The sequence below is a fragment of the Salmo salar genome, chromosome ssa01 (genome assembly GCF_905237065.1).
Source record: "Salmo salar chromosome ssa01, Ssal_v3.1, whole genome shotgun sequence".
NCBI lineage: Eukaryota > Metazoa > Chordata > Actinopteri > Salmoniformes > Salmonidae > Salmo > Salmo salar.
Window position 1 is genome coordinate 49022068 of NC_059442.1, and position 72089 is coordinate 49094156.

General features: G+C 41.4%; 1 protein-coding gene across 1 annotated transcript; it reads left to right on the top strand.

Moving 5' to 3' along the window:
• Positions 1-12168: 12168 nt before the first annotated feature.
• On the top strand, positions 12169-54321 carry LOC106604225 (stromal cell-derived factor 1). Its single transcript, XM_014198685.2, has 4 exons — positions 12169-12349; positions 33960-34077; positions 37853-37936; positions 49358-54321. Exons 1-4 carry the CDS (start codon positions 12283-12285, stop codon positions 49383-49385), a joined length of 297 nt encoding a protein of 98 aa, XP_014054160.1. The 5' UTR covers positions 12169-12282; the 3' UTR covers positions 49386-54321.
• The last annotated feature ends 17768 nt before the right edge of the window (positions 54322-72089 follow it).

Below are 72089 nucleotides of genomic sequence, written 5' to 3' on the forward strand. Positions count from 1 at the left end.
GTGCGTTCAGGTCAGTATCCGAAGGGTGACGCGCAAGCACATTTCGTAACAAACAAATTCAAAATATTCCATTACCGTACTTTGAAGCATGTCAAACGCTGTTTAAAATCAATTTTTATGCAATTTTTCTCGTAAAATAGCGATAATATTCCAAGCGGGCACCGTTGTATTCATTCAAAGGCTGAAAGAAAAAAATTGAGAATTCTCATGAATGCGCATCTCCAGTGTCACTGTTCCCAGCCTGACCACTCACAAAATCTCCTGCTGTTTTTCGCCCAGAGACAGGAGAGACGTCATTCCACTTTTTGGCGCCTTCTGAGAGCCAATGGAAGCCTTAGAAAATGTCACGTTACAGCAGAGATGCTGTATTTTTGATAGAGATGCCACAGAAGGAGAACAAATGGTCAGACAGGGCACTTCCTGTATGGAATCTTCTCAGGTTTTGGCCTGCCATATGAGTTCTGTTATACTCACAGACACCATTCAAACAGTTTTAGAAACTTTAGAGTGTTTTCTATTCAAAACTACTAATTATATGCATATTCTAATTTCTGGGCAAGAGTAGTAACCAGTTTATATCAGGTAAGGTTTTTATCCGGCCGTGCAAATACTGCCCCCTAGCCCCAACAGATTAATAACTCTCCCTACATGTACATATTACCTCAATTACCTCGACACCGGTGCCCCCGCACATTGACTCTGTACCGGTACCCCTGTATATAGCCTCCACGTTGACTCTGTACCGGTACCCCCTGTATATAGCCACACTATTGTTATTTACTGCTGCTCTTTAATCATTTGTTATTCTTATCTCTTACTACTTTTTATTTTTTCTTAAAACTGCATTGTTGATTAATTGCTTGTACTGTAAGTAAGCATAAGGTTGTTGTATTCGGCGCATATGACAAATACAATTTGATTTGATTTTTTTCTGAGGTCTCTTTGATCTGTTTTTGAGCAAATTCCAAACCATGAACATATCAATCAGAGTAAACCTCCCAGTGAGGAGAGAACTGGCTACCACTGATCTCAGACCAGCGTTGTGCCTTCATAATCCATCTTCACTCATATCCTGTCTGCTAGATATAATCTGAGAGAGTAAGAGGTTAAGAGAGTTAGAAAGAGAGAGAGTTTGAGAGAGAGAAAGATGGAGAGAGAGAGAGGTGGGAGTGAAAGAGACAGAGGGTAAAAGGTTGAGAAATGAGAGGGATGGTGGTGTGCAAGACCTTTGTTAGGTCTTACAGTTGTGGTTGGAAGTCAAGCCTGAGGCTCATTGTTTGTGTTGAGGTTTTAGGTTTCAGTGACAAAATAAACTTTATGTCAGAAGAGGAGTTTGTTGTTTATTCATGCTTGAGTGGGAGAATGTGTGTGTGTGTGTGTTTATTTGTGTGTAATGTCCCTACTTCTGTAATTGCAACTTTATTGGATGTTCACTATAAAGTTTGCCTTAAACCTCTCCATTCATCCAGATGCAAATAATTATCAGGACAACCCTACTGTATCTCTTTGCCAGACTCCCAGGACTTTACTGGAAGTCTAAATCTATCTTTGCCAGATCTATGCCAAACATGTATAAACAACACAACGAGAGACAGGCACACAACCCACACACACAGAGAAGCATTAGGCCAAAAGACAGAGTAGCTTTAACAACAACTGACAATGGAAGGATCCACATTTCAACGTTTGCGACATTGTTTAGATATGAACGTTCAACAGAACTTGAGAAAAAACTGTATATCAGTTTAACTAACACGTCATGACTGACCAGATTAACTGTTGGTGTCTTCTATAGTAACATCAGAGCAACAGGTGATAGACACAGGGTTGTGTTCCTGTGCCACACTAAACACCACAACACCAGGGGCCTGTCAAACCACTGCACCCCTTAAATCAAATCCAATCAAATTGTATTGGTCACATACACATGTTTAGCAGATGTTATTTTGGGTGTAGCAAAATGCTTGTGTTTTTAGCTCCAACAGTGCAGTAATATCTAACAGGTAATATCTAACAATTTCACAAAAATACACACAATACAAACAAATCTAAAGTAAAGGAACGGAATTAAGAATACATAAATATTTGGACGAGCAATGTCGGAGCGGCATATACTAAAATACAGTAGAATAGAATACAGTATATACATATGAGATGAGTAATGCAAAATATGTAAACATTATTAAAGTGACTAGTGTTCCATTATTAATGTGGCCAGTGATTCCAAGTCCATGTATATAGGGCAGCAGCCTCTAAGTTGCTAGTGATTGCTATTTAACAGTCTGATGGCCTTGAGATAGAAGCTGTTTTTCAGTCTCTCGGTCGCAGCTTTGATGCACCTGTACTGAACTCGCCTTCTGGATGATAACAGGGTGAACAGGCAGTGGCTCGGGTGGTTGTTGTCCTTGATGATATTTTGGCTTTCCTATGACTTCGGGTGCTCTAGGTGTCGTAGAGTGCAGATAGTTTGCCCCCGGTGATGCGTTGGGCAGAATGCACCACTCTCTGGAGAGCCCTGTTGTTGCAGGCGCTGCAGTTGCCGTACCAGGCGGAGATACAGCCCGACAGGATGCTCTCAATTGTTTATCTGTAAAAGTTTGTCAGGGTTTTAGGTGCCAAGACAAAATTCTTCAGCCTCTTGAGGTTGAAGAGGCACTGTTGCACCTTCTTGTAACGCCCTGGCTATAGAGAGGGTTTTTTGTTCTCTATTTTTGGTTAGGCCAGGGTGTGACATGGGTGGGCGTTCTAGGTTTCCTTTTCTATGTTGGTGGTTTTCTTTGTTTCGGCCGTGTATGGCTCTCAATCAGGAACAGGTGTAGATCGTTGTTGCTGATTGAGAGTCATACATAGGCAGCCTGTTTTTCCTTTGGGGTTTGTGGGTGAATATTTTCTGTCTAGGTTTGTTTTAATCCTGACAGGACTGTTTGGCTGTCGTTTCTTTTCGTGTTTTGTTTGTAGTGTTCATTCGTTTATTAAAATCCTTTATGATGAACACATCCTCCGCTGCACCTTGGTCTCATTGCGACGACGGTCGTTACACTTCTTCACCACACAGTCTGTCTGGGTGGACCATTTTAGTTTGTCAGTGATGTGTACACAGAGGAACTTGAAGCTTTCCAACTTCTCCACTGCGGTTCTGTCGATGTAGATAGGGGGGTGTTCCCTCTGCTGTTTCCTGAAGTCCACGATCAGCTCCTTTGTTTTGTTGACGTTGAGTGAGAGGTTCTTTTCCTGGCACCACACTCCCAGGGCCCTCACCTCCTCCCTCTAGGCTTTCTCGTTTGTTAGTTGTTAGTAATGTTAGTATCAGGCCTACTACTGTTGTGTCATCTGCAAACTTGACCCGCAAAACACCAGTCACAACGTCAACAGTGAAGAGGCTACTCCGGGATGCTGGCCTTCTAGGCAGAGTTGCTAAGAAAAAGCCATATCTCAGACTGGCCAATTAAAAGAAAAGATTAAGATGGGCAAAAGAACACAGACACCGGACAGAGGAACTCTGCCTAGAAGGCCAGCATCCCGGAGTCGCCTCTTCACTGTTGACGTTGAGACTGGTGTTTTGCGGGTACTATTTACGCCTATGTAAATATTCCATTAAAAAAATCTGCCATTTCCAGCTACAATAGTCATTTACAACATCAACAATGTCTACACTGTATTTCTGATCAATTTGATGTTATTTTAACCTCTGGACGGGCTCATCCACCTTACAGTGAAATGCTTACTTACAAGCCCTTAACCTCTATGGGCTAGGTGGGACGCTAGCGTGCCACCCGTGGTGCACTCCATCAACAGCAGGTGCATTTCAAGAGCGGCAAATTTGAATCCAAATAAATGTCAAAATTCCAATTTTTCAAACATACAACTATTTTACACCCTTTGAAAGATAAACATCTCCTTAATCTAACCACGTTTTACGATTTCAAAAAGGTTTTACGGCGAAAGCATAAATTTAGAGTATGTTAGGACAGTACATTTACAAGAGTTGTGTGTAATGTTTTGTCAAGTCAAAGACAGGGTCACCAAAACCATAAAACCAGCTAAAATGATGCACTAACCTTTTACAATCTCCATCAGATGACACTCCTAGGACATTATGTTAGACAATGCATGCATTTTTAGTTCTATCAAGTTCATATTTATATCCAAAAACAGCGTTTTACTATGGCATTGATGTTGAGGAAATCGTTTCCCTCCAATAACCGGCAGTCAAGTCAGCGTCACAAATTAAATAATTAAAATTAGAAAACATTGGTAAAATATTATATTGTCATTTAAAGAATTATAGATTTACATCTCTTGAACGCAATCAACTTGCCAGATTTAAAAATAACCTTACTGGGAAATCACACTTTGCAATAATCTGAGCACTGCGCCCAGAAAAATACGGCGTTGCGATACAGACTAGACGTCATGTTGGGGAGATCTAAAATCGAAAATACTATGTAAATAATCCATTACCTTTGATTCTCTTCATCAGATGTCACTTCCAGGTATCACAGGTCCATAACGAATGTAGTTTTGTTCAAAAAAGCTCATCATTTATGTCCAAAAATCTCCGTCTTGTTAGCACATGATCTAAGCCAGCCGGACTTCTCGTCATGAACGAGGGGAAAAAATATATTTACGTTCGTTCAAACATGTCAAACGTTGTATAGCATAAATCATTAGGGCCTTTTTAACCAGAACATGAATAATATTCAAGGTGGACGAATGCATACTCTTTTATAACGTATTGGAACGAGGGTACCCAACATGAACTCGCGCCAGGTGTCTAATGGGACATCATCGTTCCATGGCTCTTGTTCGGTCAGATCTCCCTCCAGAAGACTCAAAACACTTTGTAAAGGCTGGTGACATCTAGTGGAAGCAATAGGAAGTGCCAAAATATTCCTCAGCCCCTGTGTTTTTCAATGGGATAGGTTTAAAGTCAATACAACACATCAGGTATCCACTTCCTGTCAGAAAATGTCTCAGGGTTTTGCCTGCCAAATGAGTTCTGTTATACTCACAGACACCATTCAAACAGTTTTAGAAACTTTAGAGTGTTTTCTATCCATATATAATAAGTATATGCATATTCTAGTTACTGGGTAGGATTAGTAACCAGATTAAATCGGGTAAATTTTTTTATCCAGACGTGCAAATGCTGCCCCCTAGCCCTAACAGGTTAAAACCTGTTGTGGATAGGGGGCAGTATTTTCACGGCCGGATAAAAAACGTGCCCGATTTAATCTGGTTACTACTCTTGCCCAGAAATTAGAATATGCATATCATTAGTAGATTTGGATAGAAAAAACTCTAAAGTTTCTAAAACTGTTTGAATGGTGTCTGTGAGTATAACAGAACTCATATGGCAGGCAAAAATCTGAGAATATTCCATGCAGGAAGTGGCCTGTCTGACAATTTGTTGTCCTTCTGTGGCATCTCTATCGCAATTACAGTATCTGTGCTGTTACGTGACACTTTCTAAGGCTTCCATTGGCTCTCTAAAGCCTTCAGAAAGCGGAATGACGCGTGATCACACAGTCATCTGAAACAGCTGGTGCTCTCATGCATGCTTCAGTGTTGCTTGCCTCGAAGTGCTTACAGAAGTAATTTAGCTCGTCTGGTAGGCTCGTGCCACTGCGTATCTCGCGGCTGTGCTTCCCTTTGTATTCCGTAATAGTTTGCAAGCCCTGCCACATCTGACGATCATCAGAGCCAGTGTAGTAGGATTAAATCTTCATCCTGTATTGACGCTTTGCCTGTTTAATGGTTCATTGGCAGCTTTACCCATTAGCTCAGTGAGGATGTTGCCTGTAATCCATGGCTTCTGGTTGGGTACAGTGAGGGAAAAAAGTATTTGATCCCCTGCTGATTTTGTACGTTTGCCCACTGACAAAGAAATGATCAGTCTATAATTTTAATGGTAGGTTTATTTGAACAGTAAGAGACAGAATAACAACAACAAAAAATCCAGAAAAAAAGCATGTCAAAAATGTTATGAATTGATTTGCATTTGAATGAGGGAAATACGTATTTGACCCCCTCAATCAGAAAGATTTCTGGCTCCCAGGTGTCTTTTATACAGGTAACGAGCTGAGATTAGGAGCACACTCTTAAAGGTCACTGTGGGGATTGATCCACTTATTGATGAAGCCAGTAACTGATGTGGTGTACTGCTCAGTGCCATCGAACGAATCCCGGAACATATTCCAGTCTGTGCTAGCAAAACAGGCCTGCAGCTTAGCATCTGCATGATCTGACCACTTCTGTATTGAGCGAGTCGCTGGTACTTCCTGCTTTAGTTCTTGCTTGTAATCAGGAATCAGAAGGATATCATTATGGTCAGATTTGCCAAATGGAGGCTCAGGGAGAGCTTTGTACACATCTCTGTGTGTGGAGTAAAGGTGTTGTAGAATTTTTTTTTTCTCTGGTTGCACATTTAACATGCTGGTAGAAATTATGTAAGTTTCCCAGCATTAAAGTCCCCGGCCACTAGGAGCGCCACCTCTGGATTAACATTTTGTTTGTTTGCTTATGGCCTTATACAGCTCATTGAGTGTGTTCTTAGTGCCAGTATTGGTTTGGTGGTAAATAGACAGCTACCAAAAATATAGATGAAAACTTTCTTGGTAAATAGTTTGCTCTACAGCTTATCATGACATACTCCACCTCAGGCGAGAAATACCTTGAGACTTCATTAATAAGTCGAGACTTCATGTACATAGCTGTACACCAGATGTTTTTGACAAATAGACACAGACCGCCACCCCTTGTCTTACCGGAGGCAGCTGTTCTATCTTGCAGATGCACAGAAAACCCAGCCAGCTGTATGTTATCCAGGTCATCGTTCAGCCACGACTCGGTGAAACATAAGATATTACAGTTTTTAATGTCCCGTTGGTAGGATAGACTTGATCGGAGCTCATTCAGTTTATTCTCCAATGATTGCACGTTGGCTAATAGGACTGATGTTAGAGGTGGTCCACAATAGGAGCCCATAAAACGGCAGCCATCTCCTCCTGTGACATTATAATACCTTGAATATAATATAATACCCTTTGATGAAGAAAATACCAAAAGGAATGATAAGTTAAGGAATGGTTTGCAATGGTTAGGAATGAGACATTCTCTCTTCATTTGCCAGGAAATTCTTCATGTTTTGATGTTATATGGAGTGTGGTAAGATTCACCTCGGTGGATGTTTAAAATATTTAGGGAAGCAGTCATTTCTGAGATGAAATAAGAATAATCCAAATGTTTGTTTGAGTCTTTGATTTTTCCAATGTGATGTGGTTTGTGTAACTTGTCTGTAGATTTACAGTTTGATCATCAGTCGTAAACGCTAACAGAGGGCAGTATATGTGTGTGTGTGTGTGTGTGTCCTCGAAGTTGTTTGTTACAGTTTTCTCCAAAAGACATGAAAGACGCTGTGCCTCTGCCCCACTGTCAAACATACAGACATTTACTTCCCTCTGATTTACACACACACACACACACACACACACACACACACACACACACACACACACACACACACACACACACACACACACACACACACACACACACACACACACACACACACAAGAGATTCGGCTGTCTTGTAATTTGAAAGCACTTTAACTAATGACTCACACTAAGAGGAAGATTTGGACCCCTGGAGTGAGAAATACCACAGAACACACATACCGACCGAGAGACCCAGACACACTGTCAGACACACCCGATCTCTAGACAGTAAGACATGGTGCAGATAAACATCAACCAGTAACATTAATCATCTGCTCAGAAATGCCTTGAAACTGACCACAAGGGGCAACAGTGAGCGCTATTAGCATCAAGTAGGCTTGGGTTGCGCTAGGGCTCTGTGAACAGGGGTGGTGGATTGGCATAACATAATCCCATGACTCCAGCTCCGAAGGTCATGTGTTCAATCCCAGTGGTAGAAGGAGCAACCCAGGGTGTCAAAAACACTTTGAAATGTGATGTTTGGAGAAAAGTGCAAAAATGTCTAACTCTGCAGTGAGACTGTAAGAGCTTGTTGATTCAGGGCAGTTAGGTCACTTACAGACAGTAGTCATTACATTGATAAAACACCACCATCACCCCAAAGAGACACAACAACAGCCCATGGACTCAATACAGATAATGGCTGGCCCCTATCTGACACATCACAGAAGTGTTCAGGTGTAGTTAGAAGCTCTCTATTGCTCCTTCAATGACTGTTTCATCAGTAGTCAAACATGAAAAGCAAAAAGCGGTCAAGGCACAAAGACCTCACAGACACATCACAATAACTGCACACACGGCATTTTTAACGTGTCATTGCACACTTTACACCTCACTCACACACTGCAACAACTCGGCTTTCACACACATATCACAGTCCCTCTTGCTCAGCTCTTTCCTTCTCCACCAAAAACTCACAGACAGCCCACATTAAACACTCTCTCTCTTTCTCTCTCTCGCTCAGTATCCATCTGTGTGAGAAAAGTCAACATGTGTCTGTGTGATATTCCTCTCTCTGTATTCAGATCTCAGTGTAAACAGTGCTCATCAGCCTCCCTGGTTCAATTAATTTCACTGCCCACAAACCTCTACAATCATACACACTCTCACACACATCAAACACACACATACTGTTGTCTCTACGGTACCACTGACAGTTCTGGCATTCAAGGAACTCAAACACACAACATGTGCACTCACACACACACACACACACACACACACACACACACACACACACACACACACACACACACACACACACACACACACACACACACACACACACACACACACACACACACACACACACACACACACACACACACACACACACACATTTGCTCTGGTGGGCTAAAGCCAAATGTCTGGAAGTGGACTTCACATCTGCATCCTGTTAAACTCACTATTAACCCCCTCCAAAACACAACACTGGACACACATTGTCCCCCCATCCCAAACTGGAAAGTTCCAGCCTGAGCTAAAGACAATTGTTTAGAGATTCACTTAAATTGAGAATAGCACAGATCATTCCTTTCTAACAGGACCATATGTTCTTCCTGTGGTTACTGTTTCTCCTATATTCATTAGCACACGTGTTGTAATATAAAGTAAGTCTGTAGCTTGGTGTGTTTTTACTCTAATGTAATTTCCATATTTTGGCTGTTAGTTAATTTGGGGTGATGCAGGCTTATGGGAAAAGTTAACACAGCAGAACTTAATATAAACATGTGTCAAATGTATCCTGCCATTTCTCTGAATGCAGCATGAAGACCATATACTGTAAAAGACAGAGCAGAATGCATAGCTAATTTATGAGTAAAGTGTTTTCTTCTCTGTATCATACTGTATCAAATGCACAGTCCCACTAAACACTGTCAATTCCATTCCCCAAAGCCAAAGATACAAAATGTGCCATTATGCCACAAAGACAGTATGGTGAAGAAGGCGCAAACAGAGCCTCTTCAAGCTCAGGAGGATAAAGAAATTTGGCTTGTCACCTAAAACCCTCACAGACTTTTACAGATGCACAATTGAAAGCATCCTGTCGGGCTGTATCACCGACTGGTACGGCAACTGCAACGCCCGCAACCGCAAAGCTCTCCGGGGGAAAACTACCCACCCTCCAGGACACCTACAGGACCCAATGTCACAGGAAGGCCAAAAAGATCAAGGACATCAACCACCAGAGCCACTGCTTGTTCACCCCACTATCATCCAGAAGGAGAGGTCAGTACAGGTGCATCAAAGCTTGGCCCGAAACCTGAAAAACAGCATCTATCTCAAGGCCATCAGTCTGTTAAACAGCCATCACTAGCACATTAGAGGCTGCTGCCTATAGGCATAGACTAGGAGTCACTGAATGGAACACTAGTCACTTTAATAATGTTTACATATCTGGCATTACACATATATGTATACATTGTTTTTCTATACTATTCTACTGTATCTTAGTCCGTTCCGTTATTGCTCGTCCATATGTATATAGTCTTAATTCATTCCTACTTAGGTTTGTGTATATTGGGTACAGTGGCAGATTTAGGCATAGGCGGCATGGGCAGCCGCCCAGGGTGGCATCTTGCCGGGGCGCCGCACAAAAAAAAAAATATAATAATAATATTCCGAATGGTGACATTTGCGCGATCTGTTTTCTATCGCTCATTTGCACGTCATGTCAATGATATCATGTCACCATGTGGGACAATTAACCTTGTTGGAGTGGGCGCCCTGATTCTAGTTTGTGAGCAAGGCATGCTGCTGCCTGCGAAGGTCTCCCACTCAGAAGTACGAGATGGGGAGGGGGTAGGTTTACCTCAGGTCTCCCCATTGGAAGCCTGAGGTGGGGGAGCAGGGGAATCTATCAAATAGCGCACCTTTAACTTTGTACAGTACTAATGCAATTAGTAATGCAAATAGTTGTGCAATTCAGTTTCTGTGTTTCTTGTTTGAAGTGCAATAATCAGGTTCTCTTCTTTATAAGTGTGTTATTCTATTTGTGTATTTGTGCAAATTAGTTTTATTTGTGTTTTTTGTTAGCAATAGGGTAATGGTGTAATAATTTGATTCTTTTTTATATGTATTTCTATACTACAATTGGTTTCTATTTGTCTTTGTTACTTCTTTTTTATATTTACAGTTGAAGTCGGAAGTTTACATACACCTTAGCCAAATACATTTAAACTCAGTTTTTCACAATTCCGGACATTTAATCCCGGTAAAAATTCCCTGTTTTAGGTCAATTAGGAGAACCACTTTATTTTAAGAATGTAACATGTCAGAATAATAGTAGAGAGAATGATTTATTTATACTGTAAAGGCTGAGCGGCCTTTCAGGTTATGTCGATATAGGACTCGTTTTACTGTGGATATAGATACTTTGTACCGGTTTCCTCCAGCATCTTCACAAAGTCCTTTGCTGTTGTTCTGGGATTGATTTGCACTTTTCGCACCAAAGTACGTTCATCTCTAGGAGACAGAATGCGTCTCCTTCCTGAGTGGTATGACGGCTGCGTGGTCCCATGGTGTTTAAATTTGCGTACTGTTGTTTGTACAGATGAACATGGTACCTTCAGGCATTTGGAAATTGCTCCCAAGGATGAACCAGACTTGTGGAGGTCTACAATTTTGGCTGATTTCTTTTGATTTTCCCATAATGTCAAGCAAAGAGGCACTGAGTTTGAAGGTAGGCCTTGAAATACATCCACTGGTACACCTCCAATTGACTCAAATTATGTCAATTAGCCTATCAGAAGCTTCTAAAGCCATGACATCATTTTCTGGAATTTTCCAAGCTGTTTAAAGGCACAGTCAACTTAGTGTATGTAAACTTCTGACCCACTGGAATTGTGATACAGTGAATTATAAGTTAAATAATCTGTCTGTAAACAATTGTTGTTAAGATTACTTGTGTCATACACATAGTAGATGTCCTAACCGACTTGCCAAAACTATAGATTGTTAACAAGAAATTTGTGGAGCGGTTGAAAAACGAGTTTTAAATGACTCCAACCTAAGTGTATGTAAACTTCTGAATTCAACATTAAGTCTTATTTTTGTTTATATTTTTATATAGTATTAAATGTTAGAATTATTTATTTGTGTTGTTCCAAATGTCTGAATAAAAATTACAGTTAGTGCAGAATGGTGCTTTTTTTGTTGTTGGCGTGGGGGGGGCGCTGAAGGGGGGGTTCACCCAGGGAGCCATACAAGCTAGAACCGCCACTGATTGGGTATATGTTGTGTAATTTGTTAGATATTACTTCTTAGATACTACTGCACTGTCAGAGCTAGAAGCACAAGCTTTTCGCTACATTCGCAATAACATCTGCTAATCACTTGTATGTGACCAATAACATTTTATTTGCGGTAAAGCATGGGAAGTTTGCAAAGATCTTTGGAACACTTTGATTCACGTCCAGAGATGTCTGATAGAGGAAACTCGCCTTGCCAGGGGGTCATAAATGAAATCCACACACACACACACACACACACACACACACACACACACACACACACACACACACACACACACACACACACACACACACACACACACACACACTTCCAGCTTTTGAGAACGCGTATGAGTCCGCGTGCGTGCATGTGTGCGTGCTCGTGTGTGTGGGGGGAGGGGTACATTTGTTCATCCTCAGACACTCCCACTTTCTCTTTCCTCCTCTGCAGCGTGCCTTGTATGCACCGTGCATAACTTCAACACTCCGACACACTTTCACAGTGCGATCTGGACTCTACATTGAACAGATTATCGGACAGGTATCGTTAATCATGGATTTGAAATATTTGGCGGTTATGGCTGTGCTCACTGTGGCGACATACTCTCCTTTCTCACAAGGTAGGCTACGGTGGATGAGTTTAGATATTATACATGTTTTTGGTTATTAAAATAAAGCATTCTTGTAATTGTTTGGATATGTTTTTATGCCCCCGTGTGGTGGTTCTGTGTGTGCCCGAGGCGCTGCATGTTAAAAGGTTGTTCTAGTGAGATGCACCTGATGATTTGTCATTCTACTGTTTATTCCACTATCAGATATACATTAGTCACTCGTAATTAAAATAATCTAGTCTATTTGATTTGTATTAGCCCTAGCCTAACCAATTGTCTGATCGCGGTGCAATTAAATATAGTGTAAACTATTTTATGGAATTTATTACGTCTTTTTTGAATCACTGAAAGAGTGGCATCACCAACAACCAATATGCTTTATTTGATTATTGATTATTATAGTCTAGTTCCTATGTTCACTTTGCTATAGCCTATGCACATAATTGTATTTTCAACTAAACTGTTCGATGAATGGCTCTTTGAATTTCCCCTCGGAATATCATATATTTCCAGTTATATTCCCCATGAGGAGCAATAACAAGTGGCATAGCGCATGTATATCCAACCCGTCGTGCGTAAAGCAACACCACCAGGACACTATAACTCTAGCAGTGTGTGCATATAGGCTGTCTGTAGCGCAGCAGACCTCAGTCGGATTGCTGATTAATGTGTATTTGTCCTCCCTTTTGTTACCATTTAATTACCCTCAAGTTAGCCTCCAACACAAAGCCAGTGCGATAGCGGTGCTGTCGACATCACTCTACTGCGGCCTCTTTCTCTTGGTAATGCAGCTGGTTCAGGTGTCGCATCATTACAATGACCTCAGGGTACTTCTTTTGTGGACGGAGAGGGTTATCCAGGTTGTTATCACCTCACCTGATGACCGTTAAGCACCGGGGCTATAGTGAGAATTTGTCGATGAAGAAGAGGGTTGAAACTGAAACTTGAAACGTTTTTAAATTGTGCAATAGCAGAACTACATAAAATATTATTTAATTGCATTTTCTATCTTTCCCTGGAGTTGCTCTATAAAATTCGTTGCGTCTCTTAATAAAGATAATCTATTAAACAGGCTGAAAATATGCAAATACCCCGAGATTGTATCTGGACAGGCAACGTGATCTCACCGATTTCGAGTAAAATCGAGTAAAAACTATTGCAAAATATTGTGCATTTTTGTGAGATCTCAGTCATGACAAAGCTACAAATGAAACGAGAAGACACATGCGCCTCGAACAACCAACATGAACGAAATGCTGCAATAGGCCTACCGTTTGCACAATTTCACAGAAAATATGTGTGAGATTTAGGGACAGGATATAGCCTACTAAACCCTTTTCAAAAAATGTCTGAATGCTGTCATTTGCCTGGGCTGCATAACGTGATCACCCATAAAATTCTTTTTTAATTAATGGTTTATACAAATATTTCAATTCAATAGAGAATTGCATCAGAAAAACAATTTACATTTACATTTTAGTCATTTAGCAGATGCTCTTATCCAGAGCGACTTACAGTAGTGAATGCATACATTTCATTTCATGCATTTTTTTTTGTTGTACTGGCCCCCGTGGGAATCGAACCCACAACCCTGGCTTTGCACACACTATGCTGGTGTTGCAAACACCATGCGCTACCAACTGAGCCACAGGGAAAAACAATGGTCCAAACCCCATGTCTTTACCATATACACTGAGAATACAACGCAATAAGAACACCTGCACTTTCCATGATACAGACTGACCAGGTGAATACAGATGTCACCTCTTAAATCCACTTCAATCAGTGTAGATGCCTTGAGACAATTGAGATATGGATTGAGTTTGTGCCATTCAGAGAGGGTAAATGGGGAAGACAAAATATTTAAGTGCCTTTGAAAGGGGTAATTATTTCTGTATTTCTTCCTCCAATATGATAACGAGAGGGTGTCAAGCAAATGTATGTGGATGGAATCTAACACATCATTGGTTGATCAATGCCACAGTACGTTACTCGATTGAATTTGCCTGGGCTGCGTTCAGTATTACAGAATGGTGTTCAATGTTTAAAGGCCATGTTTCACATTAGCACCCCCCTCCATCCCCCCCAAACAATAATGTGTAGCGTATAGCTATGTCTCAATATAATATGTCCCTTTTTAGGGGGGGGATAGCAGATAAAATCTATATGTTGCTGTGCTGCAGGCGCACAATAAAAACACACAAAAACAACAAATGGAACATTGTCCTTGCTTGATGTAGAAACAGATCAACAGTTTTGGAACACTGTGCCATTGACTGCCTGCACTAGGTGGCTGTGTTACGAGTGGGCTGCTTTTGACAATAAGGCACCGGACTACAGCCATATCGTTTTAAACATAGAAGAAGACCAAGAGATGGGAGTGGTGGCCTACTCGTGTGGAGGCGAAAAAAGATGACGGAAGCGCACGATGAAGTGGATTCTGAATCCAATGGCGGTAGAATCAAGGAGAATTGGAATATTGTCCAAAAGAATGGATAACGGAGCAAATTAGTGTACAGTGATGAGAATGTCCCTTTGTATCTAGTAGGAGGTAGGGTTTGTTAATGAGGAGCAGCTGAGCAGATTACCAATCTTGAAGAAACCATTTGAGATATCCAAACTGGTGAAGAGAGTGCTGGGTAAAGTGAAGGGTTTCAGGATTGGGCTTGTTTAGATTTTTGGTGCTTCTGCTGATCAGAAGGAACGTACATTGCGTCTCACCCAATTTGATAAGTGTCATGTGTGTCTCTTTGGAACAAAGCACCCCTCAAGGGTGGCGTTTCGAGGGAAGTCGATTTTGAAGAGATGAAAAATATTCCTGGAGTGATTGATGCACGCCGGATGAATCGTGTGGTGAATGGTGAAAAGTGAAGAGTCTAGAGTCTATCTGTTCTTTCGTTTTTTGATATGGAGTCTCTCCCTACTCATGTGCAGTTGGATTAAATAAACTACAGAGTCAGAACATTTATCCCAAGACCAATGCAGTGTGATCGTTGTAAAGGGTTTGCAGAGGGGAGAAGCCGATATGTCCTACTTGTGGAAAAGATAATATCATGTGTTTTAAAAGTGAGGGAAATGTTGCAATTGTGATGGGAACCATGAAGCTACATCTTTCAATTGCCCGACAAGGGTAAAAGAGAATGAGGTGGCCAAAGTCAGGGCTGTCCAGAGCATTTCATATGCAGCAGCTTTTGAAAGGGTTGAGGATTTGAATGGTGCTCCTGATGAGTCCATGGTGGTGGATAGGCCTTCACTGCAGGCTGCAGGGGTTGCCTTTCACCCGCAGTACCCTGACATTTTAAAGGTTAAGAAGGTGGGCTTTGTGGCCTTTATAGCTATGGTAATTAATGGCACTGTCAAGCTAGAGAAGTTACATGGAATATTGTCAGTAGAGCCTGAGAAGGGAGATATGGAGATTTGAAAGAAGTAAGAAGTGAGAGTTTTGTTTTTGCCAATGTACTCTTTTTATTTAGTTGGATTACGTTAGTTTCCCTATCACATATGGATTTTCTTTTTACCTTGTTTTGGTTTTTCAACCTGTCCAGTTGGTGTCCACCATACACCTTTTTGGGTTGTAGTCCGCCATAAAACCCACAGAAGAAGAAATGGGAGTAGGCAAGAAGTAGTCGACCGGGATGTGCGAGAGGAATGTCCAGCTGGCCAGAAAAGCATGGTAAGCTAACGTTACTGAGTGAGTATCAAGCTAGCTAGCTTGGCTACAACTGATAAAGTCGAGGTGGCCAGCTAGCTGCGTTTTACAGTCAGACTCTCAGTTTTACAGGTAGCTAGATAAGGAACTAAACTGCAAGTATCTTAAACCATTATTATCTAGCTAGATAAGGAACTAAACTGCAAGTATCATAAACCATTATTATCTAGCTAGCTATGGTAGATAAATATCTGTCAGATGTAAAGCAAGCAGTATTGTGGCATGTGTAAGAGGCAATTCATGTTGGCTAGCTCACATTATCTAGATAACTTATTAAGCAATAGAGTGGATACTTAATATGGTTATCATTTAGTTAGCTAACTACATTTGATAATTCTTGACATCATCCATCTTTGAAGCAGTTTGGCTGCAAAATTCGGTGTCATCAATGACCGACATCTAAGCTCGCAGCTAGCTAACTACAGTCAAATAAGGAGGAGCATGTTGTCATGATGGAATAAGTCACCTATGTGAAGCTAGCCACAATAAGGATTAGCCATAATAGTGAAATTTGCTGTTCGCCTTAGTGATTGTTAGTGAGATGAGACGCGGTGCCATAATATAAATATCTTAGTTCGCTATAAATTCACATGTATGCCATGTAATTTGTCATAGCTGTTATCACAAATGGCATGTATACTTTTAATCAGATCTAATGTTGTCATTTAGAGACATGAATGTCAAGTAGGCAAACTGATAAATTAATCCTAAATACAGAAAATGTTATTTTGTTAATCTTGGCAGGGTTGTCAACTGATTTCTTGGAGCCTGGTGGAGATAGATGCAAACCTACCAGCAGGACATTCCTCTGCATCCAGGTTGAGGCTTGCTACCAGCAGGAACATGGAGCTCTCTGTCAGTGAGTCATTATATTGTTTTCCTTTACATTGCATGAAACTAGGGAGGAGGCCCTGGGCCAGTGGGAGGTCAGGGTTGAGGGCTGGCTCTCTTTCTAGCACTTACTACCCTTATCCATCTCTCCAGGTGCTACAGAGACAGAATGGTCCATGGACCTCCAGAGCCTTCTGACTAACTAACTGCGATCTTTCCAGAGCACAGAGAAGTAGGCTACACTCATATTAGTATACTCAATGCACTATGTAAACCTACTTCACTATGGTAGTTCTGCCTGTGTGATAACATAGCATATTATCAAGGGCCGCTGGTTGGATTGGATTTACTGTACTCACGCCAAAACTCTTGCTCTCCCCTCTCTGTAAAAATCTCCCAGACATTTATCAAAACTAACATGTGTCCATCCCCCTATCCCCAGATGAGTCTGCTGGGCTATGGAACTTTAGAGCAGCACATCAAAAGACCTGCCACCCTGTTGTCAGCTATCTGCAGACAGTTCCCTGTGGAAGGATGCAACTACAGTATCAAGGCTTTCAAAGGATACATTTTGGGGATGAGTTTTGTATAAACGCATTTTATTGTTGGATTACAATATTACTTTTTCGTAGCATGTTCGTAACGTTGGGTCTTCACACTACCTTTCACTAACTTCTGTTGTAACTTAAACACAAAGACAACGACAACACTTGGAGCTTCCCTGTAGCTCAGTTGGTAGAGCATGGTGTTTGCAACGCCAGGGTTGTGGGTTTGATTCCCACGGGGGGCCAGCACAGAAAAGGAAAAATTTATGAAATGTATGCATTCACTACTGTAAGTCGCTCTGGATAAGAGCGTCTGCTAATTGACTAAAATGTAATGTAAAATGTGATTCAAAAAGTCTAAAGGCAATGCAAGTCCAGGGTGAATACATTTGTATTAATGCACAGTGCATTCGGAAGGTAATCAGACCCCTTGACTTTTTCCACATTTTGTTATGTTACAGCCTTATTCTAAAATGGATTTTAAAAAAAATATCATCAAAATAACACCCCATAATGACAAAGCAAAAACAGGTTTTTGGAAATTTTGAACAAACCTAAATATCACGCTTACATAAGCATTCAGACCCTTTACTCAGTACTGTGTTGAAGCGCCTTTGGCAGTGATTACAGCCTTGTCTTCTTGGGTATGACACAACGACCTTAGCAAACCTGTATTTGGGGACTTTCTCCCATTCTTCTCTGCAGATTCTCTCAAGCTCTGTCAGGTTGGATGGTGACTGTCGCTGCACAGCTATTTTAAGGAACCTCCAGATATGTTCAATCAGGTTCAAGTCCGGGCCTCAAGGGCATTCAGAAACTCCCGAAGCCACTTCTGTGTTGTCTTGGCTGTGTGTTTAGGGTCGTTGTCCTGTTGAAGGTGAACCTTCGCCCCAGTCTGAGGTCCTGAATGCTCTGGGGCAGGTTTTCATCAAGGATCTCTCTGTACTTTGTGTCGTTCATCTTTCCCTTGATCCTGACTAGTCTCCCAGTCCCTGCCGCTGAAAAACATACCCACAGCATGATGCTGCCACCACCATGCTTCACTGTAAGGATGGTGCAAGGTTTCATCCAGACGTGATGCTTGGCATTCAGGCCAAAGCATTCAATATTGGTTTCATCAGACCAGAGAATCGTGTTTCTTAGTCCTTTAGGTGCCTTTTGGCAAACTCCAAGTGGGCAGTCGTGCATTTTACTGAGGAGTGGCTTACGTCTGGCCGCTCTACCATAAACGCCTGATTGGTGGAGTGCTGCAGAGATGGTTGTCCTTCTGGAAGGTTCTCCCATCTCCACAGAGGAACTTCCCTGACCAAAACCCTTTACTCCCAAGAGTATTGGTGGTTCCAAACTTCTTCCATTTAAATATGATGGAGGCCACTTTGTTCTGGGGGACCTTCAATTCTGCAGACATTTTTTGGTACCCTTCCCCAGATCTATACTTCAATACAATCCTGTCTTGGAGCTCTAGGGACAATTCCTTCGAACACATGGCTTTGTTTTTGCTATGACATGCACTGTCAACTGTTGGACCTTATATAGACAGGTGTGTGTGCTTTTCTAAATCATGTCCAATCAATTGAATTTACCACAGGTGGACTCCAATCAAGTTGTAGAAACATCTCAAGGTTGATCAATGGAAACAGGATGCACCTGAGCTCAATTTTGAGTCTCATAGCAAGGGTTCGAATACTTATGTATAAGGAATTCTGTTTTTTAATACATTTGCAAAAAATTTCATTTTGCCATTGTTTGGTACTGTGTGTTGATTGATAAGGGAAAAATATATATTTAATCAATTTTAGAATAAGACTAACGTAACAAAATGTGGATAAATTCAAGCAGTCTGAATACTTTCCAAATTCACTGTATATCAGATACATCACACAGGTGTGTCAACTAAAATATACTGCTCAAAAAAATAAAGGGAACACTTAAACAACACAATATAACTCCAAGTCAATCACACTTCTGTGAAATCAAACTGTCCACTTAGGAAGCAACACTGATTGACAATACATTTCACATGCTGTTGTGCAAATGGAATAGACAACAGGTGGAAATTATAGGCAATAAGCAAGACACCCCCAATAAAGGAGTGGTTGTGCAGGTGGAGACCACAGACCACTTCTCAGTTCCTATGCTTCCTGGCTGATGTTTTGGTCACTTTTGAATGCTGGCGGTGCTTTCACTCTAGTGGTAGCATGAGACGGAGTCTACAACCCACACAAGTGGCTCAGGTAGTGCAGCTCATCCAGGATGGCACATCAATGCGGGCTGTGGCAAGAAGGTTTGCTGTGTCTGTCAGCGTAGTGTCCAGAGCATGGAGGCGCTACCAGGAGACAGGCCAGTACATCAGGAGACGTGGAGGAGGCCGTAGGAGGGCAACAACCCAGCAGCAGGACCGCTACCTCCGCCTTTGTGCAAGGAGGAGCAGGAGGAGCCCTGAAAAATGACCTCCAGCAGGCCACAAATGTGCATGTGTCTGCTCAAACGGTCAGAAACAGACTCCATGAGGGTGGTATGAGGGCCCGACGTCCACAGGTGGGGGTTGTGCTTACAGCCCAACACCGTGCAGGACATTTGGCATTTGCCAGAGAACACCAAGATTGGCAAATTCGCCACTGGCGCCCTGTGCTCTTCACAGATGAAAGCAGGTTCACACTGAGCACGTGACAGAGTCTGGAGATGCCGTGGAGAACGTTCTGCTGCCTGCAACATCCTCCAGCATTACCGGTTTGGCGGTGGGTCAGTCATGGTGTGGGTGGCATTTCTTTGGGGGGCCGCACAGCCCTCCATGTGCTCGCCAGAGGTAGCCTGACTGGCATTAGGTACCGAGATGAGATCCTCAGACCCCTTGTGAGACCATATGCTGGTGCGGTTGGCCCTGGGTTCCTCCTAATGCAAGACAATGCTAGACCTCATGTGGCTGGAGTGTGTCAGCAGTTCCTACAAGAGGAAGGCATTGATGCTATGGACTGGCCCGCCCGTTCCCCAGACCTGAATCCAATTGAGCACATCTGGGACATCATGTCTCTCTCCATCCACCAACACCACGTTGCACCACAGACTGTCCAGGAGTTGGCGGATGCTTTAGTCCAGGTCTGGGAGGAGATCCCTCAGGAGATCATCCGCCACCTCATCAGGAGCATGCCCAGGCGTTGTAGGGAGGTCATACAGGCACGTGGAGGCCACACACACTACTGAGCCTCATTTTGACTTGTTTTAAGGACATTACATCAAAGTTGGATCAGCCTGTAGTGTGGTTTTCCACTTTAATTTTGAGTGTGACTCCAAATCCAGACCTCCATGGGTTGATAAATTGGATTTCCATTGATTATTTTTGTGGGATTTTGTTGTCAGCACATTCAACTATGTAAAGAAAACAGTATTTAATATGATTATTTCTTTCATTCAGATCTAGGATGTGTTGTTTAAGTGTTCCCTTTATTTTTTTGAGCAGTGTGTATATCCCAGGAAAGATTGAAGAATGGGGCAAGAAGACAAAGTGAATATAAGTCAGTGATTGTGTCCGTAGCAGTTCATATGAATTTGAGTGGTTACATATAATAAACTCAGCAAAAAAAGAAAAAACGTCCACTCGCTGTCAACTGCGTTTATTTTCAGCAAACTTAACATGTTATGTTCATACAAATATTTACACAAGAGTCAACAACTGAGACATAAACTGAACAAGTTCCACAGACATGTGACTAACAGAAATGGAATGTGTCCCTGAACAAAGGGGGGGTTAAAACTGTAAAAAGTAACAATCAGTATCTGTTATGGCCACTAGCTGAATTTAGTACTGCAGTGCATCTCCTCCTCATGCACTGCACCAGATTTGTCAGTCCTTGCTGTGTGATGTTACCCCACTCTTCCACCAAGGCACCTGCAGGAAATCACGCACAGAATGAGCAGTATGGCTGGTGGCATTGACATGCTGGAGGGTCATGTCAGGATGAGCCTGCAGGAAGGGTACCACATGAGGGAGAAGGATGTCTTCCCTGTAACGCACAGTGCTGATTGCCTGCAATGACAACAAGCTCAGTCCGATGATGCTGTGACACACCGCCCCAGACCATGACGGATCCGCCACCTCCAATCCCGCTCCAGAGTACAGGCCTCAGTGTAACGCTCATTCCTTCAACATTAAACGCGAATCCAACCATCACCCCTGGTGAGACAAAACTGCGACTCGTCAGTGAAGAGCACTTTTTGCCAGTCCTGTCTGGTCCAGCGACGGTGGGTTTGTGCCCATAGTAGGGCTGGGCGATATGGACCAAAAGTCATATCCCGATATATTTAGGCTGAATATCCATATAAGATATATATCCCGATATTTTTTCCGCAAAGTGAGAGCAAATGTTCAGTCAAAGTCAAAGCCAGATATGACATGTCTCAAGTAGTTTTATTGAAACCGGCTATTTCAGTGAACAGTAAACAGTTGAAAAATCAAATGAATAAATAATAAACAGGGCTCTTCACCTGGTTCAGATTAAATGCTCAGCTGTTCAAATAACAATAACATGTAAACATAAACACTGTATAACAACAGGAGTACCTTTTTTGAAATCAAAGCTCCATAAGGTGCCTGACTTCAGTGTACATTTGTGGCAGTGCTTCTCGTGCAAAGTAGTTGCGACTGGGAAGCTCATATCTCGGGTCCATAGTTTTCAGTAGCTTTTTGAATCCGACTTGTTCCACAGTTGCAACAGGGACCATATCTTTAGCAATGTGATAGGACACCGCTTTAGTTATAGTACACCACTTGCCAATTTTCTTTTCATAAGGCACACTGCGGGAAAATGAAGTTTGCAGTGAACTTTGTTTCGGGGCTGGAGCTTTTTCGGGTTGTCGACGGCTTGCGGCTGGGGCTTCTGCAGCGCGTAGTTTCACACACTCTTCGTATTGCAGTTTGTGCCACTGTTTTAGGTGGTGAAAAAGATTTGTAGTGCTTCCTCCCCTGGCTGTAACTTTTTTATGGCACTGCCTACATATAACGTGATTTTGTTGCTCATCTGATACTTTGAATCCGAACCATCTCCAAATTACTGAGCCAATGCTTTTTCTTTTACTAACCAATTCCTCCTCAAAACGCTCTGCAGACGCTGTTGCTTCCTCCATGTTTGTTGAAGTGTCTGTTCCTGCCCCTCCCCCCTCTGTGCATGAAAGAGGAGTGGCGGGGCGCGGGGAGAAGCGCAGAGAGCTCTGGGTCTGCAGCTTGCTTGGAGCAAGGATCAAAGCGCAAATTTGAACTATATCGATATATGCGAAATGGTCTAATTTCATATCACATTTAAAATATATCGATATATTTTTTATATCGATATATCGCCCAGCCCTAGCCCATAGGCGATGTTGTTGCCGGTGATGTCTGGTGAGGACCTGCCTTACAACAGGCCTACAAGCCCTCAGTCCAGCCTCTCTCAGCCTATTGCGTACAGTCTGAGCACTGATGGAGGGATTGTGTCTTCCTTTTGTAACTCGGGCAGTTGTTGTTGCCATCCTGTACCTGTCCCGCAGGTGTGATGTTCGGATGTACCGATCCTGTGCAGGTGTTGTTACACGTGGTCTGCCACTGCCAGGGCGATCAGCTGTCCGTCCTGTCTCCCTGTAGCGCTGTCTTAGGCGTCTCACAGTACAGACATTGCAATTTATTTCCCTGGCCACATCTGCAGTCCTCATGCCTCCTTGCAACATGCCTAATGCACATTCACGCAGATGAGCAGGGACCCTGGGCATCGTTCTTTTGGTCTTTTTCAGAGTCAGTAGAAAGGCCTCTTTAGTGTCCTACGTTTTCATAACTGTGACCTTAATTGCCTACCATCTGTAAGCTGTTAGTGTCTTAACGACCGTTCCATAAGTGCATGTTCATTAATTGTTTATGGTTCATTGAACAATCATGGGAAACAGTGTTGGATTTTTACGAATTATCTTTGAAAGACAGGTTCCTGAAAAAAGGGACGTTTCTTTTTTTGCTAAGTTTCATGTTGACAGAATGGCAGCGAGACAGAGAGAGACTGATGCTGTACTTCCCAGTAAGGCCCTTAGGCCACAGTCAGGCAGCTTGTAGATTTGACACCATCCAGGCCCATGTCATAGCATGCAGTGATAGGGAGATGACAAGTGTATTATATACCTTTCATCACGAAAGTCATTTTAGAATTTACTACGCATGTTGCTGAACAATTCAACACTTTTTGTTAGTGTCATTTGCTTGGTTTCCATCCAATTGGTGACACATTTTCATCCAAATATTCTAAAATCTGTATAAAAACAATATGCGCATTTTCCCACCAGAGATGTTTCCATCAAATTGACTTGTTGCAGATAAATGGCTCTGCATGATGACGTAGTGCACATAAAAAGGCATAGTTTAAATTCCCATGTACCCGATAAAAAAAAAAAATAGTTCAGAGTTTCCATCACGTTTTCAACTCTACTGATAGTTTTCTCACAAAAAATGTTGCGTTACCTAATGAGTGTGACAACTCTGGAATTGGCATGTGCTCTCTAGCCAACAGCGCATTCTCACTAATCATTATTCACGATGCAGTTAGGATTATCCATAATCATGGTAGCATCTACATTAGAAACATATTATATTCTTATTTACAATAAAATCGACTCCAAAATGACACAATACACTATTTACCATTAATTTATATTAGGCACAAAATAATCTGAAACACAACCGAAACAAACAGGAAATGCACCCAACAAAGTCCTGCTATAAGAGTTATGAACTTAATATTTTGTAATCTTAACAGTTGTGTTCTGTGGGCGTAACTGAGTTGGCTGATACTCCATTTCATAGACCCAAGATCCATAGGTAAGGCTGTACATTGCAATATGAATGTCCAATACGCACAACAGACTGACTGGTGAGGTGATTTCCCACAGTCAAAGTCCTGCAATATGAGCGACAACGTAATATTTGTAAACTCTTCACAGTTGTGTTCTCTCGGTGTCACTGAGTAGGCTGATACCCTAATTTCATGGACCCAAGATCCATAGGTATATAGGCTGAATAGTGAGGTGATTTCCCACAGTTAAAGTCCTGCAATAAGCGCTATGATGCTAATATTTGTGTAAACTCTTCACAGTTGTGAATATTTCATGGATCCAAGATCTATTGGCAAGGTTTTACAATGCATGCAATACACCCCCATTATCTAGTCCAAATGTAGCATGATTCCACTATTTGTATCAGTGTCAATGAGTGACTTTTATTTTGAAGGCAAATTATACTATTGTGGCTATTCGTTATTGTGGCTAGCTTCACATAGCTGGTGCAAAAGCTATCGAAGCAACGTGCCATTACATTGTTCAACCAATGGCGAGTTAGATACCACCCACAGACGTTTGATTGACACTCCTTCATTATCATATTGGAGCAAGAAAGCATAAATAAATTCTGAATATTTAAATAATTAGATATTACAAAGAAGCATTGTTTTAGTTCTATTTATGTGTGCATTTTTTCATTTAATTGTAATTAAGGCAGGTTTGGTCCTCCAAAGGAGTCAACATGGAGGGGGGGGGGGGGGGGGTGCTTGTCAATATTAGGAAGGTGTTCCTAATGTTTGGTATACTCAGTGATCCCAACTTAGCAATTTTGTTGCTAGATTTAGCAACTTTTCAGACTACCCTGGCAACTTTTTTTTCCAAACAGCACCTAGCAACAAATTTAGTTACTTTAAAAAATGTATTTGGAACTTTTAGTAACTTTTGAAAAGTGACTCAAATGCTAAAATGAACGCATTTTCCCTCTAAATAACACAAAAAAAGATTTACTCTGTCACACACTCAGTCACAACACACGTGCCTGGCTGCAAAAGTGCATTGTGAGTGATGTCAGCAGCAGGCGCTCAGCTCGTGCACAGGCAGCAGCAGGCCAGCAGCAATTTCAGCAAATTGCAAATAATTGTTGGCTGACTGCAGCAGCAGTAGTACGGGTTCGACAAGCCAAACCCAATGAAAATAGTTGGTCACGAATGTTTGATCGTGAACAGAACTTACAACATCAATCAACATGTCTCAATCAAAATTGTACAGCCAGAAGTACAGCAAAGAGTGGGAGTCTGTACCTGAACAAATGTCAAATCGTATTTTTTGCCGAGATGGCCAGTCAATTTGAGTAACTCCAGATGAGCTTCAATGCCATACAACTCTCCTTCCATGGCCTCCAACTGCTCTTAAATACAAGTAAAACTAAATGCATGCTCTTCAACTGATCGCTGCCTGCACCTGCCCGCCCGTCCAGTATCACTACACTGGACGGTTCTGACTTAGAATATGTGGACAACTATACTGCTCAAAAAAATAAAGGGAACACTTAAACAACACATCCTAGATCTGAATGAAATAAATAATCTTATTAAATACTTTTTTCTTTACATAGTTGAATGTGCTGACAACAAAATCACACAAAAATAATCAATGGAAATCCAATTTATCAACCCATGGCGGTCTGGATTTGGAGTCACACTCAAAATTAAAGTGGAAAACCACACTACAGGCTGATCCAACTTTGATGTAATGTCCTTAAAACAAGTTAAAATGAGGCTCAGTAGTGTGTGTGGCCTCCACGTGCTTGTATGACCTCCCTACAACGCCTGGGCATGCTCCTGATGAGGTGGCGGATGGTCTCCTGAGGGATCTCCTCCCAGACCTGGACTAAAGCATCCGCCAACTCCTGGACAGTCTGTGGTGCAACGTGGCGTTGGTGGATGGAGCGAGACATGATGTCCCAGATGTGCTCAATTGGATTCAGGTCTGGGGAACGGGCGGGCCAGTCCATAGCATCAATGCCTTCCTCTTGCAGGAACTGCTGACACACTCCAGCCACATGAGGTCTAGCATTGTCTTGCATTAGGAGGAACCCAGGGCCAACCACACCAGCATATGGTCTCACAAGGTGTCTGAGGATGTCATCTTGGTACCTAATGGCAGTCAGGCTACCTCTGGCGAACACATGGAGGGCTGTGCGGCCCCCCAAAGAAATGCCACCCCACACCATGACTGACCCACTGCCAAACCGGTCATGCTGGAGGATGTTGCAGACAGCAGAACGTTCTCCACGGCGTCTCCAGACTCTGTCACGTCTGTCACGTGCTCAGTGTGAACCTGCTTTCATCTGTGAAGAGCACAGGGCGCCAGTGGCGAATTTGCCAATCTTGGTGTTCTCTGGCAAATGCCAATCGTCCTGCATGGTGTTGGGCTGTAAGCACAACCCCCACCTGTGGATGTCGGGCCCTCATACCACCCTCATGGAGTCTGTTTCTGACCGTTTGAGCAGACACATGCACATTTGTGGCCTGCTAGAGGTCATTTTGCAGGGCTCTGGCAGTGCTTCTCCTGCTCCTCCTTGCACAAAGGCGGAGGTAGCAGTCCTGCTGCTGGGTTGTTGCCCTCCTACGGCCTCCTCCACGTCTCCTAATGTACTGGCTTGTCTCCTGGTAGCGCCTCCATGCTCTGGACACTACGCTGACAGACACAGCAAACCTTCTTGCCACAGCCCGCATTGATGTGCCATCCTGGATGAGCTGCACTACCTGAGCCACTTGTGTGGGTTGTAGACTCCGTCTCATGCTACCACTTGAGTGAAAGCACCGCCAGCATTCAAAAGGGACCAAAACATCAGCCAGGAAGCATAGGAACTGGGAAGTGGTCTGTGGTCCCCACCTGCAGAACCACTCCTTTATTGGGGATGTCTTGCTAATTGCCTATAATTTCCACCTGTTGTCTATTCCATTTGCACAACAGCATGTGAAATGTATTGTCAATCAGTGTTGCTTCCTAAGTGGACAGTTTGATTTCACACAAGTGTGATTGACTTGGAGTTACATTGTGTTGTTTAAGTGTTCCCTTTATTTTTTTGAGCAGTGTACAAATACCTAGGTGTCTGGTTAGACTGTAAACTCTCCTTCCAGACTCACATAAAACATCTCCAATCCAAAGTTAAATCTAGAATTGGCTTCCTATTTCGCAACAAAACATCCTTCACTCATGCTGCCAAACTTACCCTCGTAAAACTGACCATCTTACCGATCCTCGACTTTGGCGATGTCATTTACAAAATAGCCTCCAACACCCTACTCAACAAATTGGATGCAGTCTATCACAGTGCCATCCGTTTTGTCACCAAAGCCCCATATACTACCCACCACTGCGACCGGTACGCTCTCGTTGGCTGGCCCCCGCTCCATACTCGTCGCCAATCCCACTGGCTCCAGGTCATCTACAAGACCCTGCTAGGTAAAGTCCCGCCTTATCTCTGCTCGCTGGTCACCATAGCTGCACCCACCCGTAGCACACGTTCCAGCAGGTATATCTCACTTGTCACCCCCAAAGCCATTTCCTCCTTTGGCCGCCTCTCCTTCCAGTTCTCTGCTGCCAATGACTGGAACGAACTACAAAAATCTCTGAAACTGGAAACACTTATCTCCCTCACTAGCTTTAAGCCCCAATTGTCAGAGCAGCTCACAGATCACTGCACCTGTACATAGCCCATCTATAAATAGCCCAATCAACTACCTCTTCCCCTACTGTATTTATTTATTTTGCTCCTTGCACCCCAGTAGTTCTACTTTGCACACTCATCTACTGTCAAATCGACTATTCCAGTGTTTTAATTGCTATATTGTATTTACTTCGCCACCATGGCCTATTTATTGCCTTAACCTCCCTTATCATCTCTAGGGTAGGTGGGACGAAATCGTCCCACCTACTCAACAGCCAGTGGAATCCCGTGGCGCGTTATTCAAATACCTTAGAAATGCTATTACTTCAATTTCTCAAACATATGACTATTTTACACCATTTTAAAGACAAGACTCTCGTTAATCTAACCACACTGTCCGATTTCAAAAAGGCTTTACAACGAAAGCAAAACATTAGATTATGTCAGCAGAGTACCCAGCCAGAAATAATCAGACACCCATTTTTCAAGCTAGCATATAATGTGACATAAACCCAAACCACAGCTAAATGCAGCACTAACCTTTGGTGATCTTCATCAGATGACAATCCTAGGACATTATGTTATACAATACATGCATGTTTTGTTCAATCAAGTTCATATTTATATCAAAAACCAGCTTTTTACATTAGCATGTGACGTTCAGAACTAGCATACCCACCACAAACTTCCGGTGAATTTACTAAATTACTCACGATAAACGTTCACAAAAAACATAACAATCATTTTAAGAATTATAGATACAGAACTCCTTTATGCAATCGCTATGTCCGATTTTTTTAAAATAGCTTTTCGGTGAAAGCACATTTTGCAATATTCTGAGTAGATAGCCCAGCCATCACGGGCTAGCTATTTAGACACCCACCAAGTTTAGCCCTCACCAAAGTCAGATTTACTATAAGAAAAATTGGATTATCTTTGCTGTTCTTCGTCAGAATGCACTCCCAGGACTTCTACTTCAATAACAAATGTTGTTTTGGTTCAAAATAATCCATAGTTATGTTCAAATATCCTCTGTTTTGTTCGTGCGTTCAAGACACTATCCGAAGGGTGACGCGCCCGACGCGTTTCGTGACAAAACATGTCTAAATATTCCATTACCATACTTCGAAGCATGTCAACCGCTGTTTAAAATCAATTTTTATGCTATTTTTCTCGTAAAAAAACGATAATATTCCGACCGGGAAACCCTGTTTACGTTCAAAGACAGAGAAAATAAAAACATGGTGTCGCCTCGTGCACGCGCCTCAGTCTCATTGTCCTCTGATCGACCACTTACCAAATGCGCTAATGTTTTTCAGCCAGGGGCTGCAAAGACATCATTCAGCTTTTTGCCGCCTTCTGAGAGCCTATGGGAGCCGTAGGAAGTGTCACGTTACAGCAGAGATCCTCAGTTTTCAATAAAGAGAGTGTAGAAGCCTGCCCGAAGATCACTGCACCTGTACATAGCCCATCTATAATTTAGCCCAAACCACTACCTCTTCCCCTACTGTATTTATTTATTTTATTTTTCTCTTTTGCACCCCATTATCTCTATTTCTACTTTGCACTTTCTTCTCCTACAAATCTACCATTCCAGTGTTTTACTTGCTATATTGTATTTACTTTGCCACCATGGACTTTTTTTTGCCTTTACCTCCCTTATCTCACCTCATTTGCTCACATTGGACTTATTTTTCTACTGTATTATTGACTGTATATTTGTTTTACTCCATGTGTAACTCTGTGTTGTTGTATGTTGTCGAACTGTTTTGCTTTATCTTGGCCAGGTCGCAATTGTAAATGAGAACTTGTTCTCAACTTGCCTACCTGGTTAAATAAAGGTGAAACAAATAAATACAAAAAATTGCTCACATTGTATATAGACTTAATTTTCTACTTTATTATTGACTGTATGTTTGTTTTACTCCATGTGTAACCCTGTGTTGTTATGTGTCGAACTGCTTTGCTTTATCTTGGCCAGGTTGCAGTTGTAAATGAGAAATTGTTCTCAACTTGCCTACCTGGTGAAATAAAAAAATAAAATAAATTAAACGTTATTGTGTATTCTACGTAATGACGCAGTTTTACGTTATCACTCAATGACATCACAACGTCATTTAGCAACTTGCCCTGAAAATTAGTTGGCAACACTGGGTATACTCAGTGAATGGTTCAAAAGTTCCAGACGATATACTCTGAGAATTTTGCATGTTTGGAGTGAATGGAATGTCTATCACGGACATGATCAAAAAGTGGTCACTTCTCTATAGAACTCTGTGGCGCTACACCACGGCAGAATGCTGCTAACTTTTAAAATGTTTTTTATTGAACCTTTATTTAAGTAGGCAAGCCAGTTAAGAACAAATTAGACAGCTGCGCCACCAGGAGCCCTTCGAACGTCAATAGACAAGCTATTGGCTGCAGTTTTGTGATAGAAAAATCCCCTGTTTTCAAAATGAAATCTGCAGAATACAAACAAAATAGGGACTAAATATATGTTTATTTACAAAGCTAACAGACTGAATTTCAATATCCAACCTCCGCAAAGACGATATGTTCCTGTTTTCATTGTGTATTTCTGACTCTTTCCCTTTAAATCGCCATAGAAATAGCCCCTCTCGGCGGATATTGATTGCCAATATAGCCAATGACAGACAAGGATCTGGAGATCAAAATGATGTGGTTATTAAGTTAATTTTGATTTGTCCATCCTGCGGAAATACCTCCAAATGGTACCACCTCCCAAGCACAAATGTAGAAGAGATACAACAAAGAGCGGCACGGTCTAAACTAGCATTGGTCATGTAAGGGATAATCAACATGGGGCTATGCGTTCTATGGAAAATAACTGACCTTCCACGGAGTTGCATTATTTTCCAGAGAATGCATAGAGCGCCGAGTTGATCTCTTTCATACAATGGTTATAATTGAAAACATTGGCCGGTAGAAATGTGTTGAACATCCACTGAAGTAGCTAGTAAGTTTAGTAGATAGCTACAGTAGTTGCCATGGTAACCAAACAGACATGCTAGTTTAGCCCTTTCAAACTCATAAAAGACATACCCTCGCCTTATGCCATTGGGGGAATCCCCGTGGCCATATTTGTCGTTGGTCCAAATGATTAGCCAAGCAAGAGAAGTTTGCAACGTAGAAGGATTACTTAATCCTATCCCAGGTATTCCTTAAAGAGGTGGGGTTTCAGGTGTCTCCGGAAGGTGGTGATTGACTCTGCTGTCCTAATATTGTAGAGAACAATCTAATGATTCATTCAATGTGATTTATAATGACATAGGGCAAAAGAAAACAATGTTTTGACATTACTTTCATAGTATCGCTATTGAATTGCCCCGTTATTCTCTACATTCTAGAGCTGTGTGAACGCCCTAAACACTGAGCTTAATGTGGTATGAAATTGAATTAGGACTAGACCTACTCTCATTAAATTACCTTTTAACTTCAGAAATGTTCAACAAATAATGGGCTATTAAAGCCTATTTATCACAATATGTTTATGTTGTTTAGTAAATTATCGACTTTGTATTTCTAATCACAAATCTAAATGTCCTTGTCAAGAAAATGGTATGATTAACCACAGAACAGTAGCCTACTGTCGGTCTGATATTGGGACATTCTGTTAAATGATTTCAAACATCCACCGCATCACCAAGTTAAAGAAAATACAAAGCCTACCAAACAACATGATTTACTAAACAAACACACTCACTGCATAATATACGTGTGAGAGAGAAAGTAAGAAAGTGAGGGGTTTAGTATATCAACATTCTCCATGTTCTACTTGACAGTGGGGGTACTCATGTTGCCTTGCTCATCTCTGATAGTATTATTTGACTAGGCCTTGGGTTCTCTCCTGGTTTCTGAGACAATGAGAGGTTGTATTTATATTCTCCACTTATCTCTTACTGTAGATGTTTCTCATTGACTTAAGCAGTTGCTTAGGGCCCCCGGCTGCTAGGGACCCCCTGACAAAAAATAAATATATGTACAGTACCGGTCAAAAGTTTGGACACACCTGCTCATTCCAGGGTTTTTCTTTATTTTTACTATTTTCTACATTGTAGAATAATATTGAAGACATTAAAACTATGAAATAACACATATGGAATCATGTAGTAATCAAAATATATTTGAGATTCTTCAAAGTAGCCACCCTTTGCCTTGATGACAGCTTTGCACACTCTTGGAATTCTCGCAACCAACTTCATGAGGTTGTCACCTGGAATGCATTTCAATTAACAGGCATGCCTTGTGAAAAGTAAATTTGTGGAATTTATTTTCTTCTTAATGCATTTGAGCCAATCCGAGGTAGTATACAGAAGATAGCCCTATTTGGTAAAAGACCAAGTCCATATTATGTAATTATGTAATTATGTAATGTAAATATTATGGCAAGAGCAGCTCAAATAATCAAAGAGAAACGACAGTCCATCATTACTTTAATACATGAAGGTTGTCAATCTGGAAAATGTCAAGAACTTTGAAAGTTTCTTCAAGTGCAGTCGCAAAAATCATCAAGCGCTATGATGAAATTGGATCTCATGAGGACCGCCACAGGAAAGGAAGACCCAGAGTTACCTCTTCTGCAGAGAATAAGTTCATTAGAGTTAACTGCACCTCAGATTGCAGCCCAAAGAAATGCTTCACAGAGTCCAAGTAAAAAACACCTCTCAACATCAACTGTTCAGAGGAGACTCTGTGAATCAGGCCTTCATGGTCGAATTTCTGCAAAGAAACCACTACTAAAGGACATCAATAATAAGAAGAGGACTTGCTTGGGCCAAGAAACACAAGCAATGGACATTAGACCGGTGGAAATCTGTCCATTGGTCTGATGAGTGCAAATTTTTGAATTTTTGTCTTTGTGAGACGCAGAGTAGGTGAATGGATGATCTCTGCACATTTGGTTACCACCGTGAATAACAGAGGAGGAGGTGTGATGGTGTGGGGGTGCTTTGCCGGTGACACTGTCAGTGATTCATTTAGAATTCAAGGCACACTTAACCAGCATGGCTACCACAGAATGCTGCAGCTATACGCCATTCCATCTGGTTTGCGCTTAGTCCCACTATCATTTGTTTTTCAACAGGACAATGAACCAACACACCTCCAGGGTGTGTAAGGGCTATTTGACCAAGAAGGAGAGGGATGGAGTGCTGCATCAGATGACCTGGCCTCCACAATCACGCAACCTCAACTCGTTTGGGATGAGTTGGACTGCAGAGTGAAGGAAAAGGAGCTAACAAGTGCTCAGCATATGTGAGAACTCCTTCAAGACTGTTGGAAAAGCATTCCATGTGAAGCTGGTTGAGAGAATGCCAAGAATGTGCAAAGCTATCATCAAGGAAAAGGGTGGCCACTTTGAAGAATCTAAAATCTAAAATATATTTTGATTTGTTTAACACTTTTGGTTAGTACATGATTCCAATGTGTTATTTCATAGTTTCGATGTCTTCACTATTATTCTACAATGTAGAAAATAGTAAAAATAAAGAAAAACCCTTGAATGAGTAGGTGTGTCAACATTTGGCTGGTACTGTATATATTTTAGGAACTGATTCAGGTTCTGATCATAACTGTTGTGTGTTAGAATAGTAGAATACACAAGGTGCAAGTTACAAATTTGGTTGTGCATCAGCAATTTTTCTCTTGTTAAGTCAGTCACTGACCGTCACTCAATTAGCCATGCCAGCTATACTTTTTTGGGATTGGTAAATTAGTCTAGCCAGTTATCTAAACGAGCATGCAGGGCATGTGTCCAGGGGCCCTGACCTCCAGGAGGCCCCCCTTGATTTGGTTAATCCCTCTCACCCAGATATCATTAAGATGGCATAAATCTTGACAAAATGTGTCGAATTGCAGGAAATTAGTTTTAAAACTGCTTAATTTCTCTCCGCCCTGTGACAAAAATGTGTAGAATTGCAGAAAGTTTGCTTTAAAACTGCAACAATTTCTCTACTCCCCATGGCAAAAATGTGTAGTTTAGGGATATTATATTCATGTTACTGTACATTACATTACATTACATTCATGTTCTCTGTTCAACCCCCTTTTCAGCTAAGCCCATCAGTCTGGTGGAGAGGTGTTGGTGTCGTTCTACTGTCAACACCGTCCCCCAGCGCAACATCCGAGAACTAAAGTTCCTACACACACCCAACTGCCCCTTCCAAGTGATGTGAGTACCTCCCCAACACAGACATGTATGGACAAGATCACACAACAAGCTGTCAGAGTCTCACTGCAAAATAGACATTTCTCCAAACGTCAACATTTGAAGTTGCACCAAACGTCAAAATTTGAAGTGTTTGTTGATACCGCAGTGCCTGTCACTGGGATTGAACACATGACCTTTGAATCCAGCATCCGCCCATCTGCCACCCACAACACCCTAGCAAAAGCCAAGCCTACTTCATGATAGTAGTGCTCACTGTTGCACCTAGTGACCATCTTTGATTTATTTTGTTTTTGTTTTACCTTTATTTCAACATGGGAGTCCCGTTGTGACCAATGCCTTGATTTAGGCATTGATTCTGACTTCGTTAAAGATGAAATATGCAGAAATTGCTAAGCCATTTCCTGGTTGCTAAAATTCTAATAGTTTGCCTCCTTTCAGTTTATGTGAAAAAAAAGCAGTCATTGTGTGGAGAATCATTGTACCATCTTAACAGCTGTGAAATATATTTTCCATAACCAAAAATATTGTATTTTCAGCTGTTTGAAGTGGGTGTACAAAACCGACCGAAAGTAAAAGACGCAAAAATTAAACTTAAGCATGGGCAGCATAGAAACTGTGCACATAGACCAGATCTACCGCTTCTTAGACTTGCTTTCAATGACATATCTATAACTCACATTTCTATGTGAATTTGGTCGGGTCGCCCAAATTACATATTGCAGCTTTAAGTAAAACAGAAAGGCATTAATTCCGATTGGTTAACAGTCAGGCATTAATTCCATTTGGTTAGGGTTAAGGTTTGGGATAGGGTTAATTTTATTCAGGCATTCATTCTGATTGCTTAAGTTCAGAAAAACAACTCCATTGTTTGCAAAGTCCTTATGGATGGATGTACCGGTGGTCTAAGCAGCTGACTGTTCTTTTATAGACCCAGGTTCACCACAATTTTTTTTAAATGTTGCCCGTAGTGGACAGATTTGATGCCATCTCCCCATGTCCTGGGGTCTTACAAAAACTCGACATTTTGAAAAATCATGCACACACACACACACACACCCAAGACCTTCTGGCTCTGAAAGGGGTGACAGGTCTCTCCTTCTGTTTGGACATTTCATACCATTAATCTCATGGAGCTGACAGCCAGTGAAAGGAGGCACACACGCACACACACACACTGCTGATGCCCATCTCATTGTCCATTCTGTAAGCCATGCACACATAATTAAACACATCCACAGGAAGCATTTTTGTGAAAAAGAGTGAGTGTGTGTGTGAGTGAGGGGGGTTGAGAATTGGATGCAGTTTTGTTTTTCTCTAAATAATTGGTCTGTGTTCTCACGCACTGGCTTTTCTCTAACTCCTAACTCACAGGGTCTGGTACTGCTCAACATTATAAGATTAAGATCACTTTATTGGTCATTTGCACACAAGGTCCAACTGAAATTGACTTCTGCTTCTAACCCATCCGAAAGACACACATACATACACAGGTTTTTGGAGAGGTGCGGGGGTCTGCCACGCAGGGCGCCCAGGGAACTGTTGTTGTGGGGGGTTAAGTGCCTCGATCAAGGGGACAACATAGCAGTGCTGGCAACAATAACTGCAGTAACCCATGGGGAGGAGGTCACACTCAGATAATCAGAGAGGGGGCAAATTATTGTGGCCCTGGTGGCAAAAATGTATCAAAGTTCTGTCTGCACAGAGATGCTTGGGGAAATAGTCAAAATGGGGTACCAGCGTGTGTGTGTGTTTCAAGGGAAGGGGGTGTATCTGAGCTCATCACCTAGGACTTGGCATTGGTTAATCAAATCTTCCCATACTTGCCAAATTTTGCATGCCGTCTCAATCAGCTACAAGTGTATATGCATTCGCACATCATGTATTTTCTTGAGTTGGGCTCGGGGATGGAACAACTGTTGAACATCTGAGCTTGTGGTTGTTTATGGGGGAAGGGTGGAGAGTGTGTGTGTGTATATGTATCCCACATCTGTTGCTATGGGGTAATGATGTCAGGGACAATATAGGATGAATCACAATAATTGTTTGCCAAAATAATAATTGCAATCCTGGGAACAAATCCTCCTGCCTACATTATTACACATGTTATTAGTTAATTGTGGAAATAAATTAACATATGAAACATCTTTTAATATATATAGTACCAGTCAAACGTTTGGACACACCTACTCATTTAAGGGTTTTTCTTTATTTTTACTATTTTCTACATTGTAGAATAATAGTGAAGACATCAACATTATGAAATAGCACAGATGGAATCATGTAGTAACCACTTTTTTTTTTAAACAAATCAAAATATATTTTATATTTGAGATTCTTGATGACAGCTTTGCACACTCTTGGCAACAAAGAGTGTGCATGCCACTCTATTCACATGCCACTCTATTCCAAACCTTTTTTGATGTACTCAGAGGACCGTTATTAGCATGTTTTAACCACTCCTATAAAATTGTAGATAATTAGATACTCAACAAGAAGGTCTGATTTCATTATTACTGAAACATGACCCAAGTGGTAAATATATATGCACATAGATTAAAAAAAAAAAATTGTTTGAAATTATTAATCCTAATCAGACAGGTTTTCTACATGGATGATACATTGGAGATAATATAAGACAAGTACTGTAAACAATAGAACACTATTAAAAATCTGGGATTTAATAGCTGACTTTGAAAAGGCTTTTGATAAAGTACGACTGGAATTCATATATAAATTCCTGAAATATAAAAATTTTGGGGAATCTCTTATACAATGGGTTAAAGTTATGTATAGTAACCCTAGGTCTAAAATAGTAAATAATGGTTACTTCTCAGAACGTATTAAACTGTCAAGAGGATTAAAACAAGGTTGTCCACTATCGGCATATTTACATTTATTATGGTCATTGAAATGTTAGCTATTAAAATCAGATCCAACAATAAAATCAAGGGTCTAGAAATCCAGGGCTTAAAAACAAAGGTGTCATTGTATGCTGATGATTCATGTTTTCTTTTAAATCCACAATTTGGATCCCTCCACAGCCTCATCAAGGATCTAGATAGTTTTTCTAACCTCTCTGGATTAAAACCAAATTATGACAAGTGAACTATATTACATATTGGATCATAAAAAATAAAAAAAATTACATTACCGTGTCGTTTACCAATAAAATGGTCAGACGGTGATGTGGATTTATTCGGTATTCATATCCCGATTGAAGGAAATGATCTCAGTATAGTACATTTTAATAGAAAGTTAGCAAAATAGATAAGATCTATTTATACCTGTCTATTTGAAAATAAAATAAAATAATCTAAAATAATAAATAAAATAAAATAATCTCCGAAAGCCAATTCATGTAACACTAACGTTTATTGACTAAGTCAGTTACTGTATATAGAGATCGAGAACCATGGCTAATGTAGAGAGATATCTCCCCCATTCAGAACTCCAAGTCTGAATGCAGCTCAGTTGCTCAAGGGTTGGTTTAAGAGATAAGCACATGTAGATGTTAGCTATAAAATCAAATCAACGTTTATTGGTCACGTGCACAGGATACAGGTGCAGTAAAACGGGCAGTAAAATTCTTACTCTCAAGCTCTCCTCTACAGTGCATATGTACAGCTTTCCATGTTACTGCACATAAATGTGGATTTAATGGAGGTGAGATTGAGGCAGTCTGTGCTGGAATTGAACAGGGCACCAGAAACTGTCAATCTCATCCCTCTCTTCTTTCTCAATTAATCTTACCCCTCTCACTTTTTTCTCTTCTTAGTGCCAAGCTGAAGAACCACAAGGAGATTTGTATCAACCCTGAGACCAAGTGGCTACAGCAGTACCTGAAGAACGCCCTCAACAAGTAAGAAACGCTTTGAGAGAACCTATAACCTAAAAAGTATTCTCTGCATGTCTACACAGTTACACGGTATCTGAGAGTAACAGAAAATTACAGTCTTCCTGAAAATGTCATTCACCCTATTCTCCAATTCATATGGTAGTAAAGTAGTACACGCTCATGGCCGAATCTGGATTTGATCTGCATACGTGTGTAAATCCCCATTTTCACGGACGTCTGCCATTGACATTCATAGGCCTAGGCTACATGATTCAGGGGAAAGTCAGAGTTATGTGTGCAAATATGAAATGATTAGGATTGGGCTCTCAGCCACAGACTGCTCTACAAAAATAGTAATACATTTTACATTTAACTAAATCAGATGGACTGGTCACATTCAGGATAGCTTGAACACATGTTTTTGCACCCTAAAATAAACAATATCCTCCACACAAATTGACAGTTTTTGTGTTTTGGGAAGATATCGTTCGTGATGTCCCCTAAATGTTCCCACCAGACTCTTCCCACAACCTAATGAAGCATTCTGTGAACCTTTTAAAGAACAGACTAAATGTGTTCTGAAAATGTTCTTGCAACGTCAGGCAAATGTTTTATACAAACATTGTACAATCACCAGCACACCTGAACAGTTTTTGTGTTATGAAAACATTTGCTGTAAAATAACGAACGTTCTGGGAACTTTCACAGAAACAATTTTGGTTTGCTGGGTACCTACTGTAAAATATGGTGGTGGATCTTTGATGTTATGGGGTTATTTGCTTCTACTGGTCCTGGGTCCCTTGAAAGGTAATGGAAACAGGGTGTCAATAATTTTGTTAAACAAAATATCTTTCTCTGAGCAATTGTATTAGTACAAAATAATATTATTTCACCTCTTTTTTTGTTGTTGCATGCACTATTTAAGGGATAATCAATGAGGGGCTATGCGTTCTATGGAAAATAATGAACGACGTGGAAGGTGTGTCCAACGACACGCTAGCAGAGTGGAACTGACCTTCCACGTAGTTGCATTAGTTTCCAGAGATCGCATAGAACCCTGAGTTGATTGTCCCTTTTATACTATAATTTAATACATTTGCCTTTAGAAATGTCTTAATTTGCCGGTATAAATATGTTCTAGGGAGTTTTTCCTAGCCACCGTGCTTCTACATATGCATTGCTTGCTGTTTGGTGTTTTAGGCTGGGTTTAAGGTATAGCACTTTGTGACATCGGCTGAAAAGGGCTTCATAAATCAATTTGATTGATTGATTGATTCAACATCTACTGAAGTAGCTAGCAAGTTTACTAGATAGCTACAGTAGTTGCCATGGTAACCAAACCATCAGTCCTAGCTTGCTATTATTACATTTACATTACATTTAAGTCATTTAGCAGACGCTCTCATCCAGAGCGACTTACAAATTGGTGCATTCACCTTATGATATCCAGTGGAACAACCACTTTACAATAGTGCATCTAAATCTTTTAAGGGGGGGGGGTTAGAAGGATTACTTTATCCTATCCTAGGTAGTCCTTAAAGAGGTGGGGTTTCAGGTGTCTCCGGAAGGTGGTGATTGACTCCGCTGTCCTGGCGTCATGAGGGAGCTTGTTCCATCATTGGGGTGCCAGAGCAGCGAACAGTTTTGACTGGGCTGAGCGGGAACTGTGCTTCCTCAGAGGTAGGGGGGCCAGCAGGCCAGAGGTGGATGAACGCAGTGCCCTTGTTTGGGTGTAGGGCCTGATCAGAGCCTGAAGGTATGGAGGTGCCGTTCCCTTCACAGCTCCGTAGGCAATCACCATGGTCTTGTAGCGGATGCGAGCTTCAACTGGAAGACAGTGGAGAGAGCGGAGGAGCGGGGTGACGTGAGAGAACTTGGGAAGGTTGAACAGCAGACGGGCTGCGGCGTTCTGGATGAGTTGTAGGGGTTTAATGGCACAGGCAGGGAGCCCAGCCAACAGCGAGTTGCAGTAATCCAGACGGGAGATGACAAGTGCCTGGATTAGGACCTGCGCCGCTTCCTGTGTGAGGCAGGGTCGTACTCTGCGAATGTTGTAGAGCATGAACCTACAGGATCAGGTCACCGCCTTGATGTTAGTGGAGAACGACAGGGTGTTGTTCAGGATCACACCAAGGTTCTTAGCACTCTGGGAGGAGGACACAAGGGAGTTGTCAACCGTGATGGCGAGATCATTGAACGGGCAGTCCTTCCCCGGGAGGAAGAGCAGCTCCGTCTTGCCGAGCTTCAGCTTGAGGTGGTGATCCGTCATCCACACTATGTCTGACAGACATGCAGAGATGCGATTCGCCACCTGGTTATCAGAAGGGGGAAAGGAGAAGATTAATTGTGTGTCGTCTGCATAGCAATGATAGGAGAGACCATGTGAGGATATGACAGAGCCAAGTGACGTGGTGTATAGCGAGAATAGGAGAGGGCCTAGAACAGAGCCCTGGGGGACACCAGTGGTGAGAGCGCATGGTGCGGAGACAGATTCTCGCCACGCCACCTGGTAGGAGCGACCTGTCAGGTAGGACGCAATCCAAGCGTGGGCCGCGCCGGAGATGCCCAACTCGGAGAGGGTGGAGAGGAGGATCTGATGGTTCACAGTATCAAAGGCAGCAGATAGGTCTAGAAGGATGAGAGCAGAGGAGAGAGAGTTAGCTTTAGCAGTGCGGAGAGCCTCCGTGACACAGAGAAGAGCAGTCTCAGTTGAATGCCCAGTCTTGAAACCTGACTGATTAGGATCAAGAAGGTCATTCTGAGAGAGATAGCAGGAGAGCTGGCCAAGGACGGCACCTTCAAGAGTTTTGGAGAGAAAAGAAAGAAGGGATACTGGTCTGTAGTTGTTGACATCGGAGGGATCGAGTGTAGGTTTTTTCAGAAGGGGTGCAACTCTCGCTCTCTTGAAGACGGAAGGGACGTAGCCAGCGGTCAAGGATGAGTTGATGAGCGAGGTGAGGAAGGGGAGAAGGTCTCCGGAAATGGTCTGGAGAAGAGAGGAGGGGATAGGGTCAAGTGGGCAGGTTGTTGGGCGGCCGGCCGTCACAAGACGCAAGATTTCATCTGGAGAGAGAGGGGAGAAAGAGGTCAAAGCACAGGGTAGGGCAGTGTGAGCAGGACCAGCGGTGTCGTTTGACCTAGCAAACGAGGATCGGATATTGTCAACCTTCTTTTCAAAATGGTTGACGAAGTCATCCGCAGAGAGGGAGGAGGGGGGGGAGGGGGAGGAGGATTCAGGAGGGAGGAGAAGGTAGCAAAGAGCTTCCTAGGGTTAGAGGCAGATGCTTGGAATTTAGAGTGGTAGAAAGTGGCTTTAGCAGCAGAGACAGAAGAGGAGAATGTAGAGAGGAGGGAGTGAAAGGATGCCAGGTCCGCAGGGAGGCGAGTTTTCCTCCATTTCCGCTCGGCTCGTAGTGAGTCGTCGAGCCACGGAGCAGGAGGGGAGGACCGAGCCGGCCTGGAGGATAGAGGACAGAGAAAATCAAAGGATGCAGAAAGGGAGGAGAGGAGGGTTGAGGAGGCAGAATCAGGAGATAGGTTGGAGAAGGTTTGAGCAGAGGGAAGAGATTATAGGATGGAAGAGGAGAGAGTAGCGGGAGAGAGAGAGCGAAGGTTGGGACGGCGCAATACCATCCGAGTAGGGGCAGAGTGAGAAGTGTTGGATGAGAGCAAGAGGGAAAAGGATACAAGGTAGTGGTCGGAGATTTGGAAGGGAGTTGCAATGAGATTAGTGGAAGAACAGCATCTAGTAAAGATGAGGTCAAGCGTATTGCCTGCCTTGTGAGTAGGGGGGGAAGGTGAGAGGGTGAGGTCAAAAGAGGAGAGGAGTGGAAAGAAGGAGGCAGAGAGGAATGAGTCAAAGGTAGAGTTGGGGAGGCTAAAGTCACCCAGAACTGTGAGAGGTGAGCCATCCTCAGGAAAGGAACTTATCAAGACGTCAAGCTCATTGATGAACTCTCCAAGGGAACCTGGAGGGCAATAAATGATAAGGATGTTAAGCTTGAAAGGGCTGGTAACTGTGACAGCATGGAATTCAAATGAGGAGATAGACAGATGGGTCAGGGGAGAAAGAGAGAATGTCCACTTGGGAGAGATGAGGATTCCAGTGCCACCACCCCGCTGGCTCGATGCTCTAGGGGTATGCGAGAACACGTGGGCAGACAAAGAGAGCAGTAGGAGTAGCAGTGTTATCTGTGGTAATCCATGTTTCCGTCAGCGCCAGGAAGTCTAGGGACTGGAGGGTAGCATAGGCTGAGATGAACTCAGCCTTGTTGGCTGCTTACCCGGCAGTTCCAGAGGCTGCCGGAGACCTGGAACTCCACGTGGGTCGTGCGCGCTGGGACCACCAAGTTAGAGTGGTAGCGGCCACGCGGTGTGAAGCGTTTGTATGGCCTGTGCAGAGGGGAGGGAACAGGGATAGACAGACACATAGTTGACAAGCTACAGAAGTGTTGTTTCTTGTATTATTGTCTCTTGTGTCTTTAGAGAACTGTTTCACTTTGATATCCCTTTTCTTCTGTCCTGATTTTCTCTTTCTTTTCTTCTGTTAACTAGATATTCTTTGTTGTTCTTCGTTAGCTAGCTAGCTTCTTCCAAAAGAGTCCCTAGCAACTGCTTAGCAACTGGTAAACAATTCAGCTAGCTAAGATAACTACAATTTTATGAAAAATAGTTATTTTTCAAAAGCCTATCTTTGTTTGTTGCTTGTTTTTTCTCCTATTTAGTCTTGCAGTTTTCTTTTGCTTTTTTCCGATGTACTTCACTCTAAAAACCATGTAAATTTCAATATTTGTAGGAGCTCATTTTTCAGCTGCTGCTGCTCAAATTGGAGTTCCGAATTATGAAAATTGATTTCGATAACCCCCCAAAAATTAAAAATAAAAATCGACATTGGCTTTCAAAAGCAGCTTAAACAAAACAAGTAAGAATTAACTATAGCCATTGAATTCTATTGTGCTGATATGCCGTGTGTTAGAGGGAAATAATGCACACACTAGAATTTCCTTCAAGCCAATCAGAAATGAATATTTAACAATGCCATGGTATAAAGCTCAGTATTTTCATTATTTATTTTATACATTCATTTTTGCTCTTTATCAAGGGTGTCAATACAAGGGTGTCAATAATTTTGGACCCCAATGTATATGTTTGATTCCTCTGTAGGGGTTAAGAGAGGAATACTAATTAGAGACGCACCCACATAATTCAAACTTCCTCAAACTTGAGCACAAATCTTGCTCTGACATCAGTGCATGATTTATGCAAAATGCCAAGTTCATCACGCATGTTTGCAGTTATTCAGTTACCATCTATGTTATAAATATAGCTACCTGACATCTATGTTATGTATATGTGTTCTGGACTTTGCCTTCCTTTACTTTGAACTCGGTTGACTGTATCATCGGGAATACGTGTTCTTAATTTCCGACGCACCCCACTGACATCAGTGCACGATTAACACTGACTTTTAAGTTAGTCACGCATATCTCAATCTGTTTGCGGTCATTCAAATACAAAACACTTAGATGAATAGACAGGACAGTTACAGGGATGTGCCAGCACACGACTGATGACAGCTAGAAGAATGGTTTATTATGCTCTCACTGACTAGGACATCTTGAGATACAGTATCAGTCTGGGTGTCAAGGTCAGTCTCTGGTCGTGTCCAAATACCGATACTAGCGTACTACATACTTAAACTTCATTGGTGTCCTTTAGTAGTGGTTTCTTTGCAGCAATTCAACCATGAAGGCCTGATTCACGCAGTATCCTCTGAGCAGTTGATGTTGAGATGTGTCTGTTACTTGAAGCATTTATTTGGGCTGCAATTTCTGAGGCTGGTAACTCTAATCCACTTATCCTCTGCAGCAGAGGTAACTCTGGGTCTTCCTTTCCTGTGGCGGTCCTCTGGGGGTTTCCTTTCCTGTGGCGGTTTTTGCGAATGCATTTGAAGAAACTTTCAAAGTTCTTTACATTTTCCGGATTGACTGATGTATTTTCTCTATGCTTATTTGAGCTGTTCTTACCATAATATGAACTTGGTATTTTACCAAATAGGGCTATCTTCTGTATACCACCCCTACCTTGTCACAACACAACTGATTGGCTCAAACGCATTAAAAAGGAAAGCAATTCCATAAATTAACTTTTAACAAAGCACACCTGTTAATTGAAATGCATTCCAAGTGACTACCTCATAAAGCTGATTGAGAGAATGCCAGCCAACAGTGTAAAAGCTGTCATCAAGGCAAAGGGTTGCTATTTTGAAGATTCACAAATATAACATATATTTTGATTTGTTTAACACTTTTTTGTTTACTACATCATTCCATGTGTGTTATTTCATAGTGTTGATGTCTTCACTATTGTTAGCAATTGATGTTATTCTTCAACATCACAGACCCCAAAGTAAACCAGGGGGAGAAAAATGTTTTTATTCAAAGAGAACAAATCATAGTTGTTATGCTGGAAAGTAGATAGTAGATGGTCATTCTTCCCTGTCCCCAGTTTTTTCTCCTCTGAACAAAGAGACAGGATGTAGTTTGTGGTTGACCAATTAGAATTCCTTGCAGTAAAATTGGGCCAATGGCCAAATAACAAGTATCCCATTTCAGGCTCAATGTATAGACAATTCGGACCAATGAGAACATGTAGCTATGAGTCCTGGACTGAAATTCCTCCCGTGTCCCTTACCCATTAATCTTGCGTTCCCCATTACAGAAAAACTATTATTTCCTTTGACCATTAATTCCCTATTATAGAAAAACAACTATTTCCATTGATTGCTAATTCCCTCTCGACCTTTAGTCCTCTGGGCTGTGTATATATCTTTGAATATTCTTACACTAGACCATTTTAAAAAGAAATATACTTAAAATGTATTTTTAGAAAAGATAGGCAGTATAAAAAACATTAGCAGTGAGCATAAAATCAATCACATTAAACACCTTGCATTTCTGTAAAACACAAAGGGCATATTTTACTTGCTGTTGCAATAAGAAATAGATTTCACACAAAGTTTTAGAAAATAGGTATTAACAGGTGTAATGACCCTTACGATTCCTACCACATCCTGTATTAGGAGGAAACTCACAAAAATATGTGTTGTCTACAAGACAATAATATTCAATAGTCCTATTGGCAAGGTAATCATTCACAGAGTCCTTTAAGTATGATCAACTGTTCTGCACCGGTATCAGTCCCACATAGATGACTATTAGAGATTATGTTATGACAGTCTGCCGGAAGTGAGAAATCCTTCTTCCGTTCCACTGGTTGATAAGGATGTCTCTAATGAACACTTCACCGGTGATCTTGTATCGTTTCAAGTACAGTCCTTGGGTCAAGGAACATTGCTTCAGCTTCAGACAGTAGATTCTCATAACCTGTAATGAAGGAAACAAAAAGTGAAGGTAACATGTCCTGATTTCAAGAGAAATTGATATTTCACATAGATTTCCCTAAGTAAGCATGTCCTGATTTTCAGGATTTTTTTTTTACATTTCACCTAGATATCCCTAATATGAAGACTGCGGTGTACAACATAGAAGCTTATCAGGTTCTGATCATCTTACTATGCTTCTTCCCCTGAGATTGGCCCCCGACTGCTAATCAATCAGTTCTTTATTCTCCAGGTTCCCCTTTGTCATCAAAACGATCCACCTTGCATTGAGTGACATGCATCCATCGTGATTTTACCTGGACTTTCACTGCTAACCTTTATTATGAGCAAAACCTGATAAGGACCTTCCCATTTTGGCCCTAATTTGTCTGTTTTTTTCCATCACCCACTGTCCTGGCACTACATCATGTCCCCCCTCGGGAGTTATTCCCCACGCCCCTTTTACTTGTCTGTCTGCTTCCCCTACTGCATTAGATAGTTGTATGCAATAGTTAAGCATTGTGACACTGAAAGTGTATGTCTGCCTTTCTCAAATATAACGTGCCTGGTAGCGACATGGGTCGACCTTTGATGACCTCAAACGGACTCAACCCTGTGGTTTTGTTATGTGTTGCCCGTATACTACATAAGACCGTAGGCAATACATCCAAGGTGTATTTCCTAATCAGTTTAGGTGACAGAGGTGTTCTCTTGGCAGCCGCCTTGGCAGCTCTGTCAGCCAGGTCATTACCTTTACTCTCATCTGTAAAGATTTTTCCACGTGCTTTCATTTTCAAAATCGCAGCTTGTCCAGGTAACTGGAGAGCATTCAGTAGAGCCATCACCTCTGGTCCATTCTTCACAGGAGATCCCAGTGATGTTTTTCCATATTTTTCCAAAATCATGGGTAACGCCGAAAGTATACCTTGAGTCTGTGTAGATATTAGCTGTTTTTCCTTCAGCCTGTTTGCATGTTTCAGTCAAAGCCACCAATTCCGCCACCTGTGCTGATGTTCCTGCAGGTAATGTGCCTGTCACTATCACATTGTCCATTGTAGTAACTGCCCAGCCTGACTTCCTCACACCCCCCTCCACAATGCTTGAACCGTCTGTGTATAAGATAAACTCAGGGGTTTCCAATGGATGACTCTTAGTAAACCCATCAGAGAACTGATCCAAAACCAACTCGCAACAGTCGTGTTCAAGTAATGTGGTATCTGGAGGAAGCATCGGAGGTGCTGGATTACATGGTGTGCCACGTTGTATGATGATGTTAGGACCTTCCAACACAGTCAACCACTTATTCCAACGAGCAGCTGTGACCTGTGCAGCTCGAGTATGAACAGCATGTGGACACTTGATGATAAGATGCCACCATCGACACAGCGACGTAAGTAGCCTACATAGCTCTGAGACAGGGACCCCATCCCAATGCCACATCATCCAGTTTCTTCGAATAGTAGCCTACAGGTTTCTGACAATCATCATGGTCTTGTGTCAGCACTGAGGTCATCTTTTTCAGCCACAAAAATGTTGAATGGTCCAGAATGCCCAAAGCCAGCACTGATGACAGAGCTAGTTTTAAGTTTGCCATAAACCTCGTTCTGTTCTTCCATGAAGGCTACAGAGTCTTTTGAATCAAGGTTTCCCTTGAGGACGTCATAAAGGGGTTGTGCAATTTCGGCGAAGGAGTCCACCCAGCATCTTTTGTAGTTGCACAAACCCATGAAGGAGTGAAGTTCTTTAATAGTAGTGGGCTCTTTGGCAGCTTGTATAGCAGCAGTACAACTTTGTGTCATCTCTCTTTCTCCCTGTGAGCCCAATTGACTGAGGTGCAGTGGCTTGCGAAAGTATTCACCCCCTTGGCATTTTACCTATTTTGTTGCCTTTACAACCTGGAATTAAAACAGATTTTTGGGGGGGTTGTATCATTTGATTTACACAACATGCCTACCACTTTGAAGATACAAAATATATGTTTTTTGTGTAACAAACAAGAAATAACTTCAGCATGCATAACTATTCACCCCCCCCAAAGTCAATACTTTGTAGAGCCACCTTTTGCAGCAATTACAGCTGCAAGTCTCTTGGGGTATGTCTCTATAAACCTTGGCACATCTAGCCATTGGGATTTTTGCCCATTATTTAAGGCAAAACTGCTCCAGCTCCTTCAAGTTGAATGGGTTCCGCTGATGAACATGCAATATTTAAGTCCAATATTAATTGGATTGAGGTCTGGGCTTTGACTAGGCCATTCCAAGACATTTAAATGTTTCCCCTCAAACTGCTCAAGTGTTGCTTTAGCAGTATGCTTAGGGTCATTGTCCTTCTGGAAGGTGAACCTCCATCCCAGTCTCAAATCTCTAGAAGACAAGCAGATTTACCTCAATAATTTCCCTGTATTTAGCACCATCCATCATTACTTCAATTCTGACCAGTTTCACAGTCCCTGCCGATGAAAAACATCCCCACAGCATGATACTGCCACTACCATGCTTCACTGTGGGGATGGTGTTCTCGGGGTGATGGGAGGTGTTGGGTTTGCGCCACATATAGTATTTTCCTTGATGGCCAAAAAGCTCAATTTTAGTCTCATCTGACCAGAGTGCCTTCTTCCATATCTTTGGGGAGTCTCCCACATGCTTTTTGGTCAAACACCAAACGTGTTTGCTTATTTTTTTCTGGATACTCTTCCATTAAGCCCAGCTCTGTGGAGTGTACGGGTTAAAGTGGTCCTATGGATAGATACTCCAATCTCCGCTGATTTGGAGCTTTGCAGTTCCTTCAGGGTTATCTTTGGTCTCTTTGTCGGCTCTCTGATTAATGCCCTCCTTGCCTGGTCCATGAGTTTTGGTGGGCGGCCCTCTCTTGGTAGGTTTGTTGTGGTGCCATATCCTTTACATTTTTTTATAATAGATTCAATGGTGCTCTGTGGGATGTTCAAAGTTTCTGGTATTGTTTTATAACCCAACTCTGATCTGTACTTCTCCACAACTTTGTCCCTGACCTGTTTGGAGAGCTCCTTGGTCTTCATAGTACCGCTTGCTTGGTGGTGCCCCTTGCTTTGTGGTATTGCATGCCTTTCAGGACAGGTGTGTATATATACAGAGATCATGTGACACTTACATTGCACACAGGTGGACTTTATTTAACAAATTATGTGACTTCTGAAGGTAATTGGTTTCACCAGATCTTATTTAGGTGCTTCATAGCAAAGGGGTGAATACATATGAATGCACCACTTTTCCGTTTTTTATTGTATTGAAACAAGTAATTTTTTTATTAATACATGACACACACAAACACACACTCAGGAGTGTTTGGCCGTGGACCACAGCAGTAGTTATCACAGAGGAGGTTTGGCAGAGAGAGACAGTACCTTCCTGGTTCTCCTCAGTATTGTTACACGAAGCAAAATGGGGGAACCCAAGAGCGGACTCAGAAGAGGAAGCCAGGATGAATGAACCAAAATGTTTATTGTACACAGAGAAATATGGAGTGCAGAACCGGGGTAGCTCATGAGTTGCAGAAAAACCATAAGTGTAGAGTGAGGTTGGAGTTGGCTGAGTTGAACAGGTCCTGAGGGGAATCCAAGGTAGTGGTGGTGAATGATATCCAGGGCAAGGTGGTTGGGTGGTGAGTTGTGGAAAAGCACAGCAAAGCAACAGGATCTTCAGAACTAACAAAGGCTAGGATAATGACTGACTGAGCAGTGATTACAATCTGGCAGAGTGGAATTGGCAGGAATGAGCATTTGTAGAGATCATGATTTATGGAACGATTTGCAGCTGTTATGGATCTGCTCCGACTCCAGCACACCTGTCTCCAACCACACAATCCCAGCGAAAGCGAGAGCTGCAGGTCAAGAGGACACCAGAGGGCGTAGCAGGAGCAGATGTGACAAGTATAACTCTGGGAGGCAGACTCAAACTAAAACAAATAGTCATTAATCTAAATACAGTGGCGCAACAGTCAAGTGCTTGACCTGAACTCACAGGGAGGGAACAGACAAATCGATGGCTCTGTTAACTGTCTTATATTCATACTCTGTTTTGTTCTTTCAGGATCAAGAAATCCAAGCAGACCAACTAGAGAGCCTGCAGGAAGACCTACCAACAGATATGTAACATGAGACGTGTAGCTTGTAATATGTAACATGTACTCTCCCGTCACGCACGCTGAACAGCACTTAGCCTGTCCATCGCGGAACCATCCAACCCACGGCTTTCCAAAACCACCACGTCTGTTACCTATGTTACCATCACCACCGGCAGCCCTTATGGACTCCACCCCTGCTAGCGCCAAGTGCAATTATATCTGTGTGAGTGTATGTTTTTATCAATTATGTATATACCATTTTTTTATTATCCTATTTCATCAGTAAACAGCAATTTTTTGTTGCTGTTTTGGCCACTGGCTTCTCTGTCATTTAGGAGTTAGGACTGGTCTTAAAGTAGGCATTGATGGGGCTGAGATGGTGAGAGAGGGAGGATTCATGACAGGATTCAAGCCTCACAATCCAACTATATCAGCTTGTCCTGGGGAGTGTACAAGGTTCAACAGTACATTCTGGGAAAGATCCAAGGTGCATGGAGGTGTTCACACATGCATGGCAGAGCCACTAGAACATACTATGGCTCAATCCCTTAACCGTCCCCCTCATTTTCGAGTGTCCCTTGGTGGGTGATTGGCAATCAAAAATGGAGCAACTAGTGGTAGTGAGAGCTATAACAACACTTGGGAATGGGACATCGCTACATCAGAAATGGCCACTGACACCACGCAAGTCATTGACGATGAACCTTGTGTTTTTCAGAATGCCTATACTGGCTGCAGTAATAACTTTCCTTATACTTCTCATGCAACAAATATGTACTTACCATATGAGCAACAAATGAGAACAGCAGAACAACAATGTGCCCGTAATGTACCCATCCTCTTGCTGCAGTTCAATGTGAAGTAGTACAGAAGCAGGACTTTTATTCCATAGCGGTTTAACAGTCACATTTCCTTCACAGTCATTACCAGTGAAGGCACTTTAGCTAGAACAATTAAAACTACTGTTCTGAACTAATATTTATACCAAACGTTTTCAGGGTCCATACACAGATCGGCTACATAGCTACACATCCATAGCATACAGGTATTTTTATCCTCCACTACACAATAAGGAAGAAAATATTTAGCTACTGCTACGCAGGGGCTGGAACCAAAATTATTTTCTAATCTCTTCGTTCTGAACCACCATTTTTTTTTGTTTCGTTCCACTGTTCCGACTGGAAAAATACATTTCTGAATCGGTTTGAACCAAAAGAAAGGACCGATTTATATCGTTCCTTTCTTTGATTTATATTATCTCCACAGAATTATGTCTAGCGGGAACGACGTCTATGGACAAACATTGAATGTCCTTTGAGCTAGCTAGCTAACACGCTTGTGTGTGCAGAGTGGCATCAGAATTAAAAACACGTCTTATCTTTTTGTAGTTGATAAAACATGATAACTAGGCATATAGTATCCTTAACTAGCATTGAAAAAGTTTACCAATTCTCTAGCTAATTAAAAATCTCTCTCCCTATCTTCTGAATCAAGCTTGTAATGTCAGTGCAGTAGTCTATGCTTCGGTGGGGTGAGTGGCAGGTAGCTCAAGCACACACAAATATTTTTGGCTTGCAGGCAGACACTGAAATAAGTGAAAGAGAGAGGGCTTTGCACAGGCACTTTGTTGTGGGACTATAAAAAAAATGCTTGGAATGTAAATAACGTTATTAACCAGTTCCAATGCTTTTAAAATAAATGTTTCTGTTTCGGAACAGTATGGATCACTTTCGTTCCAGGTTTCGTTTATGCTTCTTGACTTATTTTCTCCACTTTTCAGTTCTGTTCCCTGAACCGGTTCCAAGCCCTGCTGCCACGTTACCTGCATTGGCAAATATCTTCAATCTCTAACGTTAACGTTACTACAATAAAGGGACTGACTTTGAAATATTTTTTAATAAAGACAAAATTACAAAAATTCTACATTCAATTTGCAGCAAAGTTAGCTAGGTAGTTAGTTAGCTAGCTAGATTCTTTACATCAGCTGGATTTCACAAAATGACAGGCTGGATTGCTCAGGATTCCCTAAAACATTAAACACAAATTACAATTCATACAAATGTCAAACGCCCATATAGCAAGCTAAATGTATAGCTAGTTGGATAATGTTAGCTTGTTAATAAGTAGATTTTCGTGAGTTAACTTTGACTAAAAATATGCATAATCACTTGTCTCTAGATTAACTAACATATTTCTCTGAACTGTAAATGTTTTGCATGATTCATTATGAAGTAATCATGCATCTCAATTTCCTTCATTTGGAGGGCCAACTATATAATTTTTATTTAACTAGGCAAGTCAGTTAAGAACACATTCTTATTTACAATGACAGCCTACCGGGGAACAGTGAGTTAACTGTCTTGTTCAGGGGCAAAATGACAAATTTCTACCTTGTCAGCTCAGGGATTTGATCCAGCAACCTTTCGGTTATTGGCCCACCACTCTTACCACTAGGCTACCTGCCACCCCAAACTAGAGGGCTGAAAAGGCACTACCCCTCCCTTAAAGTTGAATTGGGACAGCACTACGACTCGATGAGGATTGAGGGATTGCACAAAATGGAGGGGGAGGGCTATAGGGTGGTATTGGGATTGAGCCTATGTCTGCCTATGTCTACACACAGAGTGATTGGACATCCAGTTCTAGTACCCAATCAACCAATACTTTTTGTTTTGTTTCCAGCCATGCTGCATGTTGAAGTATTTTATATAAACAGTCATAATGTGAAAAATCTTGATGTTATTCTCCGAGCAGCTTCAGAAGAGACACAGGTATACACAGTTTGCCAAAGTTCCTTGGAGATTTAGAATTTCAGTCAGCGACACATTGGCATTAAAAGTTCCAAGATAATGACTCTCTAGTTAGAATTATAATTACAATGTTGTTGTCATGTTTGGTGCCAACAGTTGGTTGATAACTGTGGAACTGTGACTCTGGTAGTGAGACCATGTATGACCCGGTCACTGCATGTGTGTGTTTGTTTGTGTGTGGGCGTATGTACGTGTACGTGTGGGCTGTTTTAGCTGTTAGGGGAACATGGTCAATGAGAGATAATGTGGAATAATATGCTGCTGTTGCATTTCCGATCTCTCTGAAATTTCTAGAACATCTGGAGTCAGAACTCTGCTAATTGAGCGATCAATGAGAGGGTAGCGGTCCGTAGCTCCGTCACAGTTCGGGAAACATTAAAGGAGCAGTATGTCCAGATTTTATTAAAGGAACAGTTAACCCAGATTGTTAAAATAACAGTGCATCCATATTACATTAAAGGGATAGCTCACCCAGATTACTTAAAAGGGATAGTTCACTCAGATGACAAATTATTTTGTAGTTCAGGTTTCCCTTTAATTCTGACATTGACCAGAGTACATTACTGTATGAAAATCTCAAACACATGCAGTGGGTTAACCAAATCATGTTTGTTGTCAGCCAGACTACCATGTAAATGTGTCATGAAACATTATGGAATTTATAAAGTATCATATTTAGCAAACCACACACTATGAAAATCAATGTTATAGGAGGTAATATAGAACAAGTCATAATCTCATCAGCAGTTGTAGTGTGATAGTATTAGTAGCAGTATAGTAATAGTAGAAGTAGTGCAGGGACGGGCCCTGCAGACCAATAATTTGATTACATTTTTTAATTGGGGTGGACTCAGTTGGGGTCTCAACTCACTGTTGAGAGTTAGAATAATAGCATACACAATGTGCAATTTCGAAATTTGTGCATTAGCAGTCACTCAGTTAGCCCATGTCAGCGCTTAAATTTTTTTTAAATTATTGCTAAGTTAGTCTGGCAGCCAGCTATCTAAACTTGTAGTAAGCATGGTCGTATTACAGACCGGGGTGGGGCCCATTGATCATCAGTTATAATACTAAAAACTGCATACCCTATTGCAGGAAATTAGCTGTAAATCTGTTAATTCCTCTCCGCCCCACAGCGAAATAAGTAGAATTGCATGAAATGAGGGTATGCAGACCCACGAGCCACTATGTTCCCTCATGATGAGTAAAAATAAAATGTGTGGCCCCCACCCCCATCAAAGTTGCCCATCCCTTATCTAGTGGCTTGGCTACCTATTAATGTCATATACTGTATTTTATTTTGGATATCGATGCACTTTATGTCCAACATATTCATTAATTTTCATTTACATTTTAGTCCTTTAGCAGACACTCTTATCCAGAGTCTTAAAAGGTCGACTTTGGGCAAAATAAAATAAAAATGTCTAAACAATTAATTGATCAACGCACCATCATACCAGGTCATTTAATGCTTGAAAAAACTTGATGAATAAGATATTTGGCTACAGAAGTGATATTTTTTACCGATCTCTACAGCTTCCATCCAAAAACAAATCCTGTGAAATTACATCAACACATACTGGAGAAGTTACTGGCTAGCTACAGAGGCTACCTTAGCTAACAAACTAGCTATATTGGTCGTCACGCACCAAAGGCACACCCCATTTCTGTTTTTAAAATGGAGAAAGGAGCGGAGTTGGACCGTTTTTTTGTGCCCAAAGTCGACCTTTAAGATAGCTGGGTTACACAACCAGATATCACAGTCATAGCAACAACAAAAAATCCCTCAATAAAGTAGTTTGCAACAATACATAACTTTAGAATGTGATAATGAGAAGAAGAACAAGATCCACATTAGTCAACTGTTGTTTTTGTACTTTTTTACTTTACATTTTTTTGTACTTTTAATGTACTTTTTCATATAAATAATCTAAGCATGAGATGCATCACATTTTCATTTTGAACCTTTATCTTTCCATAGGTCAAACATGTACTCTTTTATACATCAAACACACAACGTTCTTATGAAGGAGCTAGATGTAACATCATTTCAATGTTAAACTGTATATTGTTGAGTTAAATGTAGTCTTTTAACCATGAATAAAAAATATACATTTCTATGTTTGCATATTATTTTTTAAGTAAGTGTGGGGGGGGGGGGTGATTGGCAACACTCAAATTAAGTTGCTTTCATGCCATTATTAATCTACACTGAGTGTAGAAAACATTATGAACACCTGCTCTTTTCATGCAAATCTTGATGAAATAGGTTCTGCTCCTTCAGGGTAACTCACTGCCCAAGCAAAGCTTGAATATAAAATAGCCTACAAGCAGTGAGCGCAGTATGTGTTAACTATCTGCCCATCTTGCCAGGTGCCTACCTGGTGCCTACCTGGTGAAATAAAAAGTTGAGAACAAGATAAAGCAAAGAAGTGCGACACAAATGCAGAGTTACACATGGAATAAACAAACGTACAGTCAATAACACAATAGAAAAGTCTATATACAGTGTGTGCAAATGAAGTAAGATTAGGGAGGTAAGGCCATAGTGGCGAAATAATTACAATTTAGCAATGTAGCAGTGTGAACACAGCCGCTCTAGAGACGCACCGCTAGGGGCGCTCGCTAAATATGAGTAGCCTAATCAACTGTGGGCCTACATGAAATATATATATACTATCGAACAAACAACCTAAGCACCCAGCCAACCACCTGTAGTTAAATGCACTGAACTTTATTATGATAACCACCAAAGCAATGCTATTGACTTTGGGCAGACATATACAGTACAGGTCAAAAGTTTGGACACACCTACTCATTCAAGGGTTTTTCTCCATTTGTACTTTTTTCTACATTGTAGAATAATATGAAAGACATCAAAACTATGAAATAACATATGGAATCATGTAGTAACCATAAAAGTATTGAACAAATCAAAATATATTTAATATTTCTGATTCTTCAAAGTGGCCACCCTTTGCCTTGATGACAGCTTTGCACACTCTTGGTAAAGGGTGGCTACTTTGAAGAATCTCAAATATAACATATACATTGATTTGTTTAACACTTGTTTGGTTAATACATGATAAATAAAAACCCTGGAAAGAGTAGGTGTCTCCAAACTTTTTACTGATACTGTATATAATGCATGGAACTCGCAGATGAACACTCATGGGCATCCAAAATCTCCTTTGCATTGTCGTGGAAAATTGCAAGATTTTGTAAAAATGCTTCTATTGTATTATAATGGTTGTAATATTCGACAGAATAGAGTATTCTGTTAACTATTGTGTGTGTGTGTTCTACTGAGGATGGGCCTCTATGAGATAGCACTGACAGAGATTAAATGCTGTGGTGGCTAATTTCTGCATTACCAAATGAGGAGAGTTACAAACACCAGTGAATTTGAACAGGAAGTTAATGTATTCTAACATTATAATCTGTTTCCATTACGTGGAACAATGTCAGGTTATTAAAGTGGATTGCAGTTTGAGTTTATTTTTATTTTTACAGTGACAGTGCAAATTAATCACAGTTGTGTGTGTGTGTGTGTGTGTCTAATGGCAGGGTATTCCAGACATGGGAAGCTCTCACACTGAAAGCAGATTGACTAAAGGTGCCATAAGGTTTGGGTTTTCTGTTTAACAAAAGTACTGAGTGGAGGGGGAGCCTGGATATTTAGGATCTTGAATACAAGACAGTGTATTGCACAAGATATTTTTCCAACTCAGGAGCTTATGCTTTCTATAGCTATTGGGCTTCCTATCAAGCACTTTGAGAGCCTGTTTGCAGACAGACTGAATGGGTTTTAATGTTGCAAAGCAAGCTTGGGCCAAACTAGTAAAGTAGTATGTTAAGTGGGGGAGTATCATAGATTTGAAGTATAGTTTTGTTACCTCTGTAGTAAAACAATTTCATATGTTTTGGAAATTAACTAGGTTGAATTTGGTTATTTGAATTACCTTTTTAATTTGCTTTTTAAAAGACAGGTTGGAATCAAGTATGATGCCGTGGAACTTAAAATCAGATACCAACTGGAACTTTTTCCCTGATACATAGACATCTGTCTCAGGGGCATCAGTTGTTTTCTTTGTGAGGAACATGCAGACTGTGTTTTTTATTTTTTATTATTGAGATACAAACATGGGTCCCTGAGCAACTTTGTCATCTTAACCATTACAGTAGTGAGTTCTTGGGTAGTTTGTTATTTGCATGCATTTATCACTGTATCATCTGCATACATTGGAACTTCAGACCCTGTACAGACAGAAGGAAGATCAGTAATGTACGAGTTGAACAGTATTGACCTTTGGGGAATGAAAACATTGTAGATGTTGTCATGACGTTGGCCTCTTTTGGTACAGGGAGGACAGTTGACCCCTCCCTTTTGCACCACCACCCAACCTACCACCCCCCCCAATCCACCCTGTGTGTAAAGGGTTGTAAAAACTATAAAATTCCAGGAGAGTCTCTGGCCACATGGCCCATAGAGAGACACAGGAAATTCTTCCAACTCATAGAATTGGAGAGCCAAGCGACATTTTGTGTTCTGGAGAAGGTATGGAAGATTGGTGAAGAATCCAGCTACGAACTGATCCGCTTGGTACAATTTTGTGATACTCAGAAGAGACAATATAGCCATATTACCATAAAACTGTTTATATAATAGCATCATAATGGTTGTATAGAATGTATTAATAAGGATAAAGCTTTTGTAAGACGATGATGCTATGTACTGATGTAATGTGATAGAATTGTATTTCTGTAACCAAATCTAACTCAGTCATAGGCACGCCCCCAGGGACCCATACAGGACCAGGCGTCATTTGACAAGCCTGTTCTATGGGCACTATAAAACACCCCCTGATTTACATTTCTCCAGACCAGGCCTCCACTCATGGCTAATAGGTTTTACCTTCCAATTCCTCTACTGAAAGTGAACCATACCACGTGGTTAACTTTTAGACTATTGATACCGACAGAATAAGAACAAGTCTTTGATATTAATTATTAGTCTGCAGCTAAGTAAATTATATCATCGAACGCGAAGACCAACGAAACAACCATTCTATGACGACATTAATGAATGTCGCTCTGAAAGATCCATTTCTAACCGAGAGAGAGAGAGAGAGAGAGAGAGAGAGAGAGAGAACGCAGACAAAACTCTCCATCAGAATGACACACTGAGCGTAAATATATATTGATTGCAATTGTTCCCGAATGAGTGAGCCTTCAATTGTCAATTGTTAATATTAATGAACTCTGTGTAACTTCTCAGCAGACCGTTTATGACCCATTGTTCAACAGGCCGACCTGCCTGTTTAGCCCACAAGGGCACATTCCTCTACCAATCCTTTGTGACGATAATGACTGTTTGTATGTTTTTCTGTTAATTACTTAGTGTAGTAAATAAATGATTTTAAGACAATTGATGTATGGATGATTTTAGTAAAGACGGGATTCGTGCAGATACAACAATTTACGACGTTTGGAATGAGACTGGACTAGAGGTAAAATACACCATTTAAACCAGAAGATAATCGGCCTATATAATAATATAGGAAAGTTATGTTAGGAAAATTATAACTTTGTAATCTGAATATTCTCATTGGTGCCCCGATCTCCTAGTTAATTACAATTAAACGATTAATCAGTTTAATCGCATGATAATAATTACAGGGAGTTAATTGATAAACATGTCTTCCGTTTAATGGTACCCAAAGACACGACAATGTGGAAAAAAGTTAGTTTTGACTCTTACGCTGATGAGACAGCACCAACTTTTTAAAGGTTTTAGATTTGTTAAACAAAATGTTTGTTTTTACTAAATTTATGCAACAGGTTGAAATGATTTGATTACTGGAAAGGGGTTATGGGTTTGTTTATTGTTTACTGTTTATTTTGGGTGTTGATTGCACTTAATTAAACATTGTATTATCTGATGTGTTTGAGTAGGATTCTTTCTTCCGGGACGGATGGAAGTCAACTAAAGTATATATGTTAAAGGAGACATAGGAGAACACGTCTACATTTTTATTAAATGCCTGTGTCACGTCCTGGCCAGTATAAGGGTTAATTAGTATTGTAGTTTGGTCAGGACGTGGCAGAGGGTATTTGTTTTATGTGGTTCGGGGTGGTGTGTTTGTTAAAAGGGTGTTTGATTTAGTATTTCCGGGTTTTGGTTTATGTTTAGGTATTTCTATGTTTAGTCTAGTGTGTCTGGTTCTATGTTGAGTTAATTGGGGTTGGACTTCCAATTGAAGGCAGCTGTTTGGTGTTGCCTTTGATTGGAAGTCCTATATTAGTTGGGTGTGTTTGTCTTGTATTTTGTGGGAGATTGTTCTGTGTTTCGCCTTGTGCCTTACCAGACTGTTTTTGTTGATCGTTCGTGTTTTGTTATTTTTGTACGTTCATTTTGAAAGCAAATAAACATCAAGATGAGCCTGCACATACCTGCTGCGTTTTGGTCCTCCTTCACCGACGACAACCGTGACAGCCTGGGATTAAATATCACTGATTCCTTACGCTGAGAAATGTACTACATTTGCGACAGAATTTTTTTACATTTAGTGGGGTAACAGGAACAATCCAAAGGAGAAAAAGCTATCTCATATTTGTTGGACATTGGTCTAGTAATGATACCACGATAATTGTATCTAAGGGTAACGCATGTTCAATTAAGCATACATATACATTGATGTATATTAAAGATGTAGTTTAAGTATAACTCTGACTGGTGTGTGAAGTTTGTAACTCTCCTCATTTGGTAATGCAGAAATTAGCCACCACAGCATTTAATCTAAAATAGCGTTCGTAGGAAGCAGAGGACCAACGCCCCATGATCTTCAGTGTGGATGCAGGGACAGATAAGGAAGCTGTTGAAGCAGCGCCGATGCGAAATGAATGGGCTGCATATAGCTTTATTATGATAACCACCAAAGCAATGCTATTAACTTTGGCCTGAACACTGACATATATATATATATATATATATATATATATATATATATATATATATATATATATATTGTAAGGAAGTCGCAGATTAACTCACTTTTGGGCATCCAAAATCTCCTTTGCATTTAATCTAATATATAATTCGTAGGAAGCAGAGGATCAACTCCCCATGATCTTCAGTGTGGATGCAGGGACAGATATAGAAGCTGTTGAAGCAGCGCCGCTGCAAAATGAATTGGCTCCGTATAGCTCAGGAGATAGCCCACAGCGTTGGCAGAGAAGACAGAGCGTGATGAAATCCAGTATCTCGTCATTGGTTTGCCACATCAGTGTTGATTAATGGATCGCCCGGCATGGCCAGTGGTCAGTATTGCAGGTAGTTTAACAAAAGAGGACAGATAGTAGTGTTAGTTTGAGCAATGACAACTGGAGTATCTTTACCCTTCCAATCAGTTTAAGAACGTTTTACCAACACGGTGAACATGTGAGTGTGCATAATTAAATCAGGAATCGTGAGATCTTATGATTAAATAGAAATGAATACGAAGTGTATTCCCCAACTGTAAAAACACGTAAAACAGACTGCCTTAAATAAAATATCATTATAGAAGCCAAAACACCCGTTCCTTAATGTGAACCCATTTTTTTGCAATAGAGTGAGGGTGATGGATAATCTTTTGACATTGCCTGAAGCCCTGACGTCTTGGTGTATGAGAATACATTTAACATGTGCAAACAGAACTTAAAAGATCATGCAAAATTAAAGGGAAGGAACAGTGAGTGCATTCCAGACTGAAGAACCCAAAAAGCCATCATATGGACTGCCTCTGGAAAAGTGTAATGTTAACCCAACACCGCTGCCTTAACTCAAACTTGTGCTACTGAGACAGGAGAGATACTTGATATGCGTGTTTGTTGCTTCTCCATAGACTATGAAGAGTAGGCAGACAGATGGATTCCTGAGAAGACTGCACGCTGAAGGGTCCTGACGCCCAATATGAACTGAATCCCTACTATCGGAGCATGATAAGGCTGCATTTCCCTGACTGAAATTGGAACAGAAGAGGCATACATTGTTATATATCAGAATACATTGTACAGAGACTAGAGCATACAGTAGACTGCTGCAGAGCGGCACAGCTCAGCCATGACATGACCATCACATAGCATAAAACATACAGTATACCCCCCCAAAAAACGCAACTAAACATTAGCTACGTAACCACCATTACTATCTAAATAGCCTAATCCACCATCACTATCTAAAGTCCTACTAAAATGCTCTGCATCTGCAGCATGCACAGCATACACAGATAGTGACCAGATAATCAAAACCTACAATATAGTTGACCTGAGTTGAAGGTTAATTAACAGAATATTCCGAAAAGCCACGAGAGAACAATAAATGACCTCATAATGAGAGAAATAGACCCCATACTAGAATAAGCCTGCATATTTACATTTACATTTAAGTCATTTAGCAGACGCTCTTATCCAGAGCGACTTACAAAATGGTGCATTCACCTTATGATATCCAGTGGAACAACCACTTTACAATAGTGCATCTAAATATTTTAAGGGGGGGGGTTAGAAGGATTACTTTATCCTATCCTAGGTATTCCTTAACTGACAAGACTAACGCCATTCAAGTAGCTACTCACTGTAGCCGAGTGAGCTGCTTCAGGGTATAAAATGCATGCACTATGTACAAGCATGCATGATAACGCACGTAAACTTGCTTACTACCACCCTAAAATGGTGTGCCGTCGTACCGCAATGCTCCAAGCAGATGCTGTGGAAGGGATAGCTAGTGTTGGCCTCTGTCACCACCACCTCACTGTGTTCTATTGGCAATAGCAATAATAGCAACCATGCCATAACGACTATGTGCAGATGATACAGAACATAACAATCAATGCATGAATTAGCACAAGCATTCACTTCTGTAAGGTGATGGATACAGAACCTAACCATGCACGTGCAGCCATGCCATTAGGTATACTGTGTATAGAAAATGAAGCAAAGAATATCACTGTGCGAGCATTCACCACACAAGAGTTGCAGCCTAAAATATATGATAGAACTAAGACAACAAAATGCAAGCAGAAGATTAATTAATGACAGTACTAATTCGTGATGACTAGAATGAAGTCATTGCTACAATACCATATGATAAAATAAGAACAGTCACTAGAATAATACTACGATAATGCAAAGATGGACTGACAGGCAGGACCACCTATTTAAAATGCATGACACAGGATTAGAACATGGCTAATAAATCAGAGCCTGAACCTACTGCTGCAGATAAATAAACACGTTGACTGAAATTGATTGCAGCGGTCTCATGAGCTGCACCACATGCAGTGATAGCTACTGTCGACTCTTTACCTCTTGGACTCAGAATCTGGTTTTGACCTTTTGCCTGTCCACGACCACTCTTGCCTACTCCTTTTGGATTCTAAATAAACTACAAAGACTAACCATCTGCCTCCTGTGTCTGCATCTGGGTCTCGCCTCGTGCCCTTATAGACAACAGTAGAGCAAACACAGCTAGCACATTTATTACAACAAAAAAAATGAAATATCTTATTTACATAAGACCCTTTGCTAGGGTCTTATGACTCTAAATTGAGCTCAGGTGCATCCTGTTTCATTCATTCATCGAGATGTGTATACAACTTGATTGGAGTCCACCTGTGGTAAATTCAATTGATTGGACATGATTTGGAAAGGCAGACACCTGTCTATATAAGGTTCCACAGTTGACAGTGCATGTTAGTGAAAAAACCAAGCCATAAGGTGGAAGGAATTGTCTGTAGAACTCCGAGACAGGATTGTGTCGAGGCACAGATCTGGGGAAGGGTACCAAAATATTTCTGCAGCATTGAAGGCCCAAGAAAACAGTGGCCTCCGTCATTCTTAAATGAAGAAATTTTGGAACAACCAATACTCTTCCTAGAGCTGGCCGCCCGGCCAAACTGAGAAATGGGGGGGCAAGGGCCTTGGTCAGGGAGGTGACCAAGAACCCGATGGTCACTCTGACAGAGCTCCAGAGTTCCTATGTGGAGATGGGAGAACCTTCTAGAAGTACAACCATCTCTACAGCACTCCACCAATCAGGCCTTTATTCCGTCTAGCCACTCCAGAGTGGCTAGACGGAAGCCACTCCTCAGTAAAAGGAACATGACAGCCACTTGGAGTTTGCCAAAGTCACCTAAAGACTCTCAAACCATGAGAAACAAGATTCTTTGGCCTGAATGACAAGCGTCACGTCTGGAGGAAACCTGGCACCACCCCTACGGTGACGCATGGTGGTGGCAGGATCATGCTGTGGGGATGTTTTTCAGTGGCAGGGACTGGGAGGCTAGTCAGGATCGAGGGAAAGATGACCAGAGCAAAGCACAGAGAGATCCTTGATGAAAAATGACTCCAGAGCGCTCAGGACCTCAGACTGGGGCGAAGGTTCACCTTCCAACAGGACAACAACCCTAAGCACACAGCCAAGGAGCGGCTTTGGGACAAGTCTCTGAATATCCTTGAGTAGCCCAGCCAGACGCCAGACTCTCCCGATCGAACATCTCTGGAGAGACCTGAAAATAGCTGTGCAGCGACGCTCCCGATCCAACCTGACAGAGCTTGAGGGGATCTGCAGAGAAAAATGGGAGAAACTCTCCAAATACAGGTGTGCCAAGCTTGTAGCGTCATACCCAAGAAGACTCGAGGCTGTAATTGCTGTCAAAGGTGCTTCAAGAATATACTGAGTAAAGCGTCTGAATACTTATGTTAATGTGATATTTCAACAACAAAACAATTGGTACATTTGCATAAATGCTTGAAAAACCTGTTTTTGCTATGTCATTATGAATTATTGTGTGTAGATTGGGGGGGGGGGGGGCAATTTACTACATTTTAGAATAAGGCTGGAACGTAACAAAATGTGGAAAAGTCAAGGGGTATGAATACTTTCCGAATGCACTGAATATATCAAAAATCATGTTAAACAATATTATTGCACACAGAGTGAGTCCATGCAACTTATGTGACTTGTTAAGCAAATTTTTACTCGTGAAATTCAAATTATACTGAAGACACATTATCTTCACACATATTTTAGATAGCTATGCCTATAGCTAGGCCTATTGCCATGCGCGCTGCCCAAATTACAGGGTTCCCAACTAGGCATATAGGCCTACATGCTTGTGATGTGAAACAACTCACAGCTTTAAAGAAGCTAATGATCCTTTGTGGCTAAATCATGCTTATTGCACACAGTTAGTCCATCCAGCTTATTATCTGACTTGTTAAGCAAATTTTACTCCTGAAGTTATTTAGGCTTGACATAACAAAGGGGTTGAATACTATTAATTTGTAAAAATGTCTAAAAACATAATTCCCCTTTGACAATATGGAGTATTGTGTGGCACAAAATCTAAATGTAATACATTTTAAATTCGAGCTGCAACACAACAAAATGTGGAAAAAGTCAAGGGGTGTGAATACTTTCTGAAGCCAGTGTATAAAACATAGGAGAATCACATTTGTGACTGCACTGGACATTTAACTGAACCCCTGGTCATTACAAACACAAAGTAAACAGGTTTGACCTTGGAACACTGAGTGGGGGAACTGAGGCAGAACGATAGTCTCTTTGATCGGAGACTTCTGATGAAACCGGTTAGTGGAGGCTGGTAAGAGGCGCTATGGTTGGGGGGGGTGGGGGGGTGATGTCGTTGATGTTTGTATGCGGTCTTTTATATTGTAAAAAATAAAGAGAAAAACTTACCAAAAAAAAGAGGCAGGTATATTTGTGGCCTGGATTCATCTTGGCAGAATGTGTATGTTTTGTATTCCTTGGCCCATGTGATAATCTTAAACTGTTAAAATCAACCAACAAAAATGATGCCTTTCCAAAGCCATGGCCTGAAACCAGAGAGCAGCTGGGCAGAGGTACAATACATGACATACAGATGTTTGATAAGCAAGTTTTTATGAACATTAATCTCAATGTTCTACTCTAAAAATGTTATACATTTATCTGACTGAGGCTTTCTATATCTTATGTATTGGAAACATGAATCGGGAAAGTAACAGGTACTTTTCATATTGTAATGATTAGGACTTAGTGACACAGGGACAAAGGATAGATTTGTCATCTAAAATGTGTGGAATGACAGGAATGGAGGACAAATAAAGCATACACACTCAGTTAGCTGGCTCACTCCATCTATCATAGGCTCTAAAAGGTTCCCAGATGTGTAGAAGCACACAGGGGAATTCATTACGAGAGGGGTTTTTTATAATGGAGGAGATATCAAATTTACATCTGTGTGTGTGTGTGTAAGTTTCTGTCTGTAAGTATGTGTGCTTGTGCAGTTACTAAATCAACCTTTATTGACCCACACTGATTGTACAGAATTGAGACTGTATATGTGTGTGTGTGTAGCGTTAATTGCATTCGCACAGCCAGTGACCCACTAGGACATAAATCACATTCATGACAAAATAATTCAGCTGAATGTCTCTAGAGTTTGTTACAGAGACGGATGTGAAGAGTGAGCAGAGTCCGAGTCCGTGTGTGTGTGTGTGTGTGTGTGTGTGTGTGTGTGTGTGTGTGTGTGTGTGTGAAAGGGGATCTAATAGAGGGGCCTCCTAAACAGGAGAAAATAGCCCTCCTGCAGCCTGTCTACTTTTCATGTGTTAATAACCCTTCAGAGTAAGTATAGTATGAGCAATTGGGTTATGAGACCTCACGCCATCCAACTAAACACAGAAAGATACAGATATTAAGACAGACACACACACACACACACACAGAGTACGGTCTCCACGGTCTCAGCACACACACACATACGTGACACCATGGGGCCTGGTCTCAGTACAAAGGTGGCGTGGAGGCCCAGATTCCTTTGGTGTGATTCAGACGGCTTATCCAAACCCACAACTCCATTCACTGACTAGGAGCAGTGTAGAGATGTAGTTTAAGATGAAGCAGGGACATTGGCTGTTTGAGGTGACTCAGTGTCCAGTGGGAGGGCTCTATCTGTAGGGCCCACTGAAGTTAAAGTACCCCTGTCTCATTCCATGTCTCTGGTCCCTCAAAATGACCATAAGTACATCTGGAGATTGGACTTGATAATGTGACGTATTGAAGCCATAGTTTTAATGAACCCCTTTCCATGGAGTTTTGGCACCTGTCTGAGACCCCTGGTGATTCACGCACATATGCACACACATACGTACAGACGGACGCATACACGGACACACACACACACGGTCCAGAGACTGACAGGGAGGTCTCTGATAAATCTTTACTCCTCTCCTTAGATTGGTGTTCTTAAACCTTGTGTGGTAAGAAACCAACACATTTATTCATATGATTCACATGGTTGACAACGTTTTGACTTCCAGCATCATTCACCCTCATATGTCCTTTAACCACTGCGTGTCTAGATGAAAGTTACCTACATTCCTCCGCTTGTGATTCACACTATGCAGCACATTACTGTAATAACATTGTCACATTTGTCCTGTGTACAAATCAACATTTAGACATTTCAAGTTTCCTGTGTGTGTTGCTCAAAAATAAAACAGAGGCCTGGGTATTAGTCAAAATCAGATCCAAACCTGCTCTGTCCAACATGATACTTCACATAGCCAGTTCATAGACAAAATTCCAGTATCAATCAGAAACTCTGGGAACACTGAGCCAACCGTGAGCCAAGGCAACAAACATGGCACATGCAGGTCCAAACACTATCCCACGTCCCTCAGCAGCCTGCTACACATCCTTTTATCTCTAGACCTCCAGCATCCATTGCCCCATGGTTACACCTGGTCATGGTTATACCTGCTTTTCCCAACATTACCCATAACAGTCATAGCCTTCTCATAACACTCTCTTAATAGTAACACATGTAAAAGTGTATCAAAAGAACCTGAAATGTATTTCCACCCGGTAGCCTGCAGCCAAGTCTGTTAGTTGTAACATCTTTTAGTTATATTCTCCTGGCTGACCTCACTGGATCTCTGTTTATTCTGGAATAACATCTATCACAGGGCTCTCCAACCCTGTTCCTGGAGAGCAACCCTCCTGTAGGTTTTCACTCCAACCCCAGTTGTAACTAACTTGATTCAGCTTATCAAACAACTAATTATTAGAATCAGGTGCGCTAGATTACAGTTGGAGCGAAAACCTACTGGATGGTATCACTCCAGCAACAGGGTTGGAGAGCCTTGATCTATCACAACATGCAGGAGAAAACAAAATAACCTCACCACAAACAATCTATTATACATGGCACAAATGAAAGCCACACTTTACCTCAACAACAACAGATAATAGTGTTAAGAATTTAAAAAAGGTCAGTAGAGAGAACAAGACTTAAATGTGGCCACTTTAACTAGTTGCCTTGAATGCAGATCTGTAGCAATTCAACAAGCACCAGCTGCTACTCATTGCAATCAGCCTCCACGTCTGTTTGCAACACTTTAACTAGTTGCTTTGAAAGCAGATCCTTAACAAACATTTGCAGCAACTCATTGCTAATCAGCCTCCACACCTGTCCTCTCTCTCCTTAAACAACACTGACACTCTACTTAAATCTGACCAAACTAACATTCCTCCTCAATTTTCTGCAGTGCATGTTGCGTTGCTAGCCTCAAAGTTTTGCAGCCCGCATCCCCTTAGCCCCTTTCTATCCAATATTCTACCAAGGATCTCACCACAACAGCCTAACTACCACAGCCTGATGATGACATCTACCTGAGACTACAAGCCAAACTTTAGAGTCCACCCCACAGATCCTTCATCTGCAGCCCTCTACCTCACCTGGTTCAGTCTCACTCCCATTTTGAATTCTCATTCATTCCATTTCCTCAATACATATTATAAACCCATTTCAATGTCTGGTCCTTAGACGATATCATTACATTCACGAGTTTAAAACCTGTTACGGCTAGACGTGCCGCTAGCGGGTCACCTCGACAACATCCGGTGAAATTGCAGAGTGCGAAATTCAAATTACAGAAATATAAATATTTAACATTCATGAAAATACAAGTGTAATATATCAAAAAAGCTTAACTTGTTAATCCAGCCGCTGTGTCAGATTTCAAAAAGGCTTTACGGTGAAAGCACACCATGCAATTATCTGAGGACAGCGCCCCGCATACAATAGCATGAAAAACATTTTTCAACCAGGCAGGTGCGACACGAAAGTCGGAAATAGCAATATAATAAATGCCTTACCTTTGAAGATCATCTTCTGTTGGCACTCCAAAAGGTCCCAGTTACATCAGAAATAGTCCTTTTGTTCGATAAAGTCCTTTATATCCATTGTTTCCCTCCTTCAAAATGCATACAAAATGAATCCCAACCGTTACCAATAAACTTATCCAAAAAACGTTTATAATCAAACCTCAGGTATCCTAATACGTAAATAAACGATAAAATTTAAGACAGAGAATATTTTGTTCATTACCGGAGATAAATAACAAAGAACGCACTTTCATCCACGCGCATGGAAACACTACAGCCAAAATGGGAGCCACTTTGAAAAACTACAACTTCTAGCTCATTTTTCCAAAAAACAGCCTGAAACTCGTTCTAAAGACTGTTGACATCTAGTGGAAGCCCTAGGAACTGCAATCTGGGAGGATTTAGCCTCATAATAAACATGAAATCCATTGGAAACAGTGATAGGCTGAATATTATTTTTTGGGGATGGGTTGTCTTCAGGGTTTCGCCTGCCATATCAGTTATGTTATACTCAGACATTATTTTAACAGTTTTAGAAACTTTAGAGTGTTTTCTATCCAAATCTACCACTTATATGCATATCCTAGCTTCTGGGCCTGAGTAACAGGCAGTTTACTTTGGGCACGCTTTTCATCCGGACATGAAAATACTTCACCCTACCCCAAAGAGGTTTTAAGAAACATTTGGCTGTGTGTTCGAATCACAATATGGAACATTTTAGCTACAGTGCCTTCAGAAAGTATTAATTCCCCTTGACTTATTCCACAATTATTTCGTTACAGCTGGAATTCAACATGGAGAATATTTTTTTTTTTGAATTAACAGAATTCTCATTTACATAACTTTTCACACACCTGAGTCAATACATGTTAGTCACCTATGGCAGCAACTACAGCTGTGAGTACTTCTGGGTAAGTCTGTAATCACTTTGCAAAACTAGATTGTACAATATTTGCACATTCTTTTAAGAATTTTTCAAGCTCTGTCAAGTTTGTTTATCATAGACAGCCATTTTCAAATCAAATGTATTTATAAAGCCCTTCTTACATCAGCTGATATATCAAAGTGCTGTACAGAAACCCAACCTAAAACCCCAAACAGCAAGCAATGCAGGTGTAGAAGCACGGTGGCTAGGAAAAACTCCTTAGAAAGGCCAAAACATAGGAAGAAACCCGAGAGGAACCAGGCTATGAGGGGTGGCCAGTCCTCTTCTGGCTGTGCCGGCTGGAGTAGCAGCACAGCCAGGTGGACTGGGGACAACAAGGAGTCATCATGCCAGGTAGTCCTGAGGCATGGTCCTAGGGCGCAGGTCCTCCGAGAGAGAGAAAGAAAGAGAATTAGAGAGAGCATACTTAAATTCACACAGGACAGCGGATAAGACAGGAGAAATACTCCAGATATAACAGATTGACCCTAGCCCCCCCACACAAACTACTGCAGCATAAATACTGGAGGTTGAGACAGGAGGGGTCAGGAGACACTGTGGCCCCATCTGATAATACCCCAAACAGGGCCAAACAGGCAGGTTATAACCCCACCCACTTTGTCAAAGCACAGCCTCCACAACACTAGAGGGATACCTTTAAACACCAACTTACCATCCTGAGACAAGGCCGAGTATAGCCCACAAAGATCTCCGCCACGGCACAACCCAAGGGGGGGGGGGGCGCCAACCCAGACAGGAAGACCACGTCAGTGACTCAACCCACTCAAGTGACGCACCCCTCCTAGGGACGGCATGGAAGAGCACCAGTAAGCCAGTGACTCAGCCCCTGTAATAGGGTTAGAGGCAGAGAATCCCAGTGGAGAGAGGGGAACTGGCCAGGCAGAGACAGCAAGGGCGGTTCGTTGCTCCAGTGCCTTTCCGTTCACCTCCACACTCCTGGGCCAGACTATACTCAATCAAAGGACCTACTGAAGAGATGAGTCTTCAATAAAGACTTAAAGGTTGAGACCGAGTCTGCGTCTCTCACATGGGTATGCAAACCATTCCATAAAAATTGAGCTCTATAGGAGAAAGCCCTGCCTCCACCTGTTTGCTTAGAATTTCTAGGGACAGTTAGGAGGCCTGCGTCTTGTGACCGTAGCGTATGTGTAGGTATGTACGGCAGGACAAAATCAGAAAGATAGGTAGGAGCAAGCCCATGTAATGCTTTGTAGGTTAGCAGTAAAACCTTGAAATCAGCCCTTGCCTTAACAGGAAGCCAGTGTAGGGAGGCTAGCACTGGAATAATATGATCACATTTTTTGGTTCTAGTCAGGATTCTAGCAGCCGTATTTAGCACTAACTGAAGTTTATTTAGTGCTTTATCCGGGTAGCCGGAAAGTAGAGCATTGCAGTAGTCTAACCTAGAAGTAACAAAAGCATGGATACATTTTTCTGCATCATTTTGACAGAAAATTTCAGATTGTGTTACGTAAATGGAAAAAAAGCTGTCCTTGAAACAGTCTTGATATGTACATCAAAAGAGAGATCAGGGTCCAGAGTAACGCCGAGGTCCTTCAGTTTTATTTGAAACGACTGTTCAACCATCAAGATTAATTGTCAGTATCAACAGAAGGTCTCTTTGTTTCTTGGGTCCTAGAACAAGCATCTCTGTTTTGTCCGAGTTTAAAAGTAGAAAGTTCGCAGCCATCCACTTCCTTATGTCTGAAACACAGGCTTCCAGCGAGGGCAATTTTGGGGCTTCACCATGTTTCATTGAAATGTACAGCTGTCTGTCATCTGCATAGCAGTGAAAGTTAACATTATGTTTTCGAATGACATCCCCAAGAGGTAAAATATATAGTGAAAACAGTAGTGGTCCTAAAACGGAACCTTGAAGAACACCGAAATTTACAGTTGATTTGTCAGAAGACAAACCCTTCACAGAGACAAACATAGCTTTCCGACAGATAAGATCTAAACCAGGCCAGAACTTGTCCATGTAGACCAATTTGGGTTTCCAATCTCTCCAAAAGAATGTGGTGATCGATGGTATCAAAAGCAGCACTAAGGTCTAGGAGCACGAGGACAGATGCAGAGCCTCGGTCTGATGCCATAAAAAGATAATTTACCACATTCACAAGTGCAGTCTCAGTGCTATGATGGGTTCTAAAACCAGACTGAAGCATTTCAAGTCTTGCCATAGCCGATTTAATTCAAAACCGACTTACGTCAAAACTGTAATTAAAACATTCAATGTCAATATTGGTAAGCAACTCCAGTGTATATTTGGCATTTTGTTTACATTATTGTCCTGCTGAAAGGGGAATTTGTCTCCCTGTGTAGGTAAATGGTTGATCTCAGCATGTGTGGTTCCCACCGTGAAGCATGGAGGAGGTGTGATGGTTCTTTATTGGTGACACTGATTTATTTAGAATTCAAGGCACACTTAACCAGCATGGCTACCACAGTGATACGCCATCCCATCTGGTTTGCGCTTAGTGGGACTATCATTTATTTTTCAAAAGGACAATGACCCAACACACCTCTAGGCTGTGTAAGAGCTATTTGACCAAGAAGGAGAGTGATGGAGTGTTGCATCAGATGACCTGGCCTCTACAATCACCCGACCCCAACCCAATTGAGATGGTTTGGGATGAGTTGGACCACTGAGTGAAGGAAAAGCAGCCAACAAGTGCTCAGCATATGTGGGAACTCCTTCAAGACTGTTGGAAAAGCATTCCAGGTGAAGCTGGCTGAGAGAATACCAAGAGATTGCAAAGCTGTCAAGGCAAAGGGTGGTTACTTTGAAGAATCTCAAATATAACATATATTTTGATTTGTTCAACACTTTGTTACTACATGATTCCCTATGTGTTATTTCATAGTTTTGATGTATTCACTATGATTCTACAATGTAGAAAATAGTCAAAATAAAGAAAAACTCTTGAATGAGTAGGTGTTCTAAATCTTTTGACCGGTAGTGAATATAATATTAAAGCTGATCTACCCACAAAAAAAAGCTATTCATTTAATAAAAAAATTAACAACAGATTTTCAATACGCTTATAGGGAAGGGCCTTAAACATACGGCACTTACACAAATGACTGATAATTGGCTGAGAGAAATTGATAATAAAAAGATTGTGGGAGCTGTTTTGTTAGACTTTTGATATTATTGATCATTATCTGCTGCTGGAAAAGTGTATGTGTTCTGGTTTTACATCACCTATATCTAGGCCCCTTACCTTTTTCAATCTTTACTAATAACCTGCAACTGGCTCTGAGTAAAGCCTGTGTGTCTACGTATGGTGATGACTCAACACGTCAGATATCACAGCAAGTGAAATCACTACAACACCTCTTACATCTAGACGTTCTGCTAGCGGAACACCTGCTCCAATATCCAATGATAGGTGTGGCGCGAATTAAAAATTCCTCAAAAATACAAAAACTTCAATTTTTCAAACATATGACTATTTCACAGCATTTTAAAGATAAGACTCTCCTTTATCTAACCACACTGTCCGATTTCAAAAAGGCTTTATAACGAAAGCAAAACATTAGATTATGTCAGCAGAGTACCAAGCCAGAAATAATCAGACACCCATTTTTCAAGCTAGCATATAATGTCACAAAAACCCAGAAGACAGCTAAATGCAGCACTAACCTTTGATGATCTTCATCAGATGACAACCCTAGGACATTATGTTATACAATACATGCATGTTTTGTTCAATCAAGTT

Bases quoted from the DNA above. Each gene is read 5' to 3' on its own strand.
- LOC106604225 (XM_014198685.2), top strand. From the start codon at position 12,283: ATGGATTTGAAATATTTGGCGGTTATGGCTGTGCTCACTGTGGCGACA. The intron at 12,350-33,959 runs GTAGGCTACGGT...CCCCCTTTTCAG, and splicing joins ATACTCTCCTTTCTCACAAG to CTAAGCCCATCAGTCTGGTG. The intron at 34,078-37,852 runs GTGAGTACCTCC...TTCTCTTCTTAG, and splicing joins AACTGCCCCTTCCAAGTGAT to TGCCAAGCTGAAGAACCACA.